The sequence below is a fragment of the Danio rerio genome, chromosome 4 (genome assembly GCF_052040795.2).
Source record: "Danio rerio strain M-AB ecotype USA chromosome 4, GRCz13ab, whole genome shotgun sequence".
NCBI classification, from domain to species: Eukaryota; Metazoa; Chordata; class Actinopteri; order Cypriniformes; family Danionidae; genus Danio; species Danio rerio.
Window position 1 is genome coordinate 5,742,221 of NC_141024.2, and position 72,089 is coordinate 5,814,309.

The 72,089-nt window shown below is 37.4% G+C and overlaps 2 protein-coding genes and 3 long non-coding RNA genes across 9 annotated transcripts in view; 3 read left to right on the forward strand and 2 right to left on the reverse strand.

Annotated features, from left to right (window-relative positions):
* Window positions 1–975: 975 nt before the first annotated feature.
* strip2 (striatin interacting protein 2) lies at window positions 976–43,542 on the forward strand. Of its 4 annotated transcripts, none has more exons than XM_087247912.2 (22): window positions 976–1,131; window positions 8,616–8,685; window positions 9,970–10,044; window positions 14,997–15,131; window positions 16,398–16,518; window positions 21,538–21,606; window positions 22,291–22,397; window positions 22,499–22,626; window positions 24,293–24,481; window positions 26,049–26,099; window positions 28,536–28,768; window positions 30,049–30,114; window positions 30,234–30,297; window positions 31,300–31,371; window positions 31,460–31,534; window positions 34,152–34,249; window positions 34,346–34,472; window positions 38,848–38,948; window positions 39,040–39,106; window positions 39,269–39,373; window positions 41,009–41,213; window positions 41,439–43,542. In XM_087247912.2, the coding sequence occupies exons 1-22, from the start codon at window positions 1,021–1,023 to the stop codon at window positions 41,687–41,689; spliced, it is 2,520 nt and encodes an 839-aa protein (XP_087104038.1). In that variant the 5' UTR covers window positions 976–1,020; the 3' UTR covers window positions 41,690–43,542. The 4 variants fall into 4 exon arrangements, with proteins under 4 accessions (XP_087104038.1, XP_087104041.1, XP_087104040.1 ...); XM_087247915.2 differs by having other exon boundaries at window positions 976–1,044; XM_087247914.2 differs by lacking the exon at window positions 26,049–26,099.
* A 1,424-nt stretch (window positions 43,543–44,966) lies between these two features.
* LOC141381565 (uncharacterized) lies at window positions 44,967–48,591 on the forward strand. Its single transcript, XR_015482519.2, has 6 exons — window positions 44,967–45,122; window positions 46,433–46,531; window positions 46,706–47,030; window positions 47,328–47,377; window positions 47,734–47,776; window positions 48,155–48,591. It is a non-coding gene; the product is annotated as an uncharacterized LOC141381565 (long non-coding RNA).
* A 5,081-nt stretch (window positions 48,592–53,672) lies between these two features.
* On the reverse strand, window positions 53,673–55,580 carry LOC148679902 (uncharacterized). The gene is made up of 3 exons (XR_015942201.1): window positions 55,338–55,580; window positions 54,120–54,218; window positions 53,673–53,952 (listed from the first exon to the last, which is right to left on the reverse strand). It is a non-coding gene; the product is annotated as an uncharacterized LOC148679902 (long non-coding RNA).
* Window positions 55,581–60,293: 4,713 nt separating this feature from the next.
* si:dkey-14d8.21 overlaps window positions 60,294–72,089 on the forward strand; it is a 38,532-nt gene continuing 26,736 nt past the window's right edge. Inside the window, exons 1-2 of the mRNA XM_087247925.2 lie at window positions 60,294–60,455; window positions 60,546–60,665. The gene's annotated coding sequence lies outside the window, so the exon portion shown is untranslated. The remainder of the gene's footprint in view (window positions 60,456–60,545; window positions 60,666–72,089) is intronic.
* LOC148679903 (uncharacterized) lies at window positions 61,054–69,163 on the reverse strand. 2 transcript variants are annotated; one of them, XR_015942198.1, is made up of 3 exons: window positions 68,998–69,163; window positions 62,662–62,760; window positions 61,054–62,484 (listed from the first exon to the last, which is right to left on the reverse strand). It is a non-coding gene; the product is annotated as an uncharacterized LOC148679903 (long non-coding RNA). The 2 variants fall into 2 exon arrangements; XR_015942197.1 differs by lacking the exons at window positions 61,054–62,484; window positions 62,662–62,760 and adding exons at window positions 67,061–67,339; window positions 67,503–67,601.

The following is a 72,089-nucleotide window of genomic DNA, read 5'->3' on the forward strand; positions in this document are numbered from 1 at the left end:
TTTGTGTCAAGCTGCTTCGACACAAACTACATTGTAAATGTGATAAAGAAATAAAGATGAATTGAATTAAATAATCAATAAGCAATTACAAAAAAAGGTAAGCATTGACACTTACGCTTTAACTTAGTTTAATTAATTAATTATTATTATTTATTTATTTTAATAATCAACGGGAAATTGTAATAGTGATTGCACCTTCCCATGGGTTATTAATAATTTTTTTTTATCTAAAGCTTAATTCAACTATAATTATTATTACATTTCATTAGTAACCCATGGGAAATTGTATTAGATTGATTGCAGCTTCCCAGATATTAAATTAAAATTTAAAAACAAAGTATATTTAAAGCCAAAATATAATTTACATTATATAACGAAAGCTTATTTTGGCTTTAAATAAACTTTATTTATTTTTTTATTTTATTTAATATCTGGGGAAGCTGCAGTCACTATAATACAATTTCCTATATGGGTTATTCATAAAATGTAACAATAATAATTTAATTAATTTTAAATGGTAAGCGTTATACTTTAGTTTATTTAATTTTTTTTTTTTTAAATGAATAATAACCCATGGAAAGTTGCAATCACTGTAATACAGTTCCCGATGGGTTATTAAAAATGTAAATAATAATGTTAATTAGTTAATTAAAATAAACGCATAAGTATCAATGCTTACTTTTTTGTAATTGCTTATAGATTATGTATACATCGATGAGGTATTCCAACTTTAAGATGAAAGCAAAACTAGTCTTAGAAAAGCTTTCACCATCATCATCATCATCATCATCATTATTATGTGCTCTCCAGATTGCAGTATAGTGGCACCTGCATTCTCGTGGTCAAGCGCGGCGTGGGCGTGGCTAGAAGCTTACGTCACATCAATCCACGCCTACATTGCGATTCGCAGCCAATTAGATCTGCGGGGCCGGATATTATTCTGAACTTGGGATCCAGCAGCGTCTGTTCCAGGGTGACAAGCGTATTTCCAAAACGGAGAGCAGATTCACAGCCTGACAGATGCAGCAGACCGACGATATGGAGGTACCTTTAATTCATGATTCTAACAGTAACACACACACGTGTCTGCCTCAAGAGAGAGATGGGTTTCATCAGCAGAAGGATTCGGAGGTAATCCGAGCACGCTGACAGTTTGCAGGGGTGGGTGTGTGTGTGTGTAAGGTGGCTGTTGCTGGGGGCTTTTAAATGCCTCGAGTTTTAGTAGCATGCTTGGTGCTAAAAATACATTGTCCTTTGAAATCTCATCCAGTTGAACGCTGGCTAATGGTTCAATAGCGGATTTGGACATGCGTTTGCTTCATGTGTATTGCCTTTGAAGGGTCAATATTATGAAGGGTTATGTCATTTGTTTCTGTCAGTAATTCCCGCTCCTTCCACTGTATATGTATGTATGTGTGTGTGCGCGCACATGCGCGTGTGAAATGTGCTGAGCGTGTATGCATCTGGCTCTATACGTGTGTAGTGCTGTATCCTCATGTTAACTCGTCGCTGTCAGTGGCCGCAGATTCCAGTGCATTATGATAGGGATCTATAGAAACCAGTGAGGGTTTAGCTTTACACATATAGAATGTTATTATAAAGCATCTCTTGTGTTTTTGCTCTTTAAGTGGCTAATATCTATCTATCTATCTATCTATCTATCTATCTATCTATCTATCTATCTATCTATCTATCTAATTCTTGTCATCGCTCTCGTTCTTCCTGATGTTCTATCATCCTTTCATTTCATCAAATGTTCTTTTTTCCATCCATTCATCCAATTTGATGTTATCCATCCATCCATGATTCTATCTATCCATCTATCCATCTATCCATCTATCTATCTATCTATCTATCCATCTATCCATCTATCCATCTATCTATCTATCCATCTATCCATCTATCCATCCATCTATCCATCTATCCATCTCACACACATGACCTTTGACCTATAACCTAAGCAACAAATAAATGTCAATCATGTCGTTATACATATTATTAATGTTTTATTTCCCACCTATAAGAAATAAATTCATGCCATCTACCTGTAGATACTTAGATGAAGAGGCGCCCTCTAGTGTACCTAGGGTGATAATGGTCTGTGTTCGAACTGGCTAAAATGTGTAATGACGTTAGCCGTTTCGAACAATACAGGGGGCGCTAAACTGCGGTTTTCTCTGTGTTATTATCTATGATGTTTAACAGAGTAAATGAATGTTCATATCTATCTATCTATCTATCTATCTATCTATCTATCTATCTATCTATCTATCTATCTATCTATCTATCTATCTATCTATCTATCTATCTATCTATCTAATTCTTGTCATTGTGCTATCGTTCTTTCTGATGTTCTATCATCCTTTAATGTCATCAAATGTTTTTCCATACATCCATTCATCTAATTTGATGTTATATCCATCCATACATCCATCCATCCATCTGATTTTATATCATCCTTTCTATCTACCCATCTATCCATCTATCTGTCTGTCTGTCTGTCATTTTCAGCTCTATCGTTCTTTCTGATGTTGTTCTATGATGTTTTTGTTTGATCAATTGTTCTGTCATCCATCCATGCATCATTCTCCTCATAGATCTACGTGGCGTTACATCATCCTTTCATTCTATTTTATTTGTCTGTCTATCATCATTTTTTCCTGATGTTCTATCATCATTTCATTCTTTCAATTGTTTTGTGATCCATCTGTCTATCTATTTATCATTCTATCTCTTTATCTACAGCATGAATGAAGTGATTATGAAGTAGTATGAGCTTATTATTTATTCAGTCATTAAAAATAAACACAGGCAAATGCATATTTGATTGTCTTCTCGGCACAGAGCAGTGCAGATTAAGTTTTCAATGACAGCGGCACGTCCTGTGCTGGGAATATGTCTAGTTTAGTCAAGGTATGGTAATGAATTCTTCGAGCGTGATCGCTGAGCATATTGAATTTTTTTAAAGGAGGAATTACAGCGTGTTTTTGTGTTTTCCTCCTGCAGCAGAATGTTTCTAGGACAGTGACAAGACGGCATTTCAATGTATACAAAAAACCTCAAATTGAAGTGCATGGCTGGATTTTATGACAGGGAGTGAAACTCGAAAGGTCAAATATGTGAGCAATCAGTCGTTAAACCAAAATACAGTGAATATGAACTAATCTTATTAGACTTCTGTTACGAGCGCTTTAATATAAGTGATGCTTTATTGTATTTGGCTTTATTAAATCTTGAATTTTCATATAAAGTGAGGTAAACTGACTGGCATCTTTTAGTTTTTGCTCTTGTAGCTCAGTGTTGATACAGGGCATTATGTGTAGAAGACTGAAATATTTACCCTATGAAGTAACAGTTACAGTCTTTCTAAGTGGCTTTGGTGCATTTCTCACAACACTATTTACATTTGCACAACAGTTCATCCATTTCTCAAAACAATTAGTACAAACTGCAAAACTGTGCTGATAACCTGCAAAAGAGTGTCACTTGCTCAAAATGGATAGTTCATTCCTCAAAAGCAAGTATTGATGTCAATCAAAGTGTCAGTATCATCAAAATGAAAAGTCCCGACACCATTGTTTATGAACAAGATAGTCAAATGGCTTTGTCGTGTTTTCATTATGACAGTTTACTCTGTAAAGTTTTTCCAATGCAAAAAAAAAAGTCAGATTTTGGTGACACATCCTGAAAATGCTCAAGACAGCACTATATACTATTAGCACAGCCACTTAAAAACTACTGTAAAGTTAGACATCACTGCATTTAGTGAGGTATCTGATGCTTTCATGTTGTTGAAGCCAAATTCTGACCCTACCATCCGAATGCTGCAGAAATCAAGACTCCTCAGACCAGGCAACATTTCTCCAATCTTCAATTGTCCAATTTTGGTGAGTCTGTGTGAATCGTAGCCTCAGTTTCCTGTTCTTAGCTGTCAGCAGTGGCACTCGGTGTGGTCTTCTGCTGCTGTAGCCCATCTGCCTCAAGGTTGGATGTGTTGTGCATTTAGAGATGCTCTTCTGCAGATCTCAGTTGCAACGAGTGCTTATTTGAGTTGCTGTTGGCTTTTTATCAGCTGGAATCAGTCTGGCCATTCTCCTCTCTCCATTCTGATACTCGGTAAAAAAAAAAAGTTAATTATGAATATGACACCTCAAGTTTTACTGCATGGGAGTAACATATTCTGAGCAGATCATAATGGTGTAGTAAAATGTGAAGTCAGACATAAATAAGAGCCATGAGTCACTCGTGGTTTATTTAACTTTCCTCAGTCAATTTCTTCAGTATATGACTATGTCTGAGTAATCGGTGTCATGATTCATTTTTTTGTTTACATGCCGATGTTCTAGTTTGCATGTATGCATCAGATGTTTTGTCTCTTGATCTGCAGTGCTTCTTAGTATCGGCCATCGATTTGAATCAGATGTGAGTAATCTGCTTTGTGGAGATCAGAGAGGAAGTAACCTTTAGGGAAGGTGTCAGTAAAGCTGTCAAAAGCAAAGGAAAGCCCGTCTCCATCCCTCTCAGCTCTCAGTTAGAGCTTCCCACCATGTGTATCAATGCCATCTGTTCCTCAGCACCAAAATAAAATGCTTCTGACGGTGCCACACATGTCTGTGTTTTAGAGAGACGGAGAACGTACAGTGCATGCATATGTAAAGTCTGCATTATCCATAATGCATGTGCAATGTGGTGATAATGTGCATTAAAAATAGTCTCACAATGCATTATGCAGTATTGTTATGATTCATTTTTTTATGTTAAAAGATAGAGTAAGCTGTTAAAAAATTAAAAAGATAGGGGTCAAGATCCAAAGGGGTTGTTGTTAAGCTACAAAACAATAAAATTGAATATTTTGGTTTTATCCATTTGAATGTGTATCACGCAGTTTAGATTTTTCTAAACAGATAAAATGGTAATCATACATTGTTTTGTCCAGTCTAATAATGTTTCCTCACTATTTTTAGATATTCTAGTGATTCAGATCTTCTAGACACAAATCAATACGTTCTGTTGAATTAGGAGGGGGGGGGGGGGTGCAATACTGTTTCAAAGTATCTGTTTAAGGATCCCCAAAATAGCGTTTAATGGGCTCTATGCACAGCTAGAGTTTTGAATCCAACAATAAACTTCCGGTAAAAGCTTAATGTGACTATTTTCAATTTCACAAGATTATATTTACAGAATGGATGTTGTAATGAAGGGGTGTCCAAACTCGGTCCTGGAGGGCCGGTGTCCTACTGAGTTTAGCTCCAACGTGCTTCAACACACCTGCCAGGAAGTTTCTAGTATATCTAGTAGGAGCTTTATTGGCTGGTTCAGGCGTGTTTGATTGGGGTTGGAGCTAAACTATCCAGGACACCTCACCTCCTGCACCAAGTCTGAACATTCCTGTTGTAATGTAATTACAATACATGCAGTTAAATAGACCTATGTTTTCATTTAGATGTTCAAGCATAAAACGAAATGAAAGACTGTTTTAACCAGTAGCGCTGTCATTAGCAACTGGCTAGCGTAGAAACTCCATTGAAAATACTGTTGTAAAATAAACTGTCAGATTTTTAAAGACATGGCAGGGGGAAATGGAATTTAATGCAGTGTATCTTGTCCAATCAGAGGCCCAGTGAAGATGACATATCTATATATATATATTTATATTATGTTTATTAAACATTTCCCAAATGATGTTTAACAGAGCAAGGAAGTTTTCACAGTATATCTGATAATACTTTTTCTTCTGGAGAAAGTCTTATTTGCTTTATTTCGGCTAGAATAAAAGCAGTTTTTAATTGTTTAAACACCATTTTAAGGTCAAAATTATTAGCCCCTTTAAGCTAGATATATATTTGTTCAATATATATATATATATATATATATATATATATATATATATATATATATATATATATATATATATATATATATATATATATATATATATACACACACACTACCAACAGTTGCTACACTTTTTAGTAAAAGTTTAGAATCAGATAATCAGTTTAGATAATCAGTTTGTAACTATATTATTTATTGTTTAAATGATTAACTATAGTAATTTATTTTAATGTGACACATTATTGTTTGCTTTTTATATTTTACAACCTTAAAAAATTATATTTTATATTTTACAAGCGATTTTAACTAAGTATGATAATATTAAGATCCTGAATTAGTTCATTACACTTAATCCTACAATCAAACGCTGTTTTCTTTGTGAATGTGGACACTTGAATAGTCATAAGTGTTTACTCAATTATTTTTATTTACATAATTTGTGTTCAGAAACTGCAGAGATGTTAAAATGATCGATATGATATAGTAATGATATAAGGACTGAAATGGGAAACCATATTTGTAAAACTCAATAGGTGGCGATAATGCTCCTAAGGAGTTACCATATATGGTTTGCCTAGATCATGTGTGTGTGCCTGAAACATGTGTGGTTCTGCGGGTTTGCAGCTGGATGTATCTCCCCTGCCTTGATGATACAACACATTACTGTGAATTTTTACAGTTATATCCTGTAAAGTGATACTAGTGTGATCTACTATGTAAAATTACAGTAACAGTAACATTGGCTATTGCACATTGCGATATCAATGCTGAAACGATATATTGTGCAGCCTATATGTCTTTAAATAAATGCGATGAGAAATAGATGGCATAAGAAAACAGCAAAGCTTGGGAGAAAGTCCAGAAAGAAATGAGGCCAAATTAGTTGTAACATGTGCTGCCGAAGCACTTTATCTTGAAGTGAATAAGCACTTGATGTGATCCTGGGGGGAAATAAAGAAAGTCCAGTCCTTACGTAATTCATTCTTTAACTGACAGCACGGAGCCAGTGTTCCCTAGATGTTAATTGGGCTGCGATTAAATCAAAAAGCCTCTGAGGACCTGACACGTCCTCATTGGAGACAGACAGACTGTGGAGGAAAATCCTGGAAATCCATGCTTTGGCTCGAACTTTTATACAGTCTGTTTAGTGACATGAGCATACAGAATTTGAGAGAGAATGATTATTGTCCATTTTTAATACAGACGTCTTTCTCTAAAAGGTCAATCAGTGTAGTTTGTGTACCAAAATAATCTCATTAGACATAATTAGTACATGAATCATTAGATCACATATTAAATGGCTCTCTCTTAGGATCACATCGCAGCCCAAGTGTCATTTTAAACTTTGCTACTATCAAATCTATTTAACCCATTTGTCAGTATGCTTTTAACAATGTAAAATATAATCTAAATTAGTTTAATTACTTGTCCTTTTATTTATTTTAATAAGTGCATTTCAGAATTACAACAGTATTTCATTTTTAAAAAGACATGTGTGTTGTTCTGAATAACAATGGGTTATTTGACCTATATTTTGGTGCTTAATAGATTACAGAAAACATTAAAGCACATATGCTGATTCAGAGGATTTGTTCAAAATGAATTATCATTTAGAACTGAAACTCATTAATGGATCATTGAATCATTCAATCAAAAGAATCATTCGAAAAGAGATTCATTCAGAAACTAAACATTGCTCTGAGATGCACAAATGTTCTGCTCAATCTTTATTTGGAATGATTTATGATCGCGAAACATAAAATAAAGAGAATATTGTATCTAAAAATGGCTTCACTCTGTATTAACATGTTGTTTGTTAGTCTGTTGTAAAAAATCTACGGTAGATCACATTCAGAAATCAATCAAGGTGTGGGTTTTGCTTTAATAACGTGAATTATAGCCTCAATATAACTCAATTGAAGTTTATTTGTATAGCACTTTTTTACAATAATCATTGTTTCAAAGCAGCTTTAAAATCAAAAAAGCTAATAACTGTAATTAACTAGTAACTAATAGCTTTTAACAGTTAAAGTCATTATACTGTATACAACAGGAGTGCTCAAGCCTGTTCCTGGAGATCTACCTTCCTGCAGATTTCAGTTGCTACCCTTATCAAACACACCTGCCTGTAATTGTCAAGTGGTGTTCAGGTCTTAATTAATTGGTTCAGGTGTGTTTGATATGGGTAGCAACTGAAATCTGCAGGAGGGTAGATCTCCAGGAACAGGACTGAGCACCCCTGGTATATAACATATTACAGTGTTTCTCAACTGGTGGGTTGTGACCCAAAAGTGGGTCACAGGAACATTTTCAGTGGGTGTGTGGTCAAAAAAACAACAAAAGTTTAGATTTTAGCTTATATTTAGCTTATACTGGACTTTTATTTTGAAATGCGCACACGACTAGTGTTTGACATGTGAAATTTTATTTCATTATATCAAGAAATATATCGAAGCGCAAGTACAACCCTGAATATGTAATGTATATGTACAAATAAACCCATGCAACAGATTGGTTTTGTGCTTAATAATCAGCTCACAAATTGATAACGTTAAAATTATTTTTAGATGATAAAACACACACACTTTGTTGGAAATGGTAGCTTATCCACTCCACAGTTTCCTGTCTGTATTGTGTCCTGTCTGAATTTGCGTGATTACATTGAAGAGCACGTGCTGCTGAAATAGTGGAAAGACCTGAAAATGCAGTTGATGATCCAGGATGTTTGACACTTTCTGTTTTGCCAGTGCAGTCAGTCGTTATCTGTTTCTGATCCGCAGGGGTCCATGGAGTCCCCGAACCTGGAGTTTGAATATGGGGACACAGACAGCTTCACCGCAGAGCTCTCAGGTCAGACACTAACAAAAACAACAAATATATTATATACAGTTGAAGTCAGAATTATTCGCCCTTCTGTGAATGTTTTTTTTTTTTCAGATATTTTCCAACTGATGTTTAACAGCAGGATTGTTTTCACAGTATTTCCTATATTATTTTTACTTCTGGAAAAAGTCTTATTTGTTTTATTTCGGCTAGAATAAAAGCAGTTTTTAATTTTTTGAAACCATTTTAAGGTCAATATTATTAGCCGTCTTAAGCAATATTATTTAATATTATTATAATATTAATATTATACCGCTTACCTGATTCAGTGTGATGGCAACATGCTAATCTGTGGTCGGATTCCTGACACGACTAACTGTAAATCATCTTCCATTGTCAGCCATAGCATGCTTGCTTTTGATATACGTACATGCAGAAAAGGCTGCTTCGCAAAGCCAAGTTTGCAGAGCCCTGACGATGTGGTGAACATTGAGTGTGTTTACATGGACACCAATACTTTAATATGACTAACACAATACTCTGATTAGAGTCTACCATGTAAACAGAAATCTTTGATTACCTTAATTTAACTTAAATCATAATTGAACTAAACAGAAATAGAATTAAGACGTGGGGTAAGTGTGTATTAGTGACATTACTGAAGTAAACACTGCAATCAAACTATTACTGTCATGTAGAACTTTACGCCGCATTTTGTGAAAAGATCCACACATGCGGCTGTCAGTAAAGGACAGCACACACACACACACACACACAAACACACACACGAAATACGGACGTTTTTTTTCTTTCCATTGGACGTACGGTATCAATTAAAACAACACTCTTCCACCAGTCCTTCATATTTGCGCCAAATACCCCAGTTTTTCAATTGTCTACAGAACAAACCAATGTTATACAATGACTTGCCTAATTACCCTAACTTGCCTAATTAACCTAGTTAAACCTTCAAAATCACTTTAAGCTGTATAGAAGTGTCTTGAGAAATATCTATTCAAATATAATGTGCTTTCATTATGGCAAAGATAAAATAAATCCGTTATTAGAAATTCAGGAGGGCAAATAATTCTGACTTCAACTGTATGTTTGGGTGAATATACTGGCTGAACAGACCTTTCACAAGGATGCATGAAAGCAGCATAAAGCTGATTTCGATGTCTGCCTGCTATTCTTATATAAGACTTGGCTGCAAACGCCAATGAATGTTTAATGAATCTGTTTTACTACAGTATGTGTAGCCATTGTTATGGTGTTCGTTTAACCATATATCTTTCTGTCTCGTTCGCTCAGAGCTGTACAGCTACACAGAGGAACCGGAGTTCAGCCTAAACCGAGATTACTTTGAGGAAGACTTCAAGAATCATGGTAATAATGTTTTATTTTAGAGCTCTCTGCGTATATATATGTGTTTTAGTTATTTTATTGTATCATATAGCTCCGGTTTCCCCCACAGTCCAAAGACATGCGCTATAGGTGAATTGAAGAAACTAAATTGGCCGTAGTGTATGAGTGTGTGTGTGAATGTGAGAGTGTATGGGTGTTTCCTAGTACTTTGTTGCAGCTGGAAGGGCGCTGTGTAAAACATATGCCGGAATAGTTGGTGGTTCATTCCGCTGTGGTGAAAATGAATGAATGAATAAACTGCTAATTTACTGTGGAATAATAATATGGTAGTCGTTAATAAAGTTTGTGTATAGGGTGTATTATTAAGGGATGAATAATACATTCTTAATGTGTACGTCATAAGTAGGCCCACACTGCATCTGCCCGTGCAGATTTCTGCAGATTTTTAGCCCATCATTAATTCTGTTTATTTACTTGAGTAAATGTGTAAATCTGAATTTATTTAGTTTTTATTCAGTAATTTATTACTTTTTATTTAACATATTAAGGTCTCAGCTGTGATACTCCGCTGGATACTCGCAAAATAATTCTGCAGAAAAAAAAAATTCTCTGCAGAAATAGCAAAAAACGTCCGCAGATTCCGTCTGGCCCTGGTCATTAGTACCAACTAACAGCTAATATGCAAGCTAATAAGCAACAGAAGTGAGAATTGGTTATATTATATATTATATATTATACACACTCTTGTTTTAAACTCTCTTATTATCATCACATAAAGGGATCGTTCAGCAAAAAACTAAAATCCTGCCATTATTTACTCACCCTTGACTTGGTCCAAAGCAGTTTACTATGGAAGTCAATGGTTACCGGTTTCCAACATTCTTCAAAATATCTTCTTTTGTGTTCAACAGAACAAAAAATGGTTTGTAACAAGTCGCGGATGAGTAAATGATTAAATATTCGGGTGAACTTTCCCTTTAAGATTATTTTCTAGTAAATGTATCCTGATTTAAGTATTTAAAATGGAAAATAAGTTCATTTCAGTGTGTGAGAAAGTTTATTTGGTGGTTTAAAATAAGTGCTGAGTGCTTGAGAAAGAGTAAATGTGTGTTTTCCTGGTGTTTGAGAGAGAGATATGACTGATTAACCAAACACTCTCGGGTTTAACATTTAAACCGGAGTCTGAAGGAGAACAGAAATAAAGAGTCAGCATATTTGTGCAGTTCTCTTTAATGAATGTTTGTAGTTACAGTGTGCTTTTACACTGTGTGTGTGTGTGTGTGTGTGTGTGTGTGTGTGTGTGTGTGTGTGTGTGTGTGTGTGTGTGTGTGAGCTCAATGTCACCTCTCCAGACCTCTCTCTTTCTCTCTCTCTCTCGCTCTCTCTCTCTCTCTCTCTCTCTCTCTCTCTCTCTCTCTCTCTCTCTCTCTCTCTCTCTCTCTCTCTCTCTCTCTCTCTCTCTCTCTCTCTCTCTCTCTCTCTCTCTCTCTCTCTCTCTCTGTATTTGCTGTGGCACTGCAGTCCTTATAAAAATGAGAGAAGCCAAGAGTCTGGATCACCCAGCACCCAGCAGTGTCATGTTAGCTTTTGTCTCTTTGTATATGCAGTGTGCTTCTTTTGATTCTGAACAACTGCACGTCGCATATTGATGGAGTCACTTACACGACATGTTTGCACTTTTAAAAGTCGACGCCATCCAGAGAGATCAGTTTTCTTATTTGCTTCTGGCTGATGTCTGCTTGCAATGTTGACATGGCCATTTTCACCCTTAAGAGTGCTCCTGTTATGCTATCTTGAAGGTTTAAAAACGTCTCAAAAAATATACCCTGTAGCATTAGCTTTTTGTTTCAAGGCCTTTCCAAGAGCCTACTCTCCCTTGATTGGTCAGATTGCAGTAATCTGCTCAGCTGACCTTGCTTTGCTCTGATTGGTCAGATGGCTAATTTTCTTTTTAATTGAATGTTTGTACATTGTTATCCATGTCATTTTTTTACATTTCTACATGTCATGTGGAGCACTTTGGGCAATTAAACTTGCAAGTTAATGTCCTTTATAAATCAAGTAGTTTCCACAAGTCTCTTGTGATTGGTCAGTTGGCTCTGTGTGAGATTGGTCAGATAGGATTGCTATGCTCTGATTGGTTTGATGACCAAGACTATTGTGATTGCCCAGAATTTTTCTAGTCTGCTCTGTCTGGTCAGATAGCGTAGTCAGCTCTGATTGGCCAGATTTCCCTAGTTTGTCCAAAGAGACCAGATATAATTACTTCTTTGATTAATTTGATGACCAAGACTATTGTGATTGGTCAGATTTCCCTAGTCTGCTCTCTTTGATCAGATAGCCCAGTCTTTCCTGATTGGCCAGATTTCCTAATTGGTCAGATAGGATAACCATGCTCTGATTGGTTTGATGGTCAAGACTATTGTGATTGGTCAGATTACCTTAAGGCCGGCTCACACTGTGGGATTTTTTTATAATCCTGAACGATTGTAGCATGTCAGACTGCACGAACATGGCTCCCATGTCAAACTGTAAGATCTCAGCTGTCGTAAAGTCAAACTGAACGACAATGAAGACACGCCAAACACGAAAGAAAACGCCCCCAGAATTTGACTTCCTGATAATTCCTCACAGCTAACGGTAAACAATCTGTAGCAGAAATTTTGCACATGACATGTGTCAATAATAAAACCAGGAAGGAAAAACTGTTTTGACATTTCCCCGCGGTCGTTTGAATTGTCGTATGAATCACGTCATCAAATTCGGCGCTCCTATTGGTTCTTGGATTGATGCTCACCACAGCTGTTGTCACACTGCAGGAAAGTGTCTGAGATCTTCTGACACTGCCAGAACTTCATTGGAGGAAAAATCTGATCGCAACGGGCTGTCAGTGAACATGTCAAACCCACGTTTAAAGACCACAGATTTTAGCCTAGGATTTCAGGAATCTTTCAGGATTTCCCAAATTCATCTACGATGACAAAATCGTTGCTGAAATCTCACAGTGTGTTAAATCTGCTCTGACTGGTCAGATGATGCCAGTCTGCCCTGATTGGTCAGATAACATTGCTATGTTCTGATTGGTTTTCATGACCCAAACTATTGTGATTGGTCAGATTTTTCTAATCTGCTCGGTTTGGTCAAATAGTCCAGTCTGCTCTGTTTGGTCAGATTTCCCTATATCTGCTCTGATTTGTCAGATGGCCCCAGATATTGTAATAAGCTATTTTTAAAATAATTGGTGCCATTATTATAATATTTACTTCTATCAATTAATAAAGCTTTACTGATATTTGGGATCACATTTGTATGCACTTGTGCAATTTTATTTTGAAGTAAATAATATTAACGCTTGTATTGCTTTAGCTTTTGAGGGAAGCTTTTTTTTCTAGTTTTCATATTGTAGAGAGTCACTCACAGTAAAATGTTTTAATCTAATCAATCTGAAAGCTAGATGAGACAAAAATTAAACCTTGAAAAGGACATTCATTTGTATAATCCTTCAAAAAAAAAAAAAAATCTATACTTCTGAAGATGACATTTGAATTGATGATCATGTTTATAATCTTTAAGCAAAACAATCATTATTTCTAGTATGACCACAGCCCTAGTAATACGATCATAATCTTATTTCCTAGAAGATTAAGGTAAAACTGATTCCTCGTGATGGGATTTTCAATAAGAGTGTAAATCCCATCAGAATTCAACTGTAAACCCTTCAGTGTCAGATGAACACGGTTTAATTTTACATATGGCTTCAACTGAAAAGGCTTAATGGGGAAAAAACTGCACAGATAATCATATATGGCAAAAGTTTTATTAAGCGTATATTATATTTAGATCAACGTTCAAAAATTGAAGCTTTCAGAATGAGGTTTTTAAATATGGCCAGTGATGTGGAAGAAACGTTTTTGGTTCCCTAAAGCAGTGGTTCTCAAACTTTTTTCATCAAGTACCACCTCAGAAAAAAATTGTCTCTTCAAGTACCACAATTAAAATGAGCAACATTAAATACAGTAGCGTAGTTGGCCCAGTTAAGCAGCTACAACTCTGCACAGTTAAAAAACGTGGCAGATTACCTCAGAAATATAGGCTATATGTCATATATTACATATTATATGCATAATTTTTGATACATTTTGAAATGTGTGTAGCATGTACATGACATATTTCATTTCTCCACGTACCACTAGAAGGAAGTCACGTACCACAGTTTGAGAACCACTGCCCTAAAGAACCTTCGATACAGTTCAGATTCTGACATTTTGTCTTGTACATAAGCTATAATATTAAAGGTTATTCTTCAGAACAAGCTTTTGCCATTATTTATATGAGAAAAAAAACCTTCACTCAGAAATAAAGGTGAAATCTTGTATTCGTATATATATTAGGGCTGAACAATACTGGACAAATATGCAACAAGCGATATTGTTATTTAGTATTGTGATCACGATATTACTTACAATCTCACAAAAGTTTTTAAATCAATTATTTATGTACTGATAACATGTAAAAGATATTTTTCAGATCTAAAAGACTGTGTCAAAAAGCAAACATTTAGAATTAAAAATCCTGTGAATGAGTGAAAACCCCAGCAGATGTTCTGACCCTGATTGGCTGTTGTCATTTTCCCGCCATTAGCGTTTATTTTTTAGCACTGGGTCCAGCCAATAGCAGAACAGCCACTACAAACAACCAATGCATAAATAAATGTCATTTACGAAACATGTCTATGATATGTATTTTGGATAAACTATTAATGCTAAAACAATTATGTTGCAATATATTGTGCAGCCTTGTGTGTGTGTGTGTGTGTATATATATATATATATATATATATATATATATATATATATATATATATACATATATATATATATATATACATATATATATATATATATATACATATATATATATATAGGAGTTTGTGGAGGAGTGACAGAAATGCTTGATGTCTGGTTTTCTCTCAGTGAAGGGTCGGCGGTGGATGGAGTTGAGTGTGGAGGAGCAGAGGGCGTATGTCATGCGGCTGCTGGATGCACTGGAGGTCACCGATCGAGACAAGAGGCTCAAAGTGGCACGGGCCATCCTCTATTTGGCACAAGGTATGAATAAAGCACTTGTGAAGCACAGTGAAGTGGGTGAATCTCATAAAACAGGTCGAGAACAGGTATTTCACTAGAAAATAAGAGGGAATTTTGGTAATACTTTGAAATAAGGTGGCATTTATAATATTAATTAAAGGATAGTTCTTGCAAAATTTCAAATGTACTCACTATCCAGCAAACAATTTTGTATTTAATAGACGTCTAATAGACAAATAAACATAGACAGCTTTGCTAAAACAAGGTTAAACTTGTTGCTGTCAGTGAAAATCTAATAGACATTTAAGAGTAGCCCAAAATTAGACTATGAATAAATCATGAATAAACTTTTCAGTTTATTCATGACAACTTGCTTATGTATAATGTTGTTATTATTATTAGTAGTAGTATTATTTATTATTTGCATATTTATATTTGTTTTGTTAAAAACAAGCTTAGATTTGCCCACATGTCAGGTTTTGGACCATATGGGGCACAGCATGTGTATTAGGATATACCTCACACTGTTATTGTTCATTTATTCGTTTGCTGGAAATTAGAACTGCTCTTTGCACTTTGCATCTAGATCAGGGGTGGCCAGCCCTGTTCCTGGAGAGCCACCATCCTGCAGGTTTTAGTTGCAACCCATATCAAACACACCTGCCTGTAATTATCACGTGGTGTTCAGTTCCTAATTAATTGGTTCAGGTGTGTTTGATATGGGTTGCAACTGAAATCTGCTGGAAGGTGGTTCTCCAGGAACAGGGTTGGCCACCCTTCATCTAGATTGTTAAAATAGAGCCCAATGTTTACAGCACAAGTCTATTCTTGGTGTAATTTTGGAGACTCGGAGATCCTCCTCAATGTTTAGTTGTGGCCTGTATTTATTTTTCATGTATTTGACTGCCATAAAGGTGTCAGAAAGTTTAACCCGGTGCTATAAAATCAATCTGCTGCAGCTGATGCTATTGCAGCTTTGTTAATCTGATGTAAACACAAATCCTATAAAAACAAATTAAAAGGCTGAATGCTTTTCATTTGCATGTTGTTGCCTTTTTATTGTAACCATCAACTACTGTTTTAATCTTTGGGTTATGGATAAAATATGGTTATTTTAATAGTTTAATAAAATTTATTTGACTTATGTAAAATCACCAATCGACTCCCCTACCATTGTCCTGTGACCCTTCAGGGGGTCCCAACCCCCACTTTGAGAACCACTGCTGTAGATAATAATACATAGTAATATAATTCTTTTTTTTTTTGCTTTTGTTTGTATCTATTCAGGGGTGTTTGACGAATGTGACACAGAGACGGACGTCCTCTACTGGTCTCGACACAATGTCTTTCTGCTGTATGACATGGGCATCTTCACGGCTCTGCTGGAGCTGCTCAGCATGGAGATCGAGTGAGTGTTTGCTTTTCACTGACCGTCTGAGAGAGACTGAAAGAGACAGACGGAGGGAAGTGTTTAAAAGAGACTATTTTTATTCTCTTTCTCCTGAGGGAGCAGGTTAGAAAAGGCTCAGTCATGACTGTGTGTGTGTGTGTATGTGTGGAAACAGCTCAGTCATGACTGCGTGCGTGCGTCCAAGGATCCGTGCATGCGTCCGAGTGTGTATTTGTCGGGGTGTGCATGCGTCTGTGCATTCATACGTGCCTCTGTGCGTCTATGCATGCAATCGTGCATGCATGTGTGCATCTGTCTGTTCGTGGTTGTTTGCTTTCGTTCGTTTGAGCGTGCGTGCGTTCGTACGTGGGTGTGTGCGTGCGTGCATCAATAGAAACGGCTCAGTCATGACTCTGTGTGTGTGTTAGAGCTGCACAATATATCATTTCAGAATCGATATCGCAATGTAATCATTCACAATAGTCACATCACGAGCATACTCAACGTTGAGTCTGGATTATAATTGATCATTTGTATGTTTTGTAAAGCCTTTGACTTTATCAGAATTTTATAAGCAATCATGCATAAAAACATTACCATTTGTAACTTTAATTACGAATAATTATTTTTTTTTTATACGACAAAGACTACGCATTTTACATTTAATCATTCAACCACTGTACACATTTGTTTATTTTTCTTTATTGTGTTTTTCTATGCTTATACCATAGATTGTTTATTACATTTTTGTTCAGATACCTCCCATACAGAGTCGTTCCAGTCAATTTAAAATTATAAGTAGTTTTCAAATAGAGATATTCAAATCATCTGATAAAATTAAGTTCTTATCACAATATATATTGCAGAATAACTTAATATAGCAATGTTAGATTTCTCCAATATCGTGTAGCCCTTGTTTGTGTGTGTGTGTGTGTGTGTGTGTGTATGTGAAACTGTGTTTAAAAGCTGGTGTGTTTCTGGAGATCTCCTGGGAGCTGTATTAATGAGACCTACGGCTTTCTCTTTTCTGTCTGTTAATGCCCGCTGTGTACGGCAGCAGAGAGCGTGATCTCTTTCTCTAATTACACACATTAAGTTCACTTCCATGTTAATGGATCTTTTAATGCCGTTCAGAGAGATATCACTCTTGTTATTGCACATATATAATGCCAAGGGTTAGTGTTTGTTTCTGTTGCAGCAGATTAGCTAGTATGAGCTGTAAGAGTAAACCTTCTGATATACTATATCGAGGTGTTTATTATATACAGTTGAGGTCAAAATTATTCACCCTCTATGTTTAACAGAACAAGACATTTTTCACAGTATTTCCTATAATATTTTTTCTTTTAGAGAAAGTCTTGTTTGTTTTATTTCAGCTGGAATAAAAGCAGTTTTCATTTTTTTAAAAACCATTTTAAGTTAATATTATTAGCCCCCTTATTAATTGTCTAAAGAACATACAATAATTATACAATGACTTGCCTAATTACCCCAGCTTGCCCAACTAACCCAGTTAAGCCTTTAAATGTCACTTTAAGCTGTATAGAAGTGTCATTAAAAATATCTAGTCAAATATTATTTACTGTCATCATGTCAAAGATAAAATAAATCAGTTATTAGACATACAAGTCGTCTTTTCATTAAGTGAAGTTTTATAAACTAATTTCAAGAGGAGCATGTGATATGATTGAGCACGGCTGGATTCTCATCCGTAATCAGTAATAATCCAATCAGACTGTTCCAAAATTACAATAAATAGACAGCTTTGACCCTACTGCCTTATCTTTGTTTTGGAAGAATCCCTCCTTCCACCCCATCTCCTCCTTTTCCTCCCTTTTCTAATGGGAGCTCCCGAGACCTACCTGTTCTTGGACCCCCTTTACATGCTTATTGACCAGGCAGGAGCCTTGGGCTCCATTATCTTCAAGCTCAGGGTTCTCTGCCGGGACAGCATGCCAAACCTGCTATTAATGCCAAGCATATCGAAATGTGAACTCAGCACTGGGACGCTAAAGCACGCCTCCCACCAGTGCTGATATACAGCCATATCTCACTGCTACTTATGTGATATTGCTCATATATTATACTTGATTAAGTTATGCTAAACTATATTATTATATTATATTATATTATATTATATTATATTATATTATATTATATTATATTATATTATATTATATTATATTATATTATATTATATTATATTATATTATATTAATTATATTATATTATATTATATTATATTATATTATATTATATTAATTATATTATATTATATTATATTACATTACATTACATTACATTACATTACATTATATTATATTATATTATATTAATTATATTATATTATATTAATTATATTACATTATATTATATTATATTATATTATATTATATTATATTATATTATATTATATTATATTATATTATATTATATTATATTAATTATATTATATTATATTATGTTAATTATATTATATTATATTAATTATATTACATTACATTATATTACATTATATTATATTATATTATATTAATTATATTACATTACATTAAATTACATTACATTATATTATATTATATTATATTATATTATATTATATTATATTATATTATATTATATTATATTATATTATATTATATTATATTATTTCATGCCTATTTATTTAATGTACGAAACATATTACTTTACTTTATCATGCTTTTAATAATTACACAATTCACCGTAAGATGAAAGCAACATCAGAACTGCACAATCCTTTTACATATCATTCTTACACCTGCTGCTGCCATCTCTCCATAATAAGCCCATTCTTCATCCTCCACCACCAGCCTGTCTTTCTCTCTTTATTTTCTCCATGTTATGTTAAAGAGCGTCCGTCTGTGATCTCCTCTTCAAACACAGCCTGGTCACCCTGCCTCCTTTTTAAGCCCCTGCCTGAGGGATTAATGTTTTTGTACCGTCGTCTCTTCAGCCCACACTCTTTCTCTGCATCTTCTGCACTGTACTATGGCATAATTCGCCCAATTAGCCCTCCAGCTTTTCTGCCCATTGATTCATATCAAAGTCCCTTTAAGGCTGCAGTGTGTAGATGACTGCCCTAAAGCAGCTAATAGATACAAATTCACCACATTAAAGTTTTTTTTTTTTTTTTTTTTTTTAACATTTGTATGCAATATTTAAGTTTAAACGCAATATTTAAGTAAATATTCTATAGTCTATTGTTTAACAAATATAAAAATTCACTACTTTAAAGTGTTTTTGTTTACAAATGTATGCATTATTTGTATTTTAATGCTATATTTAAATCAAAAATATTGCAATATTACATAGCGATATAAAAATTCACCACTTTAAAGTGTTTTTTGTTTGTTTACAATTGATTTTAATGCAATATTTAAGCCGGTGTTTCAATGATGAAAACATAATTCCATTTTATTTTTTTACCAAAAAAGACATAATGCAGCTTTAAATTTAAGACTTGTCTTGTTTTCTGAAAAAAAGAGTCTTGTTTTCATGCTTAAAGCAAACCCCAAAATACCTGAAATCCAGAAAACAATAGTTAATGTGAAGTCATTTTTACTGCTATACAGTCAATGTGTGTATTCTATAGTTTATTACATAAAAATTCACCACTTTAAAGTGTTTTTTGTTTGTTTGTTTACAATTGATGCTAATGCAATATTAAAGCTAATGTTTCAGATCATAAAAACATGATTACATTTTGTTAATTTTGAACAAGAAAAAAAGACGTAAGGCAGCTTTAAGATATGTTTGCAAGCCTTGTTTTCTGGAACAAAAAGAGGCTTTCATGCTTGAAACAAATTGTAAAATACCTAAAATACAGAAAAGTACACATAACGTGAATATATATATATATATATATATATATATATATATATATATATATATATATATATATATATATATATATATATATATATATATATATAGTCATTTTGCTAGTATTCTATAGTCTTTGTTCATATTCAGTTGAGCACCAGATTGAGATAGTATAGGCTTTGGCTGGCAGCATGTCGGGTGCAGTGACCTAGTATTTGTGCTGTTGAAATTACAGCGCATGGCATGTTAGTGCAAAAACTCATTTGTATAATAAATAATTGGTCGGTTGTAAGATTTTCATGTAGCAGCCATGAAAAGATGCTAATGGAATGCATTTTCTAATAATGCAAATAATTGTGTTAAAAACTTCTTCATTTTATTCTTATTTTTATTCTTCTTATAATTACAGTTGAAGTCAGAATTATTAGACCCCCTGTTTATTTTTTCCCCAATTTCAGTTTAACAGAGAGCAGATTTTTTTCAACACAGTTCTAAACATAATAGTTTAAATAACTCATCCCTAATAACTGATTTATTTTATCTTTGCCATGATGACAGCAAATAATATTTGACTAGATATTTTTCAAGACACTTCTGTACAGCTTAAAGTGACATTTAATGGCTTAACTAGTTTAATTAGGTTAACTAGGCTGGTTGGGTTAATTAGGCAAGTTATTGTATAACGATGGTTTGTTCTGTAGACTATTAAATTTTATTATTATTATTTTTACTTTTTATTATTACTACTACTATTATTATAATTATTATTATATTGTCATTCTTCTTCTCCTTCTTATTCTTAAGAATGTTGTTATTATTAAACATTGTTTGTATTTGAATTGTTAATAATGACCGTTATCTGAAATAAACATATATTTTAAAATGATTGCTGCTATATTCTGTGGGTAAATTTTTAATTTTGTTTATCTTAACCTTTTATAGCAAATGAAATCTAAAATTTACATTTAAAAAGACAAGAACTAGAACATTTTGAAGGTATTAGAAATCGTTTAAAGCATGCAGTCGCTAATTTCATTGTATTCCTGCTTTGCTTCTCAGTGAAATGTATCTTGGTGTAAAAATGTTTAAATGTTATGCTGAAATGAATCTAGAAATACTTGCTTTGAAAACTATTTTTGCCGTGTAGCCTCATGCATTTCTGTTTTGATTCAGTATCCTTCTGTTTTCCTCCAGTAATAACCAGGCATGCAGCAGCGCAGTGAGAAAACCAGCCATTTCTCTGGCAGACAGCACTGAACTCAGGTAAAATGCCCATTGGGACTGATTTGTCTTTTTTTCCCTCACAGAAACACATTCGCTTGCCTTTCACACCAGCCAAAATCTATCCTCATCCGCCATCATGCTCTTTCCACCAATGCTCAATATATCCCATAAACAAAACTGAGAGCTAAATGTGGCTTTCCTGTAATGGAATAATGCTGCAGCCTTAGCTAAATGTACTGTAGAAGGTTAATATTCACCCTTGGTCACAATACACAGAGATACACACTCTTAAATAGATACTCTTATTAAAACACACTCACAAACAGGCATTTAAAGTCTGCATGAGCTGGAAGTTGCTTAGACATTTGTTTCAGTAGGTTGATGTGCTTCCATCTCAAGCAGAATACTGAGTAGTGGGCGGGGCTTTCTTTTTGTGCATCATTCACTTGTAGCAAACTAACGGTAGGAGGGGTGTGGTTATAAATCTTGTGGCTGATGCTGTTAAACTTATCAGCATATGTTATCAGAGAAGGGCCGACATTCAAAATGCTAAAGATTTCATTCAAATGATCAGATTTTAATGGGAGAGAGGAGATTATTTTTTCAGTAGATTAACTTGCACAGATCACTTGTTTACCTAAAGAATAACAATGTGCACCATCAAAATAAACATTCCATCCATACTTCAAAGTGAATCCATTTTTTTGTGTGTGTGTTCTGAAGGGTACTTCTGAGCATCATGTATCTGATGGTTGAGACCATTCGTGTGGAGATGGAGAGTGACAGTCCTGAGAGGAAGGCTGCCAGAGAGGCCTTCAAAATGGAGTTGGGTGAGAAAGACACAGACCTTTAGAAAACTGTTTGTGTGTTGGCAGCATTTGGCTGTTGACCTCCTCTATGGTGTGCTGATTAACCTCGCTCCTCGTCTCAGGTTCACCTCTTTATAATGGGGAGCCATTTGCCCTGCTCCTCTTCACCATGGTTACCAAGTTCTGCAGCATGAATGCGCCTCATTTCCCCATGAAGAAAGTGCTGCTCCTGCTGTGGAAGACCATACTGGTCAGTCTCAGCATCCCAATCACTCTCTTACTGTTCTATTTTAGAATTCTCATTCTGTTTGATTACGTCTTCTATTCTATTTTATTCTATTCAATTCTATTCCATTCTATACTATTCTTTCCCATTTTATTCTATTCTATCCTGTTTTATTATTTGATTACACAATCACTCCTTATATTAAGCTATTTATACACTAAATTGCATTCTATTCTATTCTATTTCTCACATAAATCACGGTTTGTACAGCAAATATATAATGATATATATAGTAATTTAGTATTATGGACAGTCGATTCTTTTCAATTTTATTCTTTTCAGTGCAATTCCTCAATGCTAGAATTTATTCTATTTTATTTAATTTTATGGACAGTTTATCTTAAATTCTATTCTATTCTATGCAATATTTTAATTTCATTTATTAAAGTTTACGGACAGATTCTATTGTATTAGATTCTATTCTATTCTAATTCCTTAATGCTAGAATTCTTTTGATTTTATTTAATTTTATGGACAGATTATCTTCTATTCTATTTTTTATTCTATTCTTTTCTATTTTATTCCATGCAATATTTTAATTTCATTTTATTTTATTTTATGGACAGATTATCTTCTGTTTTATCGTATTTTATTGTATTGTATTCAGTGCAATTTCTTATGCTAGAATTTGTTCTATTTTATTTTGTTTTGTGGATAGATTCTATTCTATTCTATTCTATTCTACTCTTTTTTTTTATTCTATTCTATTCTATTTCTTTCTATTCCATGCCTTTCTATTATTTTCTATTCCATTCTATTATATTTTATTCTATTCCATGCTATTCTATTCTATTCATTTCTATTTTATCCCATTCTATTCCATGCATTTCTTTTATTTTCTATTCTATTATATTCTATTCCATGCTATTACAATGTGTTCTATTAAATTATTTTCTATTCCATTCTATTTTATTCCATTTTATTCTATTCCATGCTATTCTATTCTATTTCATTCTATTCTGTTCTATTCTTTTTCTATTCCATGCTATTCTATTTTATTCCATTTCATTATATTCCATTTTATTCTATTTTTTATTCTATTCTTTTCCATTCTGTTCTATTATATTCTATTCCATTACATTACATTTCATTCTATTCTATTAAATTATTTTCTATTTCAGGCTATGATTTTTGGTTTTATTGTATTCGTATACTGTTTATTCTATTCTATTCTATTCTATTCTATTCTATTCTATTCTATTCTACCACACAGATAAATCACTGTCTGTCATTTGCAATTTCTCTATGCTAATATATCTTAACTAATTTTAGTTTACTTCTATTCTGTTGGACTTATTTACATATAATACAATAAATGACTATATGTGAAATGAAATGAAGCCGGCTATAGTATCATTATTGTTTGAGTTCTGTTCTGTTGTATAATGTTCTGTTCTGTTATATTACATAAATCTGTTATATTACATAAACTGTGATTCAAAGTATGACATGTTTGAAAATATTTTTATTCAGCAAAAATGCATTTAATTATAACTGTCTGTAGTATTATGTTGCATAAACAGCAAATCAAAGTATTTCATATTTTATTATAAAAATTATTTTATTCAGTAGGGATGCATACAATTTTTCATTAACTGTCTGTGTGTGTGTCTGTGTGTGTGTTGGTCAGTTCACTCTGGGAGGTTTCGAGGAGCTGCAGGAGATGAAGGTGAGAATGAGAGATCATCTGAACCTGCCACCTCTGCCTGAGGACAGCATTAAGGTGGTGCGAAACATGCGGGCCGCTTCTCCACCTGCATCAGCCATGGAGCTCATCGAACAACAGCAGCAGCAGAAAAGAGGACGCCGGAGCCGCCGGGTATGACAACAACACACACACACACCAAATGACTAGCAGAAACAACGTGAAGGTGTTATTCACTCTGGCAGCATGATACAATCCCATCCAATCAGAATGTGAAATAAAAAACCTACTATATATAACAGTAGCCTGCGAAATGTATGCAACCTTTATAAGGGATTATATGCCTGTGTTTCTCCACACTGTTGCCTTTAAAACACTCTAACATTCTATTTACATCATAATGAGAGTGAAACAAAAGGGCATCTACATCATCGACCAATCACAAGCAGGTTTCTCACTGCAAAAAATATATTGCCTCAAGGATTAATTTTCCAGTACAAATATCTAAGCAATCTTGTATTGAGATACATTTACTTTAATAGCTAAATTAACTATCAAACTTTTCTTTTCTGGGGGACAATACTGTTTACATTTAGAATGGTGTTTATTAAGTCTAGATCTACTAATATTTTGTTATATTACACAATCACTCTTTTTATTAAGCTATTTAGACACTAAATTGCATTCTATTCTATTCTATTCTATTCTTTTTCTCACATAAATCATGGTTTGTACAGCAAATCTGTAATGATATATATTTATTTAGTATTATGGACAGTCGATTCTTTTCAATTTTATTCTTTTCAGTGCAATTCGTCAATGCTAGAATTTATACTATTTTATTTCATTTTATGGACAGTTTATCTTAAATTCTATTCTATTCTATGCAATATTTTAATTTAATTTATTTAATTTCGGACAGATTCTATTATATTCTATTCTATTGTATTCTATTCTATTCAGTGCAATTCCTTAATGCTAGAATTCTTTCGATTTTATTAAATTTTATGGACAGATTATCTTCTATTCTATTTTTTATTCTATTCTTTTCTATTCTATTTTATTCCATGCAAAATTTTTATTTTATTTTATTTTATGGACAGATTATCTTCTGTTTTATTATATTGTATTGTATTCAGTGCAATTTCTTATGCTAGAATTTGTTCTATTTTATTTTATTTTGTGGATAGATTCTATTCTATTCTACTCTTTTTTTTTTTCTGTTCTATTCTATTCCATGCAATATTTTAATTTCATTCTATTTGATTAAATTTTATGGACAGGTTATCTTCTATTCTATTCTATTGTATTCTATTTCACAGATAGTTGTTAACATCTGTTAATCCACTGTGCACTAGCTTGAACTTAAGCTACTATGAACATTAGATTTTTACTGTTGTTTAAAATCTAGCTGTGTTATTTAATTTCCTTAAGGCATAAGCTTCAGAAAAGAAGACAATGTCTTTATGACACTATGCTTCTTATTATTCAAGTGTATCTTCATTCAATAATGTTTAGATATTTGTACTGGAAATCATGAGGAATCTTTTTTTTTGTTTGTTTTTTCTTTTTTTTTTTTTGCAGTGCAGTTATTGTCCCTCCTCTGCCTTTCTCCTTTCTGTCTCCCTCTGTCTCTGTAACCCTTTCTCCCCTCTCTCCCCCTGCTTTGTGCCCTTTTTTTCTCTCTGGGTTTTTGGTTGTCCTGTTGGCTCATCCCCGTCTCTCCCTTGTGTCCCTACAGAGTGCCTTTGTTGATAGCTTGGAAGGAGACAGTCCATATGCCAAGAAACAGGTCTTTACCCCAAACCCCTTTTCGTGCATTCTCTTTGTTGTGGGCTGGCCTTGCACTTCCTCCACTCTCCTTTCCTTCACAGCAATTTGTTATTTTAAAACTTTATTTTGGTGGTGGTGGGGGGGGGGGGGGGGGGGGGGGGATGTGGGAATGGGTTTCTGAGAGATACAGCTAGCCATGGCTACCGGACATTAGCAAGACTTTCGCTTTCTAGCTCTTTCTCCTCTTGTTTTCCATTTGCAACATCTCTCCACATATTCTCAGTCAATGAGATCCACTAGAAACACTCCAGCTCCCACTAGCTAGCAGAACGGCTTCAACCAATCACAGCTGAGTCACCTTTGCTCATGGCCTTAGCCCCGCCCACAGACACACTCATACATTGACTGCACTGGAAACAACGGTGACGCTCCACTAATGCACCTCATGCCTGATGCTTGCTCTGAATCTTGCCATTCATCCTTTTGCACAAACAGTAGAAATGTAAAGAAAGTGTTTTTTTTTGTGCCTTTGCTAAACTGAGTCTGCACAGGAATGTTAAAAATGGAGCTGCATTGTATCTGGAATGTAGGAATTTCTAAAGTTGCATCAAGGATTGTGTTTGTTTTTGTGATGCTTATCATTTGCAGGTTGATGGAACGGTAAGTTTCAGCAAAATGATTACACTGCAAAAGCTTTTTCTTACTTGGTTTTAATGTCTTGCATTCATAAATCAACACAAACTGATATGCTAATTCTTGAGATAAAACAAGAAAAACATGCTAGTGCAGAATGAAAAGTAAACTTAACTTAATGGACAGATGCATATATATCTTTTTTTTTTTTTGCAATTATTTCTTGAGGAAACAACCCAGCAGGCACACAACATTAATATTAGGTTAGATTTAGGTTGTGACATTAGGTGACAAGAATTTAGTGTCTAGTCAGCGTTTAAGGACGTTATTTTGACGTCCAATAATGATGTTGATATTTGGTTGATTTAAAGTTGTGAGTGAAAGTGAGCCAACATCTTAAACCAACATCATATTAATGTCAAATACTAATGTTTATTTGTCAGGTATGGCAACCAAAATCCGATGTCTGATAGACATCATAGTGGTAACGTCCACACAACGTGAAGCTGTAATTCCCCTTTCACACGGGACTTCAGCATCAACGCATGACAGAGGGCGTGTCTGAAGTTGGGGCTGATGCGATCGTCATAGCAGCAACAGCCAGTAAAATTAATCCACAATCGGCTACTGTCTGAGCTGGTGTATTTGCATACAGCGATCTGATTGGCTGACGCTTCCGTCAACGATCCACAATGCGGTTCGGCAATGTTTGACATCACCCATTCAAAGTAAATGGGAAGCATTGAAGCTGACGCCCTGTGTGAATGGGGCATAAAATCATTAGACGTTGATATTTGGTTGATTTTAGGTTGTGTGGAAAAGTGACCAAAGTCCAACTTCTAGCCAACATCTTAAACCAACACCATATTGACGTCAAATACTGACATTTATTTTTCCTTTATGGCAACCAAAATCCAACGTCTGATAGACGTCATAGTGGTAACATCCACACAACGTCAAGCTGTAACCACATTAGACGTTGATATTTGGTGGGTTTTAGGTTGGATGTTGGACATTGACGTCGACCTGATGTTGGGTTTTGACGTCAACTTGTTTTTCATTTACAAACAAAATGCAATGTCCCTACGTCGTTGGGGTACAATGTCAATCTGACGTCATGTTGACATCCTGTGCCTGCTGGGAATGCAGATTTTTGCTCCTCAAGTAAGTGTGTGTTTATTTAAGAGTATCTAGATATTTGCACTGCATAATGGCAAAAATATTGTCTTTTTTTGCAGCGTAAGCAATGAATGGGGAACATAAACTGGCTGAACAATGACAAAATTCCCAAAGAACCTATGAAAAGAATGTCACATGACCCTGATATAAGTCTTTCTGTGAAAAATCAAAATAAATACAAATAAATCAGTTTAAAAAAAAAAAAATCTAAATTCTTATTTAAAATATCTAAATTAAATTTCACCCATATATTCACGCTATTTTCCCAATAGTGATTTGAAACATTAAACTAAATATTTTACTTGTATTCAATATACTTCACTTCAATTTTTAGTATTTTATACAGTATATAGTTCTTACATTTTTTATTTTATACACACACACACACACACACACACACACACACACACACACACACACACATATATATATATATATATATATATATATATATATATATATATATATATATATATATATATATATATATATATATATATATATATATATAGGTCAGTTTTAATTAAATGGGGCATGTTGATTTTAACTTTTAAAAATGTAAAATTATATATTAGACTCCATATCAGGATTCATATATACAATATATGCAGCATGATTTGAACTCCTCCTTCCTTTCTTGCAGCCCCTGGTCAAGCAGGACAGTTTGGACACTTACAACGAACGGGACCCATTCAAGAATGATGACGCCCGGGATGAAGAGGACGACCCAGAGGATGTGGACAGCGGCATTGAAGGAGAAGTGGATCCTCTGGACAGAGACGTCATTATTCAGCCTCCTCCGCCTCCTCCACCACTGCGGCCCCCGACTGAGAGAATGTCCTTCCCCAAGGGCCTGCCGTGGGCCCCCAAAGTCAGGTACCATACAGGATCATTGCATCAAGAATGATCATAAAATAAGCTATTTGGACTTCAGTCTCCTATACAAACCACTATTATTAGACCTTATTATTCACATTCGAGCGTGTGCAGCCATTGTAATCTTTTTGGCTCAGAACTTCCAGTCTCATTTACTTCAATTGATTTATTGGCGTTGAAAAGCTTGTTTTGCTGCTTCGTGTTGCGAACTGATCTTTTATCATTTTATTATTCTACTTTTTATAGTATAATCATGAACACATTTGTTTGGAGAGCATGTCGTTTGACCGTTTTCTGCCTTTTATTACATGGTGCCTCAGTGGTTATCATTGTCACCTCACAGCAAGAAGGTCGCTGGTTCAAGTTCTGGCTGGGCCAGTTGGCATTTCTGTGTGGAGTTTGCATGTTCTCCCCGGGGTTTCCTCTGGGTACTCTGGTTTCCCCCACAGTCTGAAAACATACACTATAGGTCAATTGAATAAGCTAAATTGGCCGTAGTCCTTGTGTGTGAATGTGAGTGTATGAGTATTTTCCAGTGCTGGGTTGCAGCTGGAAGGGCATCAGCTGTGTGAAACATATGCAGTAATAGATGGTGGTAAAGATCTGCACTGGACTAAATTTTGAATCCCGCTCCCGCCAGGTTTTAGCCCGAACCCAAATTCAGCATTTGTTGTCCCACTGCCTGACCCCCACCATTTTCTACCCCCCGCGCCCGTTCCCGCTAACGAGCGGGGGGGAGAACAGAACCGAAAACCACCCAGCTATACAGAGTCCAGATAGCCTATATCAAGCTGTCTGTATAAATACACACACACATGGCACCAAGCAAGTGACACACACACAGACACCCTCACGCTCTCTCTCATTCACACACAAACACACACACAGACACACACAGACAGCACAAAGCTCTCTCTCATTCGCACACACATACATAGACAGCAACAAATAAGCTAAATTCACACACATACACACGCATGCTCGTTCGCTTGAGAGTCGGAAGCGATATTGTTAGACCGCCCGCCGTCCAAAATTACACCAGTTACTGACCGCTCCCGAACTTTATTCTGAAATTTATTCCCGCGCCGCAAGAAATCCGGTCGGGTCCCACGGAATCCAGACCTCTAGATGGTGGTTCATTCCCTAATAAATAAGGGACTAAGCCGAAGGAAAATCAATGAATGAATGTTCTGACCACAATTGTTCACGTTTGTTTACTTTGCATATTAGAATCTATTGTTGTTGACTACAGTGGGTTATCGATTTCCTTCTTCCTGCAGAGAGAAAGACATCGAGCACTTTCTGGAGACCAGCAGAAACAAATTCATCGGCTTCACCTTGGGAAAGTGAGTCTCTGATCAATTCTCCCAGGCCACTAAGCTTATGAATCCATGATAAACTATTATAAAGGTCTCCTTCATCATCATTAAATCAATATACAGTTTTCTTTCTGATCTTATTTCAGTGACATCGACACTCTGGTTGGGTTGCCCAGACCTATACACGAGAGTGTCAAGACTCTGAAACTGGTGAGCATGGAAATACTTTTATTTTTTTATATTTTCGTATTTTACTAAACGTCAGAGGTTTATCCATGGCACATCATTATTAGTAGGAAACTACTGAAATAAATGAGGTGGTGATGTAAAATTGATGAACTCATGAATGCACTGTGAAGACATCACTGATGCGGCATCAAACAACAGAGATAGCATTTGTTGTGAATGCTGCTATTATACATGTGCGTTTTTTGAAAGAAATTAATGTTCATGTTCTTGAAGAACGCATTTGAGTGGATCGAAAGTGACAGAGGAGGCATTCGTGATGTAGATTTCACTTTCAGTTTCGGAGGGTGGACAAGCGTTCACAACAAATGCTATCTCTGTCCTTTGATGTTGCATCAGTGATGTCATCACAGCGCATTCATGAGTGCATCAATATCAAACCCTAAGTCAGAATTATTAGTCCCCCAGTTGAAGTCAGAATTATTAGGCAAGTTAGGGTAATTATGCAAGTCTTTGTATGATGATGGTTTGTTCAGTAGACAATTGAAGAAAAAATATTGCAGAAGGGGACTTATAATATTGAGCTTAAAATGGTTTAAACAAAATATAAAACTGCTTTTATTCTAGCCGAAATAAAACAAATAGGATTTTTTTCCAGAAGAAAAAAATATTATAGGAAGTACTGTGAAAAAAATCCTTGCTCTGTTAAACAGCATCTGGGAAATATTTTTAAAAGAAAATTCACAGACGGGCGAATAATTCTGACTTCAACTGTACATAATTCAGTTATTGTGAACATGCCTGAATAGTTATTGCTGAACTAAGAGTGAGTTATTGATGAAAACATTAATATAACATTTAATAAATGGATTAAATGAATAGGATTTGCCAGCTGTTCTGCCACCGATATATGCACGGTCTTGAATCTAGTGATTTAATGCATGCTCCACTGTGGCTCTTTCCGCCAATCATAGTTTAGATATGTGTCCTTGGTCACCATGGCAATTCTCTCTTTTGTCTCTGAAGCACAAGTATGTCTCTATAGCGGAGGTCCAGATCAAGAGAGAGGACGAGCTCCAGCAGTGCCCCATGACTATGGTAAGTGCCTTAGACACGTCATGCTTTTTATGCATTTCTTACTGGTCCATTAAGCTGTCAATCAGAATCTACTCTTTTAATTGGCCAGGGGGAAGAAGAGGTGGAAGAAACACCCACAGAGATTCTGTATTTGGGGATGTTGCCCAGCCTCTCTCAGTATGTAGTAAGTGACCACTATAATTATTTGATTTGATGAAGTTTATGCTGTCAGATGATTGTCAAAATAGCTTATATTTTCTGATAAAGAAATTGTACAAAAGGGGAAATATGTATATTTTGAATGCGTTGGTCAATATTCTACTCTTTGGCTTAATGCAGTTGAATTCAGAATTATTAGCCCCCCTGAATTATTAACCCCCTGTTTATTTTTTTCCTCCAATTTCAGTTTAATGGAAAGAAGATTTTCTTCAACACATTTCTAAACATAATAGTTTTAATAACTCATTTATTTTATCTTTGCCATGATGATAATATTTGACTAGATATTTTTCAAGACACTTCTACACAGCTTAAAGTGACATTTAAAGTCTTAACTAGGTTAATTAGGTTAACTAGGCAGGTTAGGGAAATAAGGCAAGTTATTGTATGATGATGGTTTGTTTAGTAGACTTTTGAAAAAAAAAGTTGCTTTAAGGGGCTCATAATTTTGTCCTTAAAATGGTGTTTATAAAATGTAAAACCGCCTTTATTCTAGCCAAAATAAAGCAAATAAGACTTTCTCCAGAAGAAAAAATATTATCAAACATACTGTAAAAATTTCCTTGCTCTGCTCTATCGAAAATCTATATTCTGCCTTTTGACAGCAAATCCCCTCCAAAATGTTTTATTTGCATATTTAAATAATGTAGCAAACTTTTATTCATTCATTCATTTACTTTTCGCCTTAGTCCCTTTATTATTCTGGGGTTGCCACTGTGAAACGAACCACCAACCCATCCAGCACATATTTTTACGCAGTCGATGCCCTTCCAGCTGCAACCCATCTCTGGGAAACATCCATACACACTCATTCACACCCATACACTACGGACAATTTAACCAACCCAATTCACCTGTACTGCATTTGCATTTTTGGCCTTTATTTGTATGTAATGTTTATGGTCAGTGTTGGGAAAAGTTACTTTTTTAATGTAGTGCATTACAATATTGAGTTGCTCCCCCCCCAAAAAAAGTATCTAATTGCATTACTTTTTATGGTAAGTACTAGGCATGGGACGATAACCGTTTTTATATGAAAAAGTCAAGGTTTTAAAACCGTCAATTTTCTGCTAAAACGTTCCTAAGGTATGTGTACAATTTTGTATTTACTTTTTTTTTTAGGACAATAGTATCTTTAGCAAAAGAGATATCCAAAGAAGCCATTTTAAATAGTAAAGAAAATCTGTGATTTTGAAATACATGAAGACAGCAGAAGTCGATAAATAATTTAGCCTGGCATGTTTACTCTTCCAAAATATTATAAATGTTCCTTAAAATAAAGTATATTGTGTTTAAAAGGGAAAAATGTTTTTGTTTTTTTACCCAGACATTTAAAAAGATTATATTATAGAGCAGTAATCACAATAATGTGATATTTTTATCCAAGGTTATCATACTGTCGAATCATAAACCGGCCTATGCCTAATAAGTACCACACCTGGCTGTAAATAAAATAGAGGAGCTCTGCAATTAACAACACACTTTATACTTTGCTACTTTTGTTCTTTTTTGTCTTATTATTTTAGTTCAATCAAAGTCCATGAGAGACAATCCCCATGTCCTTTTCTTCAATGCGTTCAAAATAATGCAAAAACCTCCATCAAAGAAATCTAAGGCTCTGCCATTTTTATTTATGTCTGATTCAGCGTAACCAGGGTTTTAAAATCTAATTAATTTAATTTCTTTTTTTATTTAAGTGAAGTTTAATTTTAAACTAATTTCGAGAGGACCATGTGCTCATGATTGACCCAGCTGGTCCACATTAGCTAATCATGATCTTCCAATCAAAGGATCCCAAGTCTTTATATATATCCTCATTTCCTTTCTACAACTATCTTCATCTGAAAAAAACTTCCCTCTTCCCCTTCTTCCACCTTTATCCAGAATGGGTGGCACGATGGCCCAGTGACTAGCACTGTTGCCTCACAGCAAGAATACCAATGGCGTTGGGTCCTTGCTGACCCATCTGGTATTTCTGTGAGGAGTTTGCTTGTTTACCCCGTGTCCGCCTGGGTTTCCCCCGGGTTCCCTGGTTTCCTCCCACCGTCCAAATGTGCTTTATAATATAGAAAAAATAAGCCTAAATCTATAAGCCTAAAGGTTTTACTCACAGGAAGTTCGCCTTGGCCTCAGCAGCAAGGGAGTTTGAGCTAGACCTGAACTCAATCTCCCCTCGCCCTGCGAAAGGGGGGAGCCCTGGGCTCGAGGATCCCTTGATCTGAAGTGTAAAATCTTGAATTACTTGTTTTTACAAAGCTAATTAATTAAACTAAAAAGTAAGTTGCATTATATTTGTAAAAAAAAAAACTCAAATAATATTACCTTAATTTATTTACGTAATGCATTACTTGTTACTTGGAAAATTAACATTATTATGTCACTATTTTGTCACATTACTCATCATACATCACCCCCAACACTGTTCATGAGGATATCAGAATCTTCTTGAAATAAGACATCAGGACTGAAGAGAGAGAAAAAAGACTCCTGTTTTGAATAATGCATTATATTTGATAACGGTGCAGTAGATAATGCATGCATCCCTTCATACAATCCTAGTAACCTAGTTATTCTCTTTGTAGATTGCACTTTTGAAGCTGCTTCTGGCTGCGGCTCCAACCTCCAAAGCAAAGACAGATTCAATCAACATCCTGGCTGATGTTCTACCAGAGGAGATGCCGTAAGTCTGTGTGTTTGTACAGCCGAGCATGAAAAGAGCAGCGTGGTTTGATTTAGACACACAGCAAACGTTCCCAGTGTTTGTGTTTGGAAACAGAATCACCGTCCTCCAGAGCATGAAGCTGGGCATTGATGTCAACAGACACAAGGAGATCATCGTCAAAGCCATTTCAGCTCTCCTGCTACTGCTGCTCAAACACTTCAAACTCAACCACATATACCAGGTCAGACTTTTTTTATTTGCCCTTCCTTGTGTCTCTGAAGCAAAAGTAACCCTGCGTTTCGCTAAAAAGGCTCACTGTCAATGCGCTATTCATTTCAAGGCTTAAAAGGGGTTTGGCCAAGCACTTAAAGGGATAGTTCACCCAACTATTCTTTCATCATTTACTCACAATTCAATTAAAATTTGTCCATTACATGTTTTTGCAAGCCAAAAAATTGATCATACATAAAAAAGGTAACACTTTAGAATAATGGTCCGGTATTTACTAACAATAACTAAGTATAAATAATTTTGTAAAGCATTTAATAATGATAGTTCAACATGAACTGATGCATTATTAAGATGCTAAATTGTGTAGTTAAGGTGGCTTGAGACCGTTCATATTACAACCACCAAACTAACACTAAACCTCCAAACTGCTCCGACTCGGGTTGCTATATCTTTTCCAACTGATCCGATTTACTGACCTGGAAAATTCAGAAAAATCCCATTGACTTAACATTGGACCAAACTTTGTGACCTCATAACTTTGCATCAGACTGCCATACAGACTTAATGTTGTGCTCATTTAACTCAGACTACCAATCTGCTAATCACTGATGACGTTGAAACTTTTTAGCCACACCCTAGCAACCACTTACGGTACCCTAGCCAACTTTTCAGCTTAGTCCCTTTATTAATCTGGGGTCGCCACAGCGAAATGAACCGCCAACTTATTCAGCATTTGTTTTATGCAGCGGATGCCCTTCCAGCTGCAACCCATCACTGGGAAGCCCATACACAGTCATTCGCACACATACATAAACCATGGACAATTTTGGCTCACCCAATTTACCTGTACCGCATGTCTTTGGACTTGTGAGGGGAAACCGGAGGACCCGGAGGAAACCCACGTGAACACAGGGAAAACATGCAAACTCCACACAGAAATGCCAACTGACCCGGCCGAGGCTCAAACCAGTGCTATGAGGCGACAGCACTACCTACTGCGCCACCGCGTTGCCCCAGTAAACAACATTTTTAATAATATCTTCTTTTGTGTTCAACAAAAGACAGAATCTCATATTCAAGAGTTCACACTTGGCTGATGATTGATAATAAAGCATATTTGGCATGCTGTCCCGGGAAAGAGCCCTGAGCTCATGAGATCTTCGAAACTGGGGCTTCCTCCTGTTTGCAGGAAGAGAGGGGAGTTTGAGCTCGGGTAGATCTCGATGAACTCCCCTGACTTATTTCTGGCTAATAGAAAGGCTAAGAAGAGATGTAAACTTGCTAAGAGCTTGGCTATTGTACTGATTTGGTATCTTCAATTTACTTGGGTTCTGTGTTTTGGCACTCTGGGAGGAAACCAGAGAACCTGTGGAAAACCCACGCGAGCACAAGGAGAACGCGCACTGTAACTCCACGCAGAAATGTCAACTGGTTTAGTAGGAACTTTAACCACAGAGAGGGTGGGAGGTGGGGGGTTTATTCAAGACGAAGAGACTGAGATAAGAAAACTCTGGTTATTTATAGTGAGTTAGGAATCATCTGATTGGTGAATCAATCGTGAGCTGACGCAGGACCAGCTGAGAGCAATCATAAGCACGTGATCCTCTCAAAATTAGTTCATAAAAAACTTCACAAAGTCTTAAAACCACATGAGGGAAAGTAAATGATGTTCATTTTTAGCTGAGCTAAATTAATCTGAACTTTTAAACGAAAAAAAGTCTCTAAATTCATTAAAATGAAAGCCAAATGTGCCATATTCAGAGTCTGTGTTCCTCGGCTGGATCGGTCAAACCCCCTCATGCACTGAACCAGATTTTTCCAGTTTAATCCCATCTATATCGTGAAGATTTACGGAGGGGGTTGTTTTTACTTCTTTGTTACTTCGATTGCTGTTTGATGAGCTGAAACGTCACAATTCTTGAGTAGTTTTTTTGGGACTACTTAATTGTGTTATATTCAATCCACTTGAATTGGATAAGACTAATAAGTTAACTAATAAATTAATTTCCTGATGTTGTCCCAACAAAATTGATTGTGTGAAACCAAGCATTTTTTTACAGTGTAGCAAAAATGTGTGTTTTTGGAAATAATTACTGATTTATAGTGGGACAAAACTTATAATTAAACAAAATTGACTCACACAAAACAGCTTTGCAAATTAGTGGTAAATACGCAAGCAAATGTCTAATTTGCTTATGTAAAAACATTTGACCAAACTCGTAATACTTAAAATGTTTTCAATTCATCATCATCTTGTCTCAGTTCTTGAGAAATCAGGGAATTTCTCTCCTCATACATCTAAAAATATTAGCCGAGGTCGAGAACCAAATGTTCCAATGCATGATGTGCTTCATCTTGTCAGCACAGCTCAGATTAATCCTGCATGATGAGCGTCACAAATTATGAAAAAAGATTATAAACGCCGTCCTCTACTGGTGGAGAATGGCAGTGGTGATTATTATAGCATTTATTTTTGTCGTTCCTGTTCACCCTTTCTCCTCATGCTCATCCTGCAGAGCTCTGAATTCATACAGCGCTTATAATCAGTCAAAGCAAGCCTGTATTCCTTCCTTCCACTCCATCTCCGTTTCAGTTACTCAATCACTCACTTTAAACAACAAGAACGGACGTCAGCATTGCTGATCTGCTGACATTTCCCGCTGAGCTGACGTACAGTTAATTCTGGGCGCATCTTTGACAGATTTTGCTCATTATCGTGATAAATAGAGTAGCAAATCACCCTTTGGTTTGCAGCAGAGAGAAATGAATGTCTTACTAGTGACAGCCTAATGAAAGCTCCTGCTCTTCAGAGATAGACGGAAGTTGGCAGTTAATTATAGATATTATGGGCAAAACTGACTTCATCTACAGCAATGGATTTAAAGGGTCATTCCTTTTTATTTTAACATTTAATTGAACACTTTTTTTTTTTTTGGAAATAGGCTCATTTTACAAGTGCCCTAGAGTTAAATAGTTGATTTATACTATTCTTATTAATCCATACAGCTGATTTTCAAATCTGCCAGCAGCACTTTTAGCTTAGCTTAGCATAAGTCATTGCATCAGATTAGACCATTAGCATCTCACTTAAAAAAATAGGTCCTATAAAAATAGCTTGACCATTCTGTAGTTACATCTTGTACTAGGGTGCTTTCACACCTGTGAATCGATTCAGTTGTTCCGAAACAGAGATTGTACAATTGTTACATTGTTGCTCTTTGCTCTTGGAGCAGTTCGCTTTCACACTGCAAAGTTTCTAATCGGAACAAAGAGCTAAAACAAGTCACGTGCGAGTAAACTCTCCTCACATTGGTCAGAGTGTCAGGGTTTATTTTGCAGCATCCCGCTCAGCTGTCAGGAGAGGTGGTGGTTTGGTGGTGATTGACAGGGTGCGCGCGCACGACGTGTCTGAGGAGAGACGCGGTTGGGGAGGGGTGAGAAGGGTGCGCGACGATGCCTATTTGAGGACCGGGAGGGAGACGCGAGATTACCGGGAGATCATCACTCGTTTGCGAGCATCCGGAGACTCGCGAAACTTCCCGCCATACTCATAATTCTCTCTTCATATAGCCGTAAGCCTATTACATATCCATAAAACACTGTGATATAACCGCACTCGGATCGCTTTCTCACTGCAATCGAACCGCTCCAGGGTTCGTTTCAATCAAGCCGAGACCACCTCATTAAAGCGATCTTGGAGCGATTACTTTGACGCGGAACAGAGTGCGATTGCCCTGTTCACATATGCCAAACGAACCGCGCTAACTGGGCAAACGAGATACGTTCCGAAACAAAAGTGTAGGTATGAAAGCACCCTAAGACTGAGGATGCTTCCACATCTAGACTTTTGTTTCAGAACCTGTCTTGTTTGCCCAGTTAGAGTGGATAGTTTGGCATAAGTGAATCCAACAATCGCACTCGGATCGCACCAAATCAAACAAACGTATGAACAACGGTACAAGATTGAATGATGGTCGTCGTCCGGAGGGGTAAGGGAAATCCAGGAGCTCCACTCCCTGCAACCGTTGCACCACAAATAAGCTCCCCGAACCCTGCCGGAAGTTCCTTTTTATAGCAGCCAATCAGAGCATGAAAATGAGTAGTGGTTTGGATCCAGAAATAGCATGTCACATCATGAATTAACAAGATGCTAATGGTATAATGCAGTTCAATGATTTATGCTAAGCTAAGCTAAAAGAGCTCCAGTCAGACCCGTAGATCAGCTGAATGGATTCAAAACTGGTTAAACTGGACTGTTAAACTCTATGGGAGTTGTAAAGTGAGCCTAATTCCAAAAAGAAAGTTAGGTGTTTCTTTAATCTAGTGCATTATATACTCTGATGTACTGATATATTTTAATATATATTTCCCCTTGATCTGTACAGTTTGAATATGTGGCTCAGCATCTGGTGTTTGCCAACTGCATCCCTCTCATCCTCAAATTCTTCAACCAGAACATCATGTCTTACATCAGTGCCAAAAACAGGTAGACATTTCAATCTATGCTTCTTCAAATCAACTTGCGCATCGGAAAGTCTTTAAACCATGTATTGTTTTGTTTCCTCTTCTGATGGCAGCATTTGTGCACTTGATTTCCCACACTGTGCGGTTCACGAAATGCCTGAGCTCACCGCTGAAAGTCTGGTAATTATACAATACACCACTTTTCCTTTGTCAAGTTCTTTACTAAATCTCAAGACTCATTTCATGTGTGAAGTAAGAGGCTGAAGAGGTATAAAAAGATAGAAGTTGTATTTTTTAAATGCTTTTTTAAGATACTGATTGTATGTTTGTGTGTGTAAATAGGAAGCTGGTGACAGTAATCAGTTTTGCTGGCGTAATCTGTTCTCCTGCATCAACTTGCTGAGAATCCTGAATAAAATCACCAAGTGGAAACACTCAAGAACTATGGTGAGACAAAGAAAATGACCACATTTAATATTCTCTATATGAATAATTCAGTGCGGCACGGTAGCTAAGGGCTTCACAGCAAGAAGGTCACTGGTTCGAGTCCTGACTGGGCCAAATGGTGTTACTGTGTGGAGTTCTCACAGTATGGGTGTGGGTTTCCTCCAGGTGCTCCGGTTTCCCCCATAGTCCAAAGACATGCGCTATAGGTGAATTGGATGAACTAAATTGGTCGTAGTGTATGAGTTTGTGTGTGAATGTGAGAGTACATGGGTGTTTCCCAAGGCTGGATTGCAGCTGGAAGGGAATCCGCTGTGTAAAACATATGGCGGAATAGTTGGCGGTTTATTCCGCTTTGGCAACCTCTAATAAATCAGAGGACAATGGAAAATGAATCGAATAATTGTCAAAAATGTCATTTGTTGATGTATTTTTTTTATTAATTTGCTTTCATTTTTATTACTATTAAACACTCTTCAACATATTGCATCATATAATAGATCCACTATCGTACAAGAGACAGAATACATATAAATGGTGATATACGTGAAAAAAATATCTAATGGAATAAATCAGTAGCATCTATAATTGTATGATGCAATCTGTTCATGTAGAGAAAATAAAGGGAAAGAAAAGTTCTTAAATTTGATCATACAATAACTTCAAAATTAATTTAGAGCTATTTATGTATGAATGATTACATGTAAAAGATTAAATGCACCTTACATATTTTTATAAACACAATTTGACACTGTTAAAAGGATTGAATAAAGAGAATTAAATAGAAATGATCTTGCATGTATTTGACATTATATTGTATTACTGCAGATTGACTGTGTGTACACTTTACAGCTGCACTGTCTACTCTACTCATACCTCAGAGGGATAGTTCACTCATAACATTTTGAGTTTTATATTCTGATGAACACTGAAACAAGATATTTTCCAGAAAGCTGGAAACCTGTAACTATTGTCTTTCATTCATTCATTCATTCATTCATTTTCTTGTCGGCTTAGTCCCTTTATTAATCCGGGGTCACCACAGCGGGATGAACCGCCAACTTATCCAGCACGTTTTAACGCAGCGGATGCTCTTCCAGCCACAACCCATCTCTGGGAAACATCCACACACACTCATTCACACTCATACATTACGGACAATTTAGCCTACCCAATGCACCTGTACCGCATGTCTTTGGACTGTGGGGGAAACCAGAGCACCTGGAGGAAACCCAGGCAAATGCAGGGAGAACGTGCAAACTCCACACAGAAATGCCAACTGACCTAGCCGAGGCTCGAATCAGTGACCTTCTTGCTGTGAGGCAAAAGCACTGCCTACTGCGCCACTGCGTCGCCCTATTGACTTTCATAGTAGACAAAAAAACACACAATAGAAGTCAATGGTTACAGTTTTCTAGCTTTCTTCAAAATATAAAAAGAAAGAAACTCAAACTGGACCAAGGAAAGGATGAGTAAACAATGACAGCATGTTCAGTTCTGCGTTTATTATCGCTTTAACGTTTTCTGATTGATGTTAGTATAGTAATGTACACCTTTTTTTTAAAGCTGCTTTGAAACCGCAGTTGTGAAAGTGCTGTACAAATAAATAAGAATTGAATTGATTTATTTCGTTTGCAGATGCTTGTGGTGTTCAAGTCTGCTCCTATCCTGAAAAGGGCGCTCAAGGTCAAACAGGCCATGATGCAGCTCTATGTCCTCAAACTACTCAAGATCCAGACCAAGTATTTGGGACGACAGTGGAGAAAGAGTAACATGAAAACCATGTCTGCCATCTACCAGAAAGTCAGACATCGACTCAATGACGACTGGGCATATGGAAACGGTAAAAGTCTGAGTTTTGTCTTGTCAGGGGTGTTGAGGAAAAGACTTTAAGTTGGTATTAAACAAAAGTTGCTGTATTTTTCGATCTTGGTTTGAGCCCAGAATTTTTATTTCCATGCATCTTTATTTGAACATTTCTAAATGTTTCTTTGATTAAGCTAAAGTTATTCTGATTATTCCTGTACACAATGCATTCTTTCAAATAATTCTACATTCCTCCTACCAGATATTGACGCTCGACCATGGGACTTCCAGGCGGAGGAGTGTGCGTTACGCGAGAGCATCGAGAAATTCAACACACGGCGCTATGATAAGAATCAGAACAGTGAGTTTGCACCAGTGGACAATTGCCTTCAAAGTGTTTTAGGTCAGCGCGTGGACCTGCCCGAAGACTTCCATTACAGCTACGAGATGTGGCTCGAAAGAGAGGTTTTCTCCCAGCCCATTCAGTGGGAAGGTCTGCTGCAGGCCCAGTGATAGCAGTGATCATTATTATAAGACTTTCTTATTTAACCGACACAATTACTGTGGCTCACGATCGACACACAAACACTCGAAGCAATGAGGATCTGGCATTCCTGTTCTGTTATGAAATCTTGTACATAGAGATATATGTGTGTATGTGTGTGAATATAAGATGGTAATCTTCCTTTGGTAAATCTGAGAAGAGAGCATCTGGTACTTTGGGCAAACACAAATAGAATATATATATATAAATATATATATGAGAGAGAGATGGAAGGATGATATGGTCTTTTTCAATAACTGAAGCACAATTTAGGTACAATAACTGCACAAATACAGTATTCTAATGCATATATATATACTTCAGATTTATTTATATGGTCTCTCACCGTGTCTGACTGTGGAAATGTTGAAACTTTATGTACATATGAAGAGTTTATGAGGCAGGGTCTCTTTCAGAAAGCTGTCTTTGACGTGTTGACAGGTTTTTTATTCATTTTTTTTCAGTCTGTAGCAGCAGGAGTGTGTGTGTGTGTGTGTGTGTGTTCTTGAGAAAGCAGTGAGTCATCTCTTTTTGTCCCCATGAAGCTCTGCACATCACACACACACACACACCCCAGAGCAGCACAATACACACACATTCAAAGTGTCCTTGGTGACTTTACCGTCACCCACACTAAACATGTCGCTCACTGAATGGTGCTGGTTTTTAACACTCGATTTGATGTTCTTGTTATTGAGACACATTGTGTTCTGAGATTATTAGACAAGGTCTTGTGAAGCTGACGCTGTGAACCAGTGTCTTTTTATATGTAGCTATGGAAAAACTTGATTTACTGGGTTTATCAGGTGTGGGTTTGAGCAAAGTGTTTATATTTGTTTTATTCTATCAAGGTCTGATAACTTTTCTTCATAATATATACATCGTCAAAGTGAAGTATTCTTATATGGAGCATTAGTTTATGTTCAGAAAATGGTGGTTGGTCGGAAAAACAATTGTAGCAATTAAAAATAAGTGTGTATGAGTGTTTTCCATTGATGGGTTGCGGCTGGAAGGGCATCCGTTGCGTAAAACATGTGCTGGATAAGTTGGTGGTTCATTCCACTGTGGCGACCCCAGATTAATAAAGGGACTAAGCCGAACGAGAAAAGAAAATGAAGCAACGAATGAATAAAAAATCAGCGTTATAAATAATGATTTTTTTTTGCCATCGTTTGACTGTAGTAAAAACCAGTGTTGTGTTGTCTAAAAATGAGCATAAACACCTGTAAATGGCACAGTTTTATTATTTTATGCAAACAAAATGAATCATTAGTTCACATTTTACTCAAACAGAACCATGTTGTGTTGCTTTTCTGTTGCTAAACTTATCAAAAAAAGTGTGCCATGTTTTCAGACATGTTTATAATCATTTAATTATATTAATATACTGAATATAATTATTAGACACATTTGAGCTTTTTATTTTCAAAAGAAGTGTTATCACACCTAGAGTCAAACAAAAAAATCCATCTTAAACACATACATGTAAATCCAGAGTAATTGATTATTTTTAATTGGTCTTTAGTTTTTTTTTTTTCCATAGCAGTATATATAGACTTTATATACACTTCACTGTTCATCATGTTTGTTTTTACAGGGTTGCTCACGGTATCATTTATTATTTTTTATATATTGTCATTGTTTTGTACTAAATTAAGGTGCTGTGTAAATGAAACTACCTATGATGATCCATGCCAAATGCAGCACTACCACATTTTTATATGCACACTGATTTGTTGTATTTGTACTGCATTGTATGTGAATGTGACAAATTGATGTAAGAGTCTTTAATAAATTAATAAATTATGAGGAGAGTTAATAAAACCTTGAGTGACAGATCTGTTCTGTGTGAGATTGTTTTGAGAATCTGTTAAAAGCAAAAAAAATGTTCGCATTTATTGGATGGAATTTGCAGTGGTGAAGTTTACATAATTAAGACTCAATTTGCAGATGTGTAATTCACAAAAATCACCACAGGAGGGCGCAACATTATAATCGGCTTTATTTTTAGATGTGTAATTCACAAAAATCACTACAGGAGAGCACAACAATAAAATCGGCTTTATTTTCAGATGTGTTATTCACAAAAATCACCACAGGAGGGCACAACATTAAAATCGGCTTTATTTTCTGATGTGTAAATCACAAAATAACCACAGGAGGGCGCAACATTAAAATTGGCTTTATTTTCAGATGTGTAATTCAGAAAATCACCACAGGAGGGCGCAACAATAAAATCGGCTTTATTTTCAGATGTTTAATTCAGAAAATCACCACAGGAGGGCGCAACATTAAAATTGGTTTTATTTGCAGATGTGTAATTCACAAAAATCACCACAGGAGGGCGCAACATTAAAATTGGTTTTATTTAAAGATGTGTAATTCACAAAAATCACCACAGGAGGGCGCAACATTAAAATTGGTTTTATTTGAAGATGTGTAATTCCCAAAAATCACCACAGGAGGGCACAACATTAAAATTGGTTTTATTTTCAGATGTGTAATTCACAAAAATCAACACAGGAGGGCGCAACATTAAAATCGGCTTTATTTTCTGATGTGTAAATCACAAAATAACCACAGGAGGGCGCAACATTAAAATCGGCTTTATTTTCAGATAAGTAATTCACAGAAATCACCACAGGAGGGCGCAACATTAAAATTGGTTTTATTTTCAGATGTGTAATTCACAAAAATCACCACAGGAGGGCGCAACATTAAAATCGGCTGTATTTAAAGATTTGTAATTCAGAAAAATCACCACAGGAGGGCGCAACATTAAAATCGGCTGTATTTGAAGATGTGTAATTCAGAAAATCGCCACAGGAGGGCACAAAATGAAAATCAGACTCAATTTGAAGATATGTAATTCTGAAAAACCACCACAGGAGGGCGCAACATTAAAATCGGCTTTATTTGAAGATGAGTAATTCAGAAAATAACCACAGGAGGGCGCAACATTAAAATCGGCTTTATTTTCAGATGTGTAAATCACAAAATAACCACAGGAGGGCGCAACATTAATATCGGCTTTATTTGAAGATGTGTAATTCACTGAAATCACCAAAGGAGGGCTCAACTTTAAAATCTGACTCAATTTTCAGATGTGTAATTCAGAAAATCACCACAGGAGGGCATTGTTAAAATCGTTCATGCGTGCCGTTTTCCCTCCGCTCCACCAGGCGGCGAGAGCCGTTTTCACCTCCAGTCTGACACCTTTCAGTGATTGACCACCTGGTGACGCTTGATGACGACAACCACAACAACACACGCAGATCCTGCAGATGACAGATATTAATATTTACACTTTAAACACAAATATTACCAGCTAATCTGCAAATTTAACCGACACACAACCCGTTACAATGGAGGACTCGAGCTTGTCACGCGACTCAGCCGACAGTAAGTGGATTTCCTCATGTACAGCAGATGTGTTGATAGTTGTTGCGGTGCATTTACAGTCTGTCAGTGTTTAATCCACTGATATTCACATCATCAAGAGTAAGATGCGTGTCTGTGTTGATCCTGCAGTCGTTGTGTGAAGCTCTGGTGTTTATTTCTGCTGTTAATTCTTCTAGTGCTGAACACTGTAGTGAGAGTAAATGACAGGATTATTTAAAGTGTCCAGATATGAAACACATGAGATGAAGGACACTTTGCTGATGTTAGTGACTGCTGTTCATTCCGTTTCATTGTTTCTGTAAACTAGTGATGATGTTCAGAGATCTGTCAATATTTTAATCAGGCTTTTTTATTCAGTGTTGCTGTTTTGTGCTGTAAAACTGTATTTAACACCAAAGTGAACAGTAAAACACTGATGCAGCATCACTGAAGTATAACAGAGTCTGCTGTGATTTATCAATATCAAACATTTATGTTCAATTTAATCATTTTAAATCCTGAAATTCAGTTTGAGTTTGAAATTGAGTTTGTTGTCTCTGTAATCTCTTGTTGTGATGTTTTGTTGGTCTGACAGATTAAGAGTCCTCAGTCTGGGTTTAGTGGACAGAAATTGACTTTAATGATGGAAATCTGCACATGTTATTAACACACACACAGCAGACAAGCATCAAACACACTTACTGAAGGAGGGAAATAGTGTTTTTGTTTCTGTTCAGTGTTTATATGTCAGTTCTGTGGCCTGTAAGAGTCATTTAATTAAAGCATCATTAGAAGTAAACAGAGAACAACAGTAGATGAATAACAGTGACTGATGGAGCATTACTGCAATATACCATCTATCTGTCTGATGTTGCATGTTTTATATGAGATATTAACAGAGATATTTCTGAATTATCATTGACTTTAAGACATGTAGTGAGTCTAGTAATGTCCGAATGTCTCTACATAATAACTGATGTGTTGTGGAGTGTAAAGCAGAGCTGTGTGTGTGTGGACAGACTCTGACTAATGATGTTGACAAACATCACCACAAATCTATTAGATTAGCAAATGTGTAATGCAGAAATATCTCCACAGGAGGGCGAAAAGCTGAAATTAATTCAGTTAGATTTGCAGTGGTGTAATTCACCAACATCACCACACGAGGGCGAATATTTTAAATTCAGTACATTAGCGAAGGTGTAATTCAGAAATATCTCCACAGGAGGGCGCAATATTTTATACATGTGTAATATTTGTGTATTTGTCTATTTGTCTAGCTCAGATATTCAGTGTGTAATAATGTGTGTATTTGTGTGTCGACTCTACAGGATCAGTGAAGTGTTGTGGACTGTAAGCCTGTTGAACAGAAGCAGAGACGTGTGGACAGACACTGACTGTACTGATGATGATCATCTGCTGCTGCACAGGTGATGTAGATCATGTCTGTGATTGTGTGTGTGTTTTGTCTTGCACATGTCGGTTACCATCATTTGCTTTGTGGAGGGTCACTCCTCTACAAAGTAAATGATGGTAACCGAAACGGGTGGGGAAGGGACGAAGGTCCAGAATTTTTATACAGTTCATTTTAAATTTTTTGGCAGGCTGTAAAGTATAACCCCTGCTGGACACGGCTCCGGAAGCTCCAGGGGGAGACCGAACTGGTATCCCCCCTTCTTCAGGCGCGCCTCACACTCACTCACCATTCACACATATCGCAGAGTTCTGGCTGGGACCGATACCAGCAACCCCTGAAGCCGTGGGGCAGCGCTCTTACCACAGAGCCACAGATCTCCTGTCTGAACACTTGCTGGAACTGATGCTTGAGCTGTGTCTTGATCTGAGCTGTGATTGGACAATAAACTAGTTAAAGTTTGCCTGCTCTGGAGTTTGAACCCACATCTCTCCAGCCTCCTCCTTCATGCACAGGTGTTTATCCACTCACACCACTGTGCTCTTCACGTTCAGAGAAAGCTTTCAGTCCTCTTTTATTTGATCTCAACAATGTAGAGTCAGCAATAGCAGGATTTGAACTCAGGACTCCAGGATTGAAGGGCAACGCTTCTCGCCTGAGCCACTGAGACTGACATCTGCTTCAGGGTTTACAATGAAGTTCACTAGTTTTTTAGTGAAGATCAAAAATCAGCCAAACAGTCAAACACCTTCTATGTATTTTCGGCACAGTAAAGGAGACATTTCTTAATGTTTGTATGTTTTTATTCACAGCACAGATGGAAAGTAAAGGAGTGTGAAGAGAAGACGCGACTCAAACACAGGTGAGACAAATCTCTAAAATGCAGTGATGCTGCTTTTGAATCACTGATTCAATAAGCTCAGAATCTTTAATTTGATTCTTTAAATTGATTCTTTGATTTGAATCATTAATTTGAATCTTTGATTTGAATCTTTGATTTGAATCTTTGATTGAATCAGTGGTTCAGAGCACACATTTTTCTGCCAATTCTGATTTTAGAAAGATGCTCAACAAAATCCTGAGATGTCAGTGTTTCTCCACTAGAGGGCGCTGATGTGATGAATCTACAATATAGTTTAAGCTGATCTTTAAAACAAATGAGCTGAAATATTGAAAAGCATCAATCATCACCACTCGACTCTCTTTATCTTCACACAGACATTCAGCCTGAGCTAGAAGAGACGTCTAGAAGAACCAGACGGTAAGAGCATCTTACTTTAGCTGACTCTGTCTGACCAAATCAACAAGCTCAGTTTAGATGACAGACATTAATAATCATCAGACATTAATAATCAGCAGACATTAATAATCATCAGACATTAATAATCAGCAGACATTAATAATCACTGAAGACTAGAACTAGAACATGATGCCTGATGGGAATTGTTCAGCCTCAGATATCATGTTCAGATGCTCTGATGTGTTCAAGAGCAGACGTGTGTGTATTGAAACAGGCCCGTAATCAGGTGGACATTATAGGTAAAGCGTGTAAAGTCAGGGCTTCATCAGTGAGGATATGATGAAGAACCACCTTCCTCTTCCTCATGGCTTCAGTTCACATGTAAATCTGTATTTCCAGATCCTGCACATGGCTTCTCTTTTCTTGAAATCCTCAGCGTGTTTCAGAGAGCTGCATGAGCTGAACTGAGTCCATCAGAGACGAGAGAGAGACGACATGTGCAGCGTAATGAACAGATATCAGTGTAGATCCATCACCAGAAGACATCTAGTAAAACAAAACAACACATCAAGAGGTTATTTACCAGATGCTGCATCCACTGATTCAGTTCTGAGTGCAGGAGCAGAAAGGCTGACGTCCATCATGTGCACTGATCACATAATCAGTCTTCTTCTTATTATTAGTTTCATGTCAGACTGCAAACAACACTAATCAGGTGCATATCGCCACCTACTGTATCGGAGTGTGCAGGAGGATCATGTGCTGGAAATTGACTTTTAAAAGTCAGATATTAGTCTTGAGTCATCTCTTTTAAAGTTATTAAATGTGTTATGCCATTTTTGTGTAATTTGTTTATCTTTTCATCTCAGCTGGACTTAAGATTAATATATTACTTTTTAAAATGAACTTTTCCCAGTATATATTTTCTTTCTTTTGTTAAAGCATTATAATCATTATTATATAATCCTATAATATATCCTAAATCCTATAATCTAGCTGTGTATGCTTCAGATATCCTACAACAGCTCCTCTGCAAATGTGTGTCTCCTCAGTGATTGACAGCTAATATAAATCCGCCTCCAGCAATAAACTGACCGTCTGTCTGGAACTCGCAAACACGCACACGCGGAGTGATACAAACTGTGAACAGTCTCAATGTTGTTCGGTCTGAATATTACTCCGCTCTGAACTCCTGGACTAACTTGTGCAACATAGAGTTTATTTGCTTTATAAATGTGCATATTTAATTATTTAAAGTGTAAAGAGCCAATTAAGCTACTAGTTTTGCTTAAACTAATATAATCTGCGTCACAAACCCAAATCGCTGATCAAACACGACACACATCAGGATGAACTGAGGATGAATTAGCTTTACACACACACACACTACAGGCAGATCACCGTGTGTACACACTGAACACGTGCTTAATTCAACAGCATCAGTCTTACCCTCTCAGTTGAGTGCACAGAGTTAACTCACGATGTTTTGCGAGTCGAAATCATGTCAAAATGATGACTTTGTTTACAACTGGGTGAGTTTAAAGCTTCAGTCTCCTGTGTGCTGCTGCAGCTCGTGTTGATCCTGAACTGCAGTTCTCCAGCGCTCCACTAGACGGCGTCACGCACTGACAGACGCACAGAGACACGCCCCCAGCAGCGACAGAACACATGATGACAGCTGAATCAGCTCGTGTTTACTGCTTAAATAACTGCTCTAAAAATGCAGTCTTCTGTCTTTTAGAGGAGCTGAAGCTTTGCTCGCATCATAAACCTCCAACTTTAATGAGCAGCAGTTGAAACAGAGACGGTTTGAAGGCCAAAACCTTCAGCAGTGGGTGAGTTTCAGCATTCATTTACTCTTATTGTGTTAATATGATCATGTTTGAGTGCTGTAATGAAGAGCACATCAGTATATTCAGAATTAGAGCTGCACTGAATTAATGATGTTGCTGATCGAGCTGTTTAGGCAGCAGAGAAGTGAAGGTTAGTGTGTGGATGATTAATGATGTTATTATCTTAAAAACTGTTAGATTCTGATTGTTATCATTTATATTTGGACATTTCTGTGTTTATTTCTACATTCTGATGTTTAAATCTTATTTTATCGTGTTTTCCTCCTTATTTTTATTATTTTTTTTCTATTTGACATCTAAAAATGTGCTTGTGTTAACCAGAAGCTCCTGCATTAGTGTGGCTGATGATGGTCCAGTGGTCAGAGCACATGGCATGAGCTCTGAACCCTCACAGAGGACCTGAGATCAAATCCCTCCTCAGAGCACGAGGGATCTTTAACATATTTATAATGAAATTGCAGCTAATTTACAGGTAAAGAGTCAAACATGAACTCCTGCAGGTGTTCAGACAAGAGATCTGTGGCTCAGTGGTAAGAGCTCATCATCGTTCATCCATCACAGTTGATCTGGGTTCAAACCCCACTTCAGAAGATTGAGTCAACACAAGTTTATTTTTATTCAATTCTTTATTGTGAATTCACAGATCAGCAGTCCAACATCATTTCCAGCAGGTGTTCAGTCAGGAGATCTGTGGCTCTGTGGTAAGAGCGCTGCCCCACGGCTTCAGGGGTTGCTGGTATCGGTCCCAGCCAGAACTCTGTGATATGTGTGAATGGTGAGTGAGTGTGAGGCGCGCCTGAAGAAGGGGGGATACCAGTTCGGTCTCCCCCTGGAGCTTCCGGAGCCGTGTCCAGCAGGGGTTATACTTTACAGCCTGCCAAAAAATTTAAAATGAACTGTATAAAAATTCTGGACCTTCGTCCCTTCCCCACCCGTTTCGGTTACCATCATTTACTTTGTAGAGGAGTGACCCTCCACAAAGCAAATGATGGTAACCGACATGTGGAACAGACACACACACACAATCACACACATGATCTACATCACCTGTGCAGCAGCAGATGATCATCATCAGTACAGTCAGTGTCTGTCCACACGTCTCTGCTTCTGTTCAACAGGCTTACAGTCCACAACACTTCACTGATCCTGTAGAGTCGACACACATTATTACACACTGAATATCTGATCAAACAATAGACAAATATACAAATATTACATACGTAGGAAATATTGCGCCCTCCTGTGGAGATTTCTCTGAACTACACTTTTGCGAATCTTGAATTTACTGAATTTAAAATATTCGCCCTCTTGTGGGGATTTTTGTGGACTGCACTGCTGCTGTTTTAAAATGCTGAAAGTTTTTCCCTCCTGTGAAGATATTTCTGAATTCTGCACAATTCAGTTTTCTTTTTGGTCTCACCTGTTAATTTCCCTCCTAACAACATGTGTGTGTGTGTGTGTGTGTGTGTGTGTGTGTGTGTGTGTGTGTGTGTGTGTGTGTGTGTGTGTGTGTGTGTGTGTGTGTGTGTGTTTAACCACTTTTCACCTTTTAAAGCTAAAACTCAAACATCTGATCATTCATAAGGGATTATTTTAGCTCTTTTTATACAGAAATTCAGGACAAATTATTGATTAACATTGTGGAAATATCAAACCAATATAAATGTAACATAAAACAATTCCCAAAAGCTGATGACTACAGACTTGACATCTAATATCGATAAATGAAGTGCAAAACATAAATATTGAACATTTTAGCTTGTGACTTTCTCACTATGATGTTCTTTAATCCAGATCGTCATTTAGCCTGTATGTAATTAATGCATCTCTCATCAATAAACACATTTAATTTATCTGACGAGCTCTTATATTGGGGATGCAGAATGTTTTCATTACTTACAGATTTAATTGACCAACAGAAATATGATCATAAATGCCTTATAAAGATGACTGGCTGCTTTTTAAAAGATCATATATTGTAGTAAGCCATTCATTAAGTTTAGAATTATAAGTATTTCTGTTGCTGTATGAAAACACAACGAGTGGATAATAAAAAATCTTGTGAACTCAGCAAGAGGCATTAAAGCGCAGTTTCCATCCGCTCCACTAGGCGGCATCAGCGAGCTGCTCTTTTAGCCTGAACACCTTTGACAACAGCGCCACAGATCATCACAGGTACACCGTTTTACTGGCGTCAAGTTGAGCTCCAGCAGATGACAGCTCAGTGCCAGACTCATAATGTCAGTCAACAGCAGATATTACAGCCTGACAGCGAAGAAAAGCCACACCAAGTGCAGAAATGGAGAGTAACGCGACTCACCTGTAAGTGACTTTGCTCTGTTGGTTTAGTTTGTAGTGATGTTGTTGTAGTGTTTGTGTTCAGTCATTGCTCTCTCTCTCTCTCCTCTGCAGCAGTGAAGATACACACGTGTGTTTGTTGTGTTTCTGCTGCACATCTTTCCTCTTTCTGACGCTCCTCCACACACTCCTCCACATCCAGGCGGATTCACAGCTCCAGTAAAGGTATTTATGAGCTCATATTTCCAGTAGAGAGTCCAGAAAGTGTGTTTGTTGTGCTGCTGCTCTGTCGCGTGTATGTTGGGGGAGGGACTTTCTGTAGAGAGCATGTGATTGGCCAGATTTGGTGTAGAGTCATCAGTACAGTATGAGGAGACTTTAGAGGTAAATGATGATATTTACAGTGTTTAATTGTGTTTAGTAACATTTAAAGCCACACAAGCAGCTGTAAGATCATTTGAAACATGTTCATGTGTCTGATTGAAGAATAAGCATGTTTGTCACATTTTGAATAGTGAAATATAATAATATATTCGCATATGATGCAGTTTACATTTATTTAAAATAATTTACATTTGATATGAATTATTTGTGTTTATTTAGGTTTTTTTTTCAAAATGTGCAGAATGTGGTTATCCTCCCATTGGAGAAAGAAATGTGGGTTTATATGTGTGGTGATGGTGTAGTGGTCAGAGCACACAGCATGACATCTGAAGCTGTCACAGCATACCTGGGTTCAAATCCAAGCACTGCTGCTGCTTTTTACTGCTGAGATAATCAGAAAAACAACATAGTAATGTTATGTGTGTGTTCCCACTCTAATTACCTTGCACTTGCAGCGGTGTGAGCCAGACATCGAGGTGGGTTTCGTACCCAGGCCTCTGTCGTTACCTTGTCCACCACAATCTTGTGTTCATCCACTAGCCCATCATGGCTTTCAGTCTGTCAGCTGCTGTTTGGGCCACACTGTTTGATTGAATTCCAGCAACCGAAAGTAAAGTAAGCAATAGTGGGATTTGAACCCATGTGTCCTGTATGTCAGGCGGAGGCTCATCCACTGAACCACAGGGCTTGACATCAGGCAGTCGTTGTTTTGTGAGCCAAATTACAAAGAAACATTTGTCAAACCTTGTTCATGATGAAAACAGTGATAAAGCCTCATTCAGACACATTGATCACCATCTAGACTCAGTGGCTCAAGTCATAAACTATTGATCTTTAATCAAGGAGACCCGGGTTCAAACCTCACTATGGCTAATGTCCATCTTGACCTCATTATACTGACCAGGAGCCCCTGATGATGGAACGAAACCCATGATGGGTAAATAAACACAAGTTCTCTGAGGAAGAGACTCATAAAGACAAGAGTTCAAATCTGACTTGTATGTCGATTTGGTAGAAATGAGATTCGATCCTTCACACTTCTAAATAGCAGGCGAACGCTCATCCTTTGAGCCACAGGGTTTGACATTTGCCAAAAGGTTTTTTGTGGCCCAAATTACAAAGAAACATGTGTCGAACCTTGGTCGGTATGAGAATAGTGGTAAAGCCCCAATCTGACCTCAACTTTGCTGTCCAGACTCAGTGGCTCAGGTCTTAACGTATTGAGCTTTAATCTAGGAGACCCGGGTTCAAACCTCACCATGGCTAATGTCCCACTGAGTTCATTATGTTCATCAAGATGATGGACGCTGATGTGAAACTAATGATGGTTGATGAGTGAATAAACACAAGTTCTCTGAGGAAGAGACTCATAAAGACAAGGGTTCAGATCTGACATATATTCTTGTTTTATTGAATCAGCTCACACACAGGTCAGCAGTCCAACATCAGTTCCAGCAAGTGTTCAGACATGGAGATCTGTGGCTCTGTGGTAAGAGCGCTGCCCCACGGCTTCAGGGGTTGCTGGTATCGGTCCCAGCCAGAACTCTGCGATATGTGTGAATGGTGAGTGAGTGTGAGGCGCGCCTGAAGAAGGGGGGATACCAGTTCGGTCTCCCCCTGGAGCTTCCGGAGCCGTGTCCAGCAGGGGTTATACTTTACAGCCTGCCAAAAAATTTAAAATGAACTGTATAAAAATTCTGGACCTGCGTCCCTTCCCCACCCGTTTCGGTTACCATCATTTACTTTGTAGAGGAGTGACCCTCCACAAAGCAAATGATGGTAACCGACATGTGCAAGACAAACACACACACACACATGATCTACATCACCTGTGCAGCAGCAGATGATCGTCATCAGTACAGTCAGTGTCTGTCCACACGTCTCTGCTTCTGTTCAACAGGCTTACAGTCCACAACACTTCACTGATCCTGTAGAGTCGACACACAAATACACACATTATTACACACTGAATATCTGATCTAACAATAGACAAATATACAAATATTACATATGTAGGAAATATTGCGCCCTCCTGTGGAGATTTCTCTGAACTACACTTTTGCAAATCTTGAATTTACTGAATTTAAAATATTCGCCCTCTTGTGGGGATTTTTGTGGACTGCACTGCTGCTGTTTTAAAATGCTGAAAGTTTTTCCCTCCTGTGGAGATATTTCTGAATTCTGCACAATTCAGTTTTCTTTTTGGTCTCACCTGTTAATTTCCCTCCTAACAACGTGTGTGTGTGTGTGTGTGTGTGTGTGTGTGTGTTTAACCACTTTTCACCTTTTAAAGCTTAAACTCAAACATCTGATCATTCATAAGGGATTATTTTAGCTCTTTTTATACAGAAATTTAGGACAAATTATTGATTAACATTGTGGAAATATCAAACCAATATAAATGTAATATAAAACAATTCCCAAAAGCTGATGACTACAGACTTGACATCTGCAAAAGTGCAAAACATAAATATTGAACATTTTAGCTTGTGACTTTCTCACTATGATGTTCTTCACTCCAGATCGTCTTTTAGCCTGTATGTAATTAATGCACCTCTCATCAATAAACACATTTAATTTATCTGACGAGCTCTTATATCGGGGATGCAGAATGTTTTCATTACTTACAGATTTAATTGACCAACAGAAATATGATCATAAATGCCTTATAAAGATGACTGGCTGCTTTTTAAAAGATCATATATTGTAGTAAGCCATTCATTAAGTTTAGAATTATAAGTATTTCTGTTGCTGTATGAAAACACAACGAGTGGATAAAAAAAATCTTGTGAACTCAGCAAGAGGCATTAAAGCGCAGTTTCCATCTGCTCCACTAGGCGGCATCAGCGAGCTGCTCTTTTAGCCTGAACACCTTTGACAACAGCGCCACAGATCAACACAGGTACACCGTTTTACTGGCGTCAAGTTGAGCTCCAGCAGATGACAGCTCAGTGCCAGACTCATAATGTCAGTCAACAGCAGATATTACAGCCCGACAGTGAAGAAAAGCGACACAGAGAGCAGAAATAGAGAGTAACGCGACTCACCTGTAAGTGACTTTGTTTCGGTGGGTTTGTTTGTAGTGATGTTGTTGTAGTGTTTGTGTTCAGTCATTGCTCTCTCTCCTCCTCTGCAGCAGTGAAGATACACACGTGTGTTTGTTGTGTTTCTGCTGCACATCTTTCCTCTTTCTGACGCTCCTCCACACACTCCTCCACATCCAGGCGGATTCACAGCTCCAGTAAAGGTATTTATGAGCTCATATTTCCAGTAGAGAGTCCAGAAAGTGTGTTTGTTGTGCTGCTGCTCTGTCGCCTGTATGTTGGGGGAGGGACTTTCTGTAGAAAGCATGTGATTGGCCAGATTTGGTGTAGAGTCATCAATACAGTATGAGGAGACTTTAGAGGTAAATGATGATATTTACAGTGTTTAATTGTGTTTAGTGACATTTAAAGCCCCACAAGCAGCTGTAAGATCATTTGAAACATATTCATGTGTCTGATTGAAGAATAAGCAGGTTTTTCACATTTTGAATAGTGAAATATAATAATATATTCGTATATGATGCAGTTTACATTTATTTAAAATAATTTACATTAGATATGAATTATTTGTGTTTATTTAGTTTTTTTTTTCAAAATGTGTAGAATGTGGTTATCCTCACATTGGAAAAAGAAATGTGGGTTTATGTGTGTGGTGATAGTGTAGTGGTCAGAGCACACATCATGACATCTGAAGCTGTCACAGTATACCTGGGTTCAAATCCAAGCACTGCTGCTGCTTTTTACTGCTGAGATAATCAGAAAAACAACATAGTAATGTTATGTGTGTGTTCCCACTCTAATTACCTTGCACTTGCAGCGGTGTGAGCCAGACATCGAGGTGGGTTTCGTACCCAGGCCTCTGTCGTTACCTTGTCCACCACAATCTTGTGTTCATCCACTAGCCCATCATGGCTTTCAGTCTGTCAGCTGCTGTTTGGGCCACACTGTTTGATTGAATTCCAGCAACCGAAAGTAAAGTAAGCAATAGTGGGATTTGAACCCATGTGTCCTGTATGTCAGGCGGAGGTTCATCCACTGAACCACAGGGCTTGACATCAGGCAAGTGTTGTTTTGTGAGCCAAATTACAAAGAAATATTTGTCAAACCTTGTTCATGATGAAAACAGTGATAAAGCCTCATTCAGACACATTGATCACCATCTAGACTCAGTGGCTCAAGTCATAATCTATTGATCTTTAATCAAGGAGACCCGGGTTCAAACCACACTATGGCTAATGTCCATCTTGACCTCATTATACTGACCAGGAGCCCCTGATGATGGAACGAAACCCATGATGGGTAAATAAACACAAGTTCTCTGAGGAAGAGACTCATAAAGACAAGAGTTCAAATCTGACTTGTATCTCGATTTGGTAGAAATAAGATTCGATCCTTCACACTTCTAAATAGCAGGCGAACGCTCATCCTTTGAGCCACAGGGTTTGACATTTGCCGAAAGGTTTTTCGTGGCCCAAATTACAAAGAAACATGTGTCAAACCTTGGTCGGTATGAGAATAGTGATAAAGCCCCAATCTGACCTCTCCTTCACTGTCCAGACTCAGTGGCTCAGGTCTTAACGTACCGAGTTTTAATCTAGGGGACCCGGGTTCAAACCTCACCATGGCTAATGTCCCACTGAGTTCATTATGTTCATCAAGATGATGGACGCTGATGTGAAACTATTGATGGTTGATGAGTGAATAAACACAAGTTCTCTGAGGAAAAGACTCATAAAGACAAGTGTTCAGATCTGACATATATTCTTGTTTTATTGAATCAGCTCACACACAGGTCAGCAGTCCAACATCAGTTCCAGCAGGTGTTCAGACATGGAGATCTGTGGCTCTGTGGTAAGAGCGCTGCCCCACGGCTTCAGGGGTTGCTGGTTCGATCCCAGCCAGAACTCTGCGATATGTGTGAATGGTGAGTGAGTGTGAGGCGCGCCTGAAGAAGGGGGGATACCAGTTCGGTCTCCCCCTGGAGCTTCCGGAGCTGTGTCCAGCAGGGGTTATACTTTACAGCCTGCCAAAAAAATTTAAATGGAACTGTATAAAAATTCTGGACCTTCGTCCCTTCCCCACCCGTTTCGGTTACCATCATTTACTTTGTAGAGGAGTGACCCTCCACAAAGCAAATGATGGTAACCGACATGTGCAAGACAAACACACATGATCTACATCACCTGTGCAGCAGCAGATGATCATCATCAGTACAGTCAGTGTCTGTCCACACGTCTCTGCTTCTGTTCAACAGGCTGACAGTCCACAACACTTCACTGATCCTGTAGAGTCGACACACAAATACACACATTATTACACACACTGAATATCTGATCTAACAATAGACAAATAGACAAATATTACATATGTAGGAAATATTGCGCCCTCCTGTGGAGATTTCCATGAACTACACTTTTGCAAATCTTGAATCTACTGAATTTAAAATATTCGCCCTCTTGTGGGGATTTTTGTGGACTGCACTGCTGCCGCTCTAAAATAAGGAAAGTTTCTCCCTCCTGTGGAGATATTTCTGAATTACACCACTGCGAATTTGATGAATTCTAAATGTTCGCCCTCGTGTGGTGATTTTGGTGAATGACACCACTGCAAATCTAATAGTATGAATTTAAACATGTCGCCCTCCTGTGGAGATATTTCTGAATTACACCTTTGCAGTTCAGTTGATTTGAAAGATTGTGCTAATGTTTTTCCTGAACTTCGGCACAGCAAATGTAAAGCACTGAGATTTCACCTTCCTGTGGCGCAGCTGTAGTTATGTGTATTTTCCTCCACTGATGCTGACAACCAGAAACATTTTATTGTGTAAAAGGAAGCAGGAAGTCTTGAGGTCTAAACTAAAAAAAATATTATTAAATAGAGACTTATCATCAAATGCTAAATATCACACAGTTTTTATGGGGATCTTCAAATGACAGCGAAGCTTGAGTAAACTGAGGTCATCGTGAGCACAGATCTGCTTCCTGTTGAAGCGAGTCGTTTTCTGTCTTCATCTGTTCCAGGAAAGATCAAAATCTGTTCTTGTTGACTTTATTATTATGATTATTTGAATCAGCTTTTAATCTTTGACATGATTTTCATCAGGGAATGAAGTTAAACATGACCTAATGTAGTGAAGTGTTCAGCTGAAGCGTCTGTGTCTGTCAAATCTCTGTTTTCAGGATCTGGGTAATTCTTCAACTACGAGCACTTTTATGTCCTTTGATCAAATATCCAAACATATATATAATTTTGTTCAAATTCCTCTTTCTTTGTCAAACTAACAATCAAACCTACTTAAAAAAATGTAAAACCGAAACAAAATGACGGTAAATAGGAGTGTTTTGTATACATGAAAGGCTTGTATCAATTCAAAGTTAATCGGTGAAGCTATTTTTCATTATTTTCATAATAAACTGTTGAAATGTCATTTCCATCAACACACACATTATTAAAAACATTTAAAAAGTTCTCATCACACATTAAAGTGTAATCACAATGTATGAGTTCATGCTCTATTTCATATACAAATGCAGTTTATTTATTTTCTAATAAGCTCTTAACCAAATTATATTAAGTTTTAGAGTGTGACAGGTATACAATTCAGCACACAACTAATTTATTTCATTGACAAATGTATAACTATTATTGATATTGTGGAAATATTTGGTTAAACTAGAAACAAAAATGATCTTAGACAATGTTTGACTGCCATCATTTATGTCATTTAGAAATATAAGCTGTATATTGAGATGTGCTGGAATTGACATTTGTTCAGTACTCGATGGAGAAAATGTTTCTCTTCTTATCTAAGTTTGTCCTCTTACAGATCTTAAAACTAGACAAAGTGTTTAAACTTATGAGGCTATGTTACGTTCATTTTGAACAAGTTTTTTTACTCAACTTCACAAGGCTAAAAGTGCTCGTAGTTGAAGAATGGCCCATCTACCAAGCCAGGTCAGAGGTCATGGAGAGCTCTCGAGGGGAACTGGATTCCTGGTGGATTGAAAACAACTGATTCCTGAGTTTTTCTATTTTATGTGTAAATTCTCTGTAAAGTAATTTTCTTTGTATGCAGGAGAGATTTTCTGTCTTAGTGTAAGGCAGGGAGATCGGCCAGCAAACTCAATGCCAGTGTGAAGCCCTCCTGCTGCAGAACCACAAACTATCTCCAGTAAATTCTCTTAATTTTATTTAATCTGCGGCTCAGAGTCTTCTCTTGATCTGACACAGCAGTCATTTTGGTCTTAACTGTTCATTTCCCTCCTAACAATGTCAAAATAATTATTGAAGCATACACTCAATCATCTAATCATTCATGGGTCATTATTTGTGCTCACTTTATATTGAACTTCAGCACAAATGCTTGATTAACACTGTGGAAATATCAAACCAATACGAATGTAATGTGAAACCTGAATATTAGCCTGCAGGTAATTAATGCGCCTCTCATCAATAAAGACACACAGAACTTGTTTGACGAGCTCTTATATTGGGGATGCAGAATGTTTTCATTGCTTACAGATTTAATTGACGCAGACACAAATGATAATTTTACCAACAAAAATATGAACACATATCCTTTACTAAATGCCGTATAAAGATGACTGGCTGCTTTATTTTTAATCCTATATTGTATTAAGCCGTTCAATAAGTTTTAAATTATGAGTATTTCTGTTGCTGAATGAAAACGCAATGAGCGGATGTAAAAAATCTTGTGAATTCTGCAAGAGGCATATTTGGTCAGTCTTTCTCCAATAGTATCTGCATGCAGACTTGGATTTGCAAGCTGAGACTGCATATATCAGACTTACAATGTCAGACGCTGCACTCAATGAAGCAAATGACGTCATTGTGAGGGGCGGTATTTGTATGTGCATTAAAGCGCAGATCCCATTCGCTCCACTAGGCGGCATCAGCGAGCTGCTCTTTTAGTCTGAACAACTTTGACAACAGCGACACAGATCAACACAGGTACACCGTTTTACTGGCGTCAAGTTGAGCTCCAGTAGCAGATGACAGCTCAGTGCCAGACTCATAATGTCAGTCAACAGCAGATATTACAGCCCGACAGCGAAGAAAAGCCACACCAAGTGCAGAAATGGAGAGTAACGCGACTCACCTGTAAGTGACTTTGTTTCGGTGGGTTTGTTTGTAGTGATGTTGTTGTAGTGTTTGTGTTCAGGCATTGCTCTCTCTCTCTCTCCTCTGCAGCAGTGAAGATACACACGTGTGTTTGTTGTGTTTCTGCAGCAGATCTTTGACCTGCGCTCAACAGCTGATGCTCCTCCACACACTCCTCCACATCCAGGCGGATTCACAGCTCCAGTAAAGGTATTTATGCGCTCATATTTCCAGTAGAGAGTCCAGAAAGTGTGTTTGTTGTGCTGCTGCTCTGTCGCGTGTATGTTGGGGGAGGGACTTTCTGTAGAGAGCATGTGATTGGCCAGATTTGGTGTAGAGTCATCAGTACAGTATGAGGAGACTTTAGAGGTAAATGATGATATTTACAGTGTTTAATTGTGTTTAGTGACATTTAAAGCCCCACAAGCAGCTGTAAGATAATTTGAAACATGTTCATGTGTCTGATTGAAGAATAAGCAGGTTTGTCACATTTTGAATAGTGAAATATAATAATATATTCGCATATGATGCAGTTTACATTTATTTAAAATAATTTACATTTGATATGAATTATTTGTGTTTATTTAGTTTTTTTTTTCAAAATGTGCAGAATGTGGTTATCCTTACAGTGGAGAAAGAAATGTGGGTTTATATGTGGTGATGGTGAAGTGGTCAGAGCACACAGCATGACATCTGAAGCTGTTACAGTATACCTGGGTTCATATCCAAGCACTGCTGCTGCTTTTTACTGCTGAGATAATCAGAAAAACAACAAAGTAATGTTATGTGTGTGTTTCCACTCTAATTACCTTGCACTTGTAGTGGTGTGAGCCAGACATTGAGGTGGGTTTCGTACCCAGGCCTCTGTCGTTACCTTGTCCGCCGCAATCTTGTGTTCATCCACTAGCCCATCATGGCTTTCAGTCTGTCAGCTGCTGTTTGGGCCACACTGTTTGATTGAATTCCAGCAACCGAAAGTAAAGTAAGCAATAGTGGGATTTGAACCCATGTCTCTTGTATGTCAGGCGGAGGCTCATCCACTGAACCACAGGGCTTGACATCAGGCAATAGTTGTTTTGTGAGCCAAATTACAAAGAAATATTTGTCAAACCTTGTTCATGATGAAAACAGTGATAAAGCCTCATTCAGACACTTTGTTCACCGTCTAGACTCAGTGGCTCAAGTCATAAACTATTGATCTTTAATCTAGGAGACCCGGGTTCAAACCTCACTATGGCTAATGTCCATCTTGACCTCATTATACTGACCAGGAGCCCCTGATGATGGAACGAAACCCATGATGGGTGAATAAACACAAGTTCTCTGAGGAAGAGACTCATAAAGACAAGAGTTCAGATCTGACTTGTATGTCGATCTAGCAGAAATGAGATTCGATCCTTCACACTTCTAAATAGCAGGCGAACGCTCATCCTTTGAGCCACAGAGTTTGACATTTGCCAAAAGGTTTTTCGTGGCCCAAATTACAAAGAAACATGTGTCAAACCTTGGTGGGCATGAGAATAGTGATAAAGCCCCAATCTGACCTCTCCTTCGCTGACCAGACTCAGTGGCTCAGGTCTTGAAGTATTGAGCTTTAATCTAGGAGACCCGGGTTCAAACCTCACCATGGCTAATGTCCCACTGAGTTCATTATGTTCATCAAGATGATGGACGCTGATGTGAAACTAATGATGGTTGATGAGTGAATAAACACAAGTTCTCTGAGGAAGAGACTCATAAAGACAAGGGTTCAGATCTGACATATATTTTTGTTTTATTGAATCAGCTCACACACAGGTCAGCAGTCCAACATCAGTTCCAGCAAGTGTTCAGACAAGGAGATCTGTGGCTCTGTGGTAAGAGCGCTGCCCCACGGCTTCAGGGGTTGCTGGTATCGGTCCCAGCCAGAACTCTGCGATATGTGTGAATGGTGAGTGAGTGTGAGGTGTGCCTGAAGAAGGGGGGATACCAGTTCGGTCTCCCCCTGGAGCTTCCGGAGCCGTGTCCAGCAGGGGTTATACTTTACAGCCTGCCAAAAAATTTAAAATGAACTGTATAAAAATTCTGGACCTTCGTCCCTTCCCCACCCATTTCGGTTACCATCATTTACTTTGTAGAGGAGTGACCCTCCACAAAGCAAATGATGGTAACCGACATGTGCAAGACAAACACACACACACACAATCACACACATGATCTACATCACCTGTGCAGCAGCAGATGATCGTCATCAGTACAGTCAGTGTCTGTCCACACGTCTCTGCTTCTGTTCAACAGGCTTACAGTCCACAACACTTCACTGATCCTGTAGAGTCGACACATTATTACACACTGAATATCTGAACTAACAATAGACAAATACACAAATATTACATTTGTATTGAATATTGCGCCCTCATGTGGAGATTATGCTGATTTACGCCTTTGCAAATTTTCAATATAATGTATTTAAAATATTCGCCCTCTTGTGGTGATGTTTGTGAACTGCACTGCTGCTGCTCTAAAATAATGAAAGTTTCAGCCTCATGTGGAGATTTTCTGAATTACACCTTTGCAAATCTTCAATCTACTGAATTTAAAATATTCGCCCTCGTGTGGTGATTTTGCTGAATTACACCACTGGAAATGTAATTGGATTAATTTAAACATGTTGCCCTCCTGTGGAGATATTTCTGAATTACACCTTTGCAGATTCGTTGATTTGAATGATTGTGGTGATTTTTTAGACATTCAGCACTGCAAATGCAAAGCACTGAGATTTCAGCTTCCTGTGGTGCAGCTGTAGTTATCTGTATGTTCATCCACTGATGTTGATAACTATAAAGAAAGGCTTTTCTGCAGTGCAGCTATACATGACAACAGATGGTAAAATGAATGATCAAAAAAGGCGAGTGAATAAAAATGTCTTCAGTCTTGCAATGCAAAGTGCAAAGTAACTCTGCCACCACTGCTTTACTTCTGATATTAACCCTTTCACTGCTGAGTTTTAAAGATTTTATCTGGAAACGGGAGTCTTGTCAGATGTAGCCCTTTTATTTATTATTATTTTTAATTTAACATATTCACACACTTGCTCATCATGTCATCAACTACCTGATAATCCAATTTACATAAACATGTAAGTGATTGTGATTTATAACGTCAGATTGGCGTCGCCATGTTTACTTGCGGCTGTGCGTTTGCCTCATTCATAAAGCAGAACACGCAGGATTGAGCACGTAAATTCACCAGTTACTCCCCAAATACATGCAAGTAAGTGGCTGGTGAACTTAGAGAAGAGTAGATTCAACTTTATAGTTACTTAAGCAGGGACTTTATGGTTCTCACTTCAAAGCGGAACAAAAGTAGGATTCTTTAATGATTTACCCTGCTGTTAAACTCCCTCCTCATCCCTGTCTATGAGGCTCTGAACTCCGTTTCAGTGTGCGAGAGAGACCGTATTCACTCCGCTCCGTGCTGAACCAAAGTGTTTTTAAATAATCAAACGTCCTCATGTGGCACGACACAACAAATCGATTATGAAATTCGTTGCCATCGCTTTTAGCAATCAATTTTATCGATTTAATCGATTCATTGTTGCCGTCCTAATGGAAATATCAAACAAATATTGATGTAACATAAAACTATTCGTCACCTTGGAATTATAAGGCTATATCTGCATTCTGAATGATTTCGAGATATTGAGCTTCAAAGTTTTTGCATTCCATAGCAAACAGTATGTGTGCAACATTTGCTTTTTAAATAAAAAGTCTTAAAATGTAAACAACTTTTAAAAATCATCCCATACTGTGAATAAGTTGTCAATTAATAAGAATGTCAATAACTCAATTTTGAAAAAAAAAAAAAAACGTCAGATAGAACTTTATAATTCTAAGGTGACGTATTGTCAAAAAATGATGATTACAGACTTGACATCAAATATTGCCAAATTAAATGTCAAAAAATGTTCTTTAAAGCTTGTGACTTTCTCATTATGCTGTTATTTACTCTAGATTGTCATTAAGTCAGTATGTAATTAATGCACCACAGATCAATAAACACACATTTAATTTATCTGACGAGCTCTTATATCAGGGATGCAGAATGTTTTCATTGCTTGCAGATTTCACTGACGCAGACACAAGTAATAATTTTACCAGCAAAAACACGACCACATTTCCTTTCATGAATGCTTAATAAAGATGACTGCTTATGAAAGATGTATATATATTGTATAAAGCTGTTCATAAAGTGTTGAATTATAAGTATTTCTGTTGCTATATTAAGATGCAATAAGTGGATGTAAAAAAATATTGTAAACTCTGCGAAAGGCAGACTTAATCTGTCTTTCTCCAATAGTATCTAGATTCAGATTTGGATTTGCAAACTGAGACTGCATAAATCAGACTTACAATGTCAGACACAATGCACTCAATGGAGCTAGTGGCTTCACTGTAACGGGTGGGGTTAGGTGTGCGCATTAAAGCGCAGCTCCCATCCGCTCCACTAGGCGGCATCAGCGAGCTGCTCTTTTAGCCTGAACACCTTTGACAACAGCGCCACAGATCATCACAGGTACACCGTTTTACTGGCGTCAAGTTGAGCTCCAGCAGATGACAGCTCAGTGCCAGCCACATAATGTCAGTCAACAGCATATTTTACAGCCCGACAGTGAAGAAAAGCGACACAGAGAGCAGAAATGGAGAGTAACGCGACTCACCTGTAAGTGACTTTGTTTCGGTGGGTTTGTTTGTAGTGATGTTGTTGTAGTGTTTGTGTTCAGGCATTGCTCTCTCTCTCTCCTCTGCAGCAGTGAAGATACACACGTGTGTCTGTTGTGTTTCTGCTGCACATCTTGCCTCTTTCTGATGCTCCTCCACACACTCCTCCACATCCAGGCGGATTCACAGCTCCAGTAAAGGTATTTATGAGCTCATATTTCCAGTAGAGAGTCCAGAAAGTGTGTTTGTTGTGCTGCTGCTCTGTCGCGTGTATGTTGGGGGAGGGACTTTCTGTAGAGAGCATGTGATTGGCCAGATTTGGTGTAGAGTCATCAGTACAGTATGAGGAGACTTTAGAGGTAAATGATGATATTTACAGTGTTTAATTGTGTTTAGTGACATTTAAAGCCCCACAAGCAGCTGTAAGATCATTTAAAATATGGTTGATGTGTTTGGCTGAAGAATAAGCAGGTTTTTCACATTTTGAACACTGAAATGTAATAATATATTAGCATATGATGTAGTTTGAATGAATTTTGTATCATTTACATTTGATATTAGTTATTTGCATTTATTTAGATTTTTTTTTCAAAGTGTGTAAATGTGGTCATCCTTACAGTGGAGAAAGAAGTGCTGCTTTGTGCGTGTGCTGATGGTGTAGTGGTCAGAGCACACAGCCTGAGATGTGAAGTTCTCGCAGTATACCTGGGTTCAAATCTGAGTCCTGTTACTGCTCTTTACTGCTGATCCAAATACAAAAAACTAAAGTGTTTCTCATCTGTTTAGCACTGATTACTTTCCTTTCAGCAGTTCCTTTAGTGTGATCCACACAGTGTAGTGAGTTTCGTACCCAAGCCTCTACTGTAGTCTCATTCACATTGACTGTGTGTTCAGCCACTAGCCCATCATGATTTTCCTGCTGTTTGGGCCACTTTGTCTGACTGAATTCCAGCAAATGACAGTAAAGTAAGCAATAGAGAGATCTGAACCTAGGTCTCCTGCATGAAAGCACTTTGTTTCATGACTTGCGCCACTAATAGAGTGAATTCAGACTGCTGGAGATTGGTTTTATTGAGAAAGTATTTGTTGCAAGTGAGGGATTCGATCCTTTAGTCTTCTGTACGCCAGTCAAACGCTCAGCCACTGAGCCAGAGGGCTTGACTTTTGGTGGTAGTCTTCTTGTCAGCCAAATTACAAAGACAATCATCTCACACCACGGTTAAAATTGGGATAAAGCTCCATTCAAACACCAGCTTCTCCCTCCAGACTCAGTGGCTCAGGTCATAAAGTGTTGAACTTTAATCAAAGAGACCCGGGTTCAAATCTCACTATGGCTAATGTCCAGCTTGAGCTTATTATATTCACCATCAGTGTCCTGCCCTGATGATGGAAGCTGATGGTGAATATAATGAGCTCAAGTTGGACGCTGCTGTGAAACCCATGATGATTGAGTGAATAAACACAAGTTCTCTGAGGAAGAGACTCATAAAGACAAGAGTTCACATCTGACGTGTATCTCGATCTAGCAGAAATGAGATTCGATCCTTCACACTTCTAAATAGCAGTCTAACGCTCATCCTTTGAGCCACAGAGCTTGACATTTGGTGATAATGATTTTGTGAGCCAAAATACAAAGAAATATCTGCCAAACCTTGGTCAAGATGAAATTGGTAATAAAGCCCCATTCAGATATTTACTCCACCATCTAGACTCAGTGGCTCAGGTCGTAATGTGATGATCTTTAATCAAGGAGACCCGGGTTCAAACCTCACTATGGCTAATGTCCAACTAAAGCTTATTATGTTTACCAGGAGCTCCTGATGATGGACGCTGATGTGAAACTAATGATGGTTGATGAGTGAATAAACACAAGTTCTCTGAGGAAGAGACTCATAAAGACAAGGGTTCAGATCTGACATATATTCTTGTTTTATTGAATCAGCTCACACACAGGTCAGCAGTCCAACATCAGTTCCAGCAAGTGTTCAGTCAGGAGATCTGTGGCTCTGTGGTAAGAGCGCTGCCCCACGGCTTCAGGGGTTGCTGGTATCGGTCCCAGCCAGAACTCTGTGATATGTGTGAATGGTGAGTGAGTGTGAGGCGCGCCTGAAGAAGGGGGGATACCAGTTCGGTCTCCCCCTGGAGCTTCCGGAGCCGTGTCCAGCAGGGGTTATACTTTACAGCCTGCCAAAAAATTTAAAATGAACTGTATAAAAATTCTGGACCTTCGTCCCTTCCCCACCCGTTTCGGTTACCATCATTTACTTTCTAGAGGAGTGACCCTCCACAAAGCAAATGATGGTAACCGACATGTGCAAGACAAACACACACACATGATCTACATCACCTGTGCTGCAGCAGATGATCATCATCAGTACAGTCAGTGTCTGTCCACACGTCTCTGCTTCTGTTCAACAGGCTTACGGTCCACAACACTTCACTGATCCTGTAGAGTCAACACACAAATAAACACATTATTACACACTGAATATCTGATCTAACAATAGACAAATACACAAATATTACACATGTATGAAATATTGCGCCCTCCTGTGGAGATATTTCTGAATTACACCTTCGCTAATGTAATGAATTTAAAACCTCGTGTGGTGATGTTGGTGAATTACACCACTGCAAATCTAACTGAATTCATTTCAGCTTTTCGCCCTCCTGTGGAGATATTTCTGCATTACACACTTGCTAATCTAATACAGTGGTTCTCAAAGTGGGGGTCGGGACCCCCCGAGGGGTCGCGGGGCAATGAAGGGGGGTCGCCTGGTGATTTCCAAAAATCTATTTATTTTTATTAAACCATTAGAATTAACATATTTTATCCATAACTATACCTAAAATAAAAACAGTCGTTTATAGTTACTATATACTATATAGTTAATATAGTAGCTTATAGTTACTAGTTCTATTGGATTGCGACCCCTGGGGTAATTACATTATATTAAAGGCAGCAATAGCGTCAGATGCATTTTGATTTTATAACATCAGGTTATACTTTCTGGCACATTTAAAGCACTGACACAAATTTAATTGGTGTGTCTGCGTCATTGCATGCAAGGTTTCTGTATTTATAACCACCTCAGAGGATATTGGGGGTCGCGAGTCACTGACATTGTTATTTTGGGGGTCGCGGGCTGAAAAGTTTGGGAACCCCTGATCTAATAGATTTGTCAGAGTCTGTCCATACACACACACACACAGCTCTGCTTTACACTCCACAACACATCAGTTATTCTGTAGAGACATTCGGACATTACTAGACTCACTACATGTCTTAAAGTCAACGATAATTCAGAAATGCCTCTGTTAATATCTCATATAAAACATGCAACATCAGACAGATAGATGGTATATTGCAGTAATGCTCCATCAGTCACTGTTATTCATCTACTGTTGTTCTCTGTTTACTTCTGATGATGCTTTAATTAAATGACTCTTACAGGCCACAGAACTGACATATAAACACTGAACAGAAACAAAAACACTATTTCCCTCCTTCAGTAAGTGTGTTTGATGCTTGTCTGCTGTGTGTGTGTGTTAATAAGTGTGATCAACATGTGCAGATTTCCATCATTAAAGTAAATTTCTGTCCACTAAACCCAGACTAAAAACTCTTAATCTGTCAGACCAACAAAACATCACAACAAGAGATTACAGAGACAACAAACTCCTGCAAACATGAGTCTACAGAGCTGCTACAGCACTGCAATATCAACACAGACTAATATTGATGCTGTAATATGAGCGTGTGGCTCATTCTGATGTAAATACCACAGTAAAAGTGGCAGGTAATATCTCCAGATCACTGTTGACAGGATAAATTCACTTACTCAGAGGTGAATCGCGTTGACATGCTGGATTCCTCCATTTTACCAGTCTGCCTGTCATATTAATGTGCAGATGAGCAGGAAAATAAGCTGTTTAAGTGTCATTATTGTATTAATTCTGCAGGATCTGCATGTGTTGTTGTTTTCATCAAGCGTCATGTCGTCCATCATTGAAAGGTGTCAGACTGAAGGTGAACCCGCTCTCGCCGCCTTGTGGAGCGGAGGGAAAACTGCACTTTTGATTTGATCCACTAATCCTAACAGTGCAGTGATCACATTTGACAGTTTGATTCATAAACTGCGTGTTTATAAACGTTACTTCATATCATGTTTTTCATATAACATCCTGTGCAGATGAAGCCATGGCCGTTTAACTTATTTAACTGTGTCATTCACTACAGTGACCACAGGAGGGCGCGCAGCAGTTTTGCCCTTTCACCTCTGCTGATTGACCACCTGATGACGCTTGATGACGACAACCACAACAACAACACACGCAGATGCTGCAGATGACAGATATTAATATTTACACTTTAAACACAAATATTACCAGCTAATCTGCAAATTAAACAGACACACAACCCGTTACAATGGAGGACTCGAGCTTGTCACGCGACTCAGCCGACAGTAAGTGGATTTCCTCATGTACAGCAGATGTGTTGATAGTTGTTGCGGTGCATTTACAGTCTGTCAATGTTTAATCCACTGATATTCACATCATCAAGAGTAAGATGTGTGTCTGTGTTGATCCTGCAGTCGTTGTGTGAAGCTCTGGTGTTTATTTCTGCTGTTAATTCTTCTAGTGCTGAACACTGTAGTGAGAGTAAATGACAGGATTATTTAAAGTGTCCAGATATGAAACACATGAGATGAAGGACACTTTGCTGATGTTAGTGACTGCTGTTCATTCCGTTTCATTGTTGCTGTAAACTAGTGATGATGTTCAGAGATCTGTCATTATTTTAATCAGGCTTTTTTATTCAGTGTTGTTGTTTTGTGCTGTAAAACTGTATTTAACACCAAAGTGAACAGTAAAACACTGATGCAGCATCACTGAAGTTTAACAGAGTCTGCTGTATTTTATCAATATCAAACATTTATATTCGATATTTTATTAGTTTTAATCCTGAAATTCAAAATGTCCAACAATATTTTCTGTATTTGTCTCTTTCTAGAGCAGATATGTGTGTATTAATGCATTTCTGTCTTGACTGCAGAATCTTCTAGACTGTAAGCCTGTTGAACAGAAGCAGAGACGTGTGGACAGACACTGACTGTACTGATGATGATCATCTGCTGCTGCACAGGTGATGTAGATCATGTGTGTGATTGTGTGTGTGTGTCTGTTCCACATGTCGGTTACCATCATTTGCTTTGTGGAGGGTCACTCCTCTAGAAAGTAAATGATGGTAACCGAAACGGGTGGGGAAGGGACGAAGGTCCAGAATTTTTATACAGTTCATTTTAAATTTTTTGGCAGGCTGTAAAGTATAACCCCTGTTGGACACGGCTCCGGAAGCTCCAGGGGGAGACTGAACTGGTATCCCCCCTTCTTCAGGCGCGCCTCACACTCACTCACCATTCACACATATCGCAGAGTTCTGGCTGGGACCGATACCAGCAACCCCTGAAGCCGTGGGGCAGCGCTCTTACCACAGAGCCACAGATCTCCTGACTGAACACCTGCTGGAACTGATGTTGGACTGCTGACCTGAGCTGTGATTGGACAATAAATTAGTTAAAGTTTGAACCCACATTTCTCCAGCCTCCTCCTACATGTTTCAGTGTTTATCCACTCACACTATTTACTCTTCACACTCAGTGAGAGCTTTCAGTCATTGTTGGTTTTGATCACAACAATGTAGAGTCAGCAATAGCAGGATCTGAACTCAGGACTCCCAGGACTGAAGCGCAATGCTTTACCACCTGAGCTATTGAGACTGACAAATGAGCAGATCATTTACAGCTCTTCATCTGTGTTTTCTGTACAGTACAGAAATTACAGACATTTCTTAATGTTTGTATGTTTTTATTCACAGCACAGATGGAAAGTAAAGGAGTGTGAAGAGAAGACGCGACTCAAACACAGGTGAGACAAATCTCTTATCTGCCCTGATGCTGCTTTTGAATCACTGATTCATTAAACTCCGAATCATTAAACTCCGAATCTTTAATTTGAATCTTTAATTTGAATCTTTAATTTGAATCTTCAATTTGAATCTTTTATTTGACTCTTTGATTGAATCAGTGGTTCAGAGCACACATTTTTCTGCCAATCCTGATTTTAGAAAGATGCTCAACAAAATCCTGAGATGTCAGTGTTTCTCCACTAGAGGGCGCTGATGTGATGAATCTACAATATAATTTAAGCTGATCTTTAAAACAAATGAGCTGAAATATTGAAAAGCATCAATCATCACCACTCGACTCTCTTTATCTACACACAGACATTCAGCCGGAGCTAGAAGAGACGTCTAGAAGAACCAGACGGTAAGAGCATCTTACTTTAGCTGACTCTGTCTGACCAAATCAACAAGCTCAGTTTAGATGACAGAAATTAATAATCAGCAGACATTAATAATCAGCAGACATTAATAATCAGCAGACATTAATAATCATCAGACATTAATAATCAATAAGTCAGTGACGTGTAAAATCGGGCCTGTCTGAATAGCAACACTTGCTGTCTTTGCTTTGAGCTCTTGTGTTCTTGCTGCTGTTTTCTGTGTTTGATCAAGTGTTCAGTATCAGACTGCAGGAGTCGACATGTCTGATGCTCTTACAGGACACGTGTGCTCTGTCTAGGGCTGCTCGATTTTGGTAAAAATCATAATCACGATTATTTTGGTCTTAATTGTAATCACGATTATTCCAAACGATTATTAGTTGAAGTCAAAATTATTAGCGCTCCTGAGAATTTAAAAAAAATAAATATTTCCCAAATGATGTTTAACAGAGCAAGGAATTTTAACAGTATTTGCTCTAATGAAAGGCTTACTTGTTTTGTTTTGGCTAGAGTAAAAGCAGATTTAAATATTTTGAAACCTCTTTTAAGGTCAATATTATTAGCCCCTTTAGGCACTGTATATTTTAGA

Bases quoted from the DNA above. Each gene is read 5' to 3' on its own strand.
- strip2 (XM_087247912.2), top strand. From the start codon at position 1,021: ATGCAGCAGACCGACGATATGGAGGTACCTTTAATTCATGATTCTAAC. The intron at 30,115-30,233 runs GTGAGTCTCTGA...ATCTTATTTCAG, and splicing joins ATCGGCTTCACCTTGGGAAA to TGACATCGACACTCTGGTTG. The intron at 39,107-39,268 runs GTAATTATACAA...GTGTGTAAATAG, and splicing joins AGCTCACCGCTGAAAGTCTG to GAAGCTGGTGACAGTAATCA.